The sequence below is a fragment of the Pelodiscus sinensis genome, chromosome 4 (genome assembly GCF_049634645.1).
Source record: "Pelodiscus sinensis isolate JC-2024 chromosome 4, ASM4963464v1, whole genome shotgun sequence".
NCBI classification, from domain to species: Eukaryota; Metazoa; Chordata; order Testudines; family Trionychidae; genus Pelodiscus; species Pelodiscus sinensis.
This window is the reverse complement of record NC_134714.1, coordinates 124,820,174-124,875,451: the sequence shown is the minus strand read 5'-3', so window position 1 is coordinate 124,875,451 and position 55,278 is coordinate 124,820,174. Positions and strand designations below refer to the sequence as shown.

Sequence of the window (55,278 nt, the reverse complement as noted above, 5' to 3'; positions counted from 1 at the left end):
ATTATACTAATTCAGCATCACAGTCCAAAATGTTTCCTCCCTGAAACCCGCACTTCTTGCCAACGGGATGACAGCCCTGAGCAGCTCTCTCAACCCTCGGCCAAAAGGCACATCCAAGCTAACAGACAGTGGAGGAGCGTTAGCAATGTCCCCTCCCACCCATCCCGGTGCTGGCTCTCTGGAGACAGCTGGCCCCAGCCCCAGTGGGATATAATGTCAAGGCTCCTTCGGGTGGCTCCTGGACAAGCGCCCGAGTGCTTTCCCCTTCGTAAGATCAAGCCCGGCCAATGGCAGGCTGCTTCTCCGCTAGCAGAGAGCGGGGATTGGCGCAGGAGCTCTGCTGATCGCTGTGGAAACCCCTGCCTTGATGAATGGAGGAGGGGTGCGGGGCAGAGAGAGGGGGCAGCGAGCTGAGGTTCCCACAGAACAGGGTTATTATTGGCGCTGCATCGGCGCTGTCAGTGCAGGGAAGAGCCGCCTAGGGGGCACCTCAGAGCAGGCAGCGGGGCTGGGTGCCTGCAAAGGGGCTGGCAGGAGCGAGGGAAGGGAAGACAAAGAGAAGCCAGGACGAACATGAGAGGCGGGAAGGAGAGAGAACAGGGGATCAGCTGAATTCAGTCTGGAGGGGGAAACCTCTTTCTTTCCAGCCACGGGGGCCTCGGGCAAGTCGGGCCGGGGGGCCATGGGGAAAGGTGGGGAGAAAGGTGAGGAGGCAGGGGAGCCGGAGGCGCAGAGCCGCTTCTACAGCTGGGAGGAGATCCAGCGGCACAACCTGCGCACGGACAAGTGGCTGGTGATCGAGCGGAAGGTTTACAACATCACCAAGTGGGCCGCCAGGCACCCGGGCGGCCTCCGGGTGATCAGCCACTACGCCGGCGAGGATGCTACGGTAAGGGACCGCCGGCTGGGACACCTGGGCGCGGCGGGAGGGGGCGTGCGGCGCCTGGCTGGCCCCGGGCAGCGCCACGGACCTCAGCCGCGCACGGGAGGGCGCGCCAGTGGCCGCGGAGAGCGGAGCGGTGGGGAATTGCTGGGCGCCTGGTGCAATCCGCGCTGGTTGGTCTGATGCAGCCTAGGCTCCGGGATGTCGGGATCCAGCGATGCCCCGTCAGGTAGCTGTGGCATGGGAGCAGCCCCGCTAGCCATTCCCCCTCGCCCAGGCTGGAGGGACCCGCGCCGGCGGCTCTTGCAGGGGGATGGCTTTGAGACGGCAGCCCAGAGAGCCGCTCTGCGCTCCCCGCGGGAGGAAAGGAGGCAGCTCTCCACAGCGCTGTGCCCCCGCCTGGCGAGGGCAGAAACGGAGCCGTTTGCTCCCATGCTGCTGCACCCAGCCGCCGCTTGGCAGCAAGAGAGCGGGACCGGGCCGCTGCAGGTTCGGCTCGGGGCGCGCTGGCCGGCGGGGTCCCCTTCTAACCCATCTGCCCCAGAAGCGCAGCCAGATGCTGGGCTGCTCCCCGGGCGCCAACCCGCCGTGAACAAGGATCATTGCGCTGCATTGTCGCTTCCCTCCCCGCTCTGCGTGTGCCCCACAGACGTCAGGGGGCAGGAGAGAACAAGCGGCGGGAAGCGAAGCGTTCGTCTGGGGTGGGTGTTGCTCCTCCGCAGGAGGGGGAGGCGGGTCTGACAGTAGGAAGGGGTTATATATAGCGGCTGGCTTTCTTCAAGTGTGTGTTTGCTGCAGGGTCGATGGTGTGAGCTTCTGGCCAGTCGTTCCCCTGCCTTAAAGGACAGTGATTTGCTTTGGTGCCTCTGTGCCCCCTTGGAGCAAAGCCTCTGGATGAATGGGCTTTGCCAATGGGCCATAGTCTCCTTTCAGTGGCATTTGCATCAACTCACTGAAGCCAGAAGGGTTGCACTAGAATATAAATGAGCAGCCACTTTGCCTCAGATGTCCCTAGTTTGTAACTCAAAAGGCATTTGGTCTTATGTTCAGGTCCAGCCTGTCTTTGTGAAGATTGTGACATGGGTTTGTATTTCTACTGTTGTTGTGTGGCTTCCCCAACTAATCCCCTTCCACAGTCCTCCGTGCAACACTATCCAGTAGGAAGTAAAATGATATCTGTGTAGGTCCAAATTTAAGCACCTGCCCCCAACCCTGTCAGGGAAAGGGGCTTGATCGTCAGTCACAAAATGGCCCTCTCATGCAGCTGTAAAAGGATCTCAAGAGTAAAATTACATATTTAACTTTAGTGTTTCAGGAAATTATGATCTGGGAAGGCAGTAGTGACAAAACACAATTCTGAAACGTAATTCACCATTCTTGCATTGTAAAAGGTCCCCATCCTTAAGAGTAGTCACAATCAGTGCTTGCACATCCACCCCAGACTGCCTCATGGCAACACATGCCAACAACTCTCATAAATCCATTATGGGCTCATCAACAGCGTCTGTTGTATATCCACTGTGGGCTATACCCTGGGAACATACTGGACGGTATGTGTACATCCATCACAGACTGCCCCATGGGAACATGCACCAGCAGCACCAGTATATTTATCATGGGATATCTAAGGCCCCACACCGACTTGTTCAGTTGTCATGAGCCAGCTCCTAAGGGCTTTGACACCAGGATCTCCTGTTTGTCACACCCCACCCATTAAGGCAGCTCATACCATTGCTACCCCACTAGCCCTTTCAGCATATCTCTTGGGTTACCTGTGCACAATCCATGCTGATGACTGAACACAAGCAATCATACACCATCACAGGATGTCCCTAAAGCTGCTGACATTGACGGTTCCCATGACAACCCATTCATTCAGCATGGGCCTACTACCTCCTAAAGATGTTTGTACCAAGAGTGCCCATGCCAGCCTGGTCATCCACCGTGAGCTGCCTGTGTTTAGCATTCTACACAGGCCATACCTCATTGTGCTCTTGGTACCTGCAGCGTTCTGTTTATGCATCATCTTGTGGGCAGCTGTCATCCTGCCTTAAACATTGAGAAGACGGATTAGATCTGCAGTGTGTTCTATGGCACCTTTTAGACTCCTGAGTATCTCAAGGGCTTCACAAAATCAGAGCCTGGATACTATAATGCTGTGATTGGGATGGCAAATAGGGATGTGAATGATTAACCAGATTACCAGTAAGCATTACCCTTACTGGATGATGCTTACCAGTTACAGTTAACTAGCAGCCTGGCCGGGCTAGAGCAGCCTTCTCCCTCTCCCCTCATGGTGGGGAAACTGGGCCTGCCATACCATGCCACGGACAGGGGACCACTCTGGAACAGCCCCACCCCCATTTAAGTGGTTAACCAGTTAAACATGACATTTGACCAGTTAACTGGTTAAACGGGATTTTATTTCACTAACGGCAAGTAGGGTACCCATCTTGGTGCACAGCTAAAACTCACACAGCTCCTGAGACCACAAACTATTTTACTGGGAGAGACCAGGGCAATCCCTCCCACTGACATGTTAGCAAGAGCAAAGAACTTTCAACTCATCTGGACAATGTGCCATGGCAGAAGAGACTTGATTGTAGCGTATCCAATTATTTCATAGTACAGCTCCCAATGTATTCCCTGCTACCACATGGAAGGGTATCCCAAATTCCAATGAGGGACTTGAACCCATGACCTGCCAGCCTAGGCAAAACTACTGATACAAGATGTGTAGCTGATGACAAAAGAACTCAACTATCTGTCATTGTTGCTCCCTTCTATTCTGGGCTTGAGTGATGAACTCAGGATGAAACATTTAGGAGCTGGTATTCTCTAGGCGGCTTCATGAATGTGTTGAAACATTCCCCTCTGTGCATAAGTCAGTGACTGCTATATTTAATGAATCTCAGCCATGCTCACTGCAGAGAATCTACAGCCCTCGGATCTCCCTTGAAAAACATGCTAGGATGGAAGTAAGATGTGAAAGCCCCAAGAGACTCAAAGGCAACCCTGGCATTGTGTGTGTGTGCAGGTTTGTCTTTTCCCATAGAGAAGTGATACTGCTAAGTGGATTGAGAGAAGGAGCCAGGGCAGGTTCTCCCTCTGGTAGCATTATGAAATGCATGTCATATTACAGTATTTGGGAAGTACATTAAAAGAAAGTGGAGGGGGGTTTGGTAGGGTAACCCTAGGTGGATGGAAAAAACTGAGTAGCAGGCAGAGGATTTTCTTTAAGCTGCCCTCCAGTAACACCACATAAATCGGAAAGAGACAGCTCCTCATCTGTAATCATCATGAGAGCAAGCCAGCACTTAGAAGATACATCTTTTCTATGAACTTGATGTTACTCAGATAATCTATACTTTCCTTTGTGATTCAAGTTCTCCTTTTTCCTCAGAACCTTTACTCTGAGTGGCTGATTCTCCTTGGCCTAGCCCCAAGAGTCTTTTCATATTTACTCCCAAACAGTAATTTTTACCACCAAACAGTAACCCCACTATCCTCTCTTACTTCCCTTTTGAGTCATCTTCTGGAATTGATGTCAGTCCCACAAGGCAAATAAGGAGGAAGGAGTCCAGTGACCAGAATTAACATTTTGGGGGAATATCCACAGTGACTTGTCAGATCAGAGGAAGGATGGGTCAATAGTTAGAGTGGTTTTAAGTCCCTGTTCTGCCACAGACTTTCTGATGGACCTTGGGCAGGTCCCTTGGCTCCCTGTATCTCAATCTCCTATCTGTAAAGTAGGAATAATAGCACTTCCCTGTTTCACAGGGATGTTGCAAACACAACTACAGTAGCGATTGTGAGGTGCTCAGATACTGCAGAAAGGGAGTCTATAGACGTATCTAAGATACATAGAACTAGTGACTCAGGGCTAAGTTTGCTTGGGCTGGGCCAGAGAACCAAACAGAACGAGTTCCAAACTGTACCCTGTGGAAGCTTGTGCTGCAGGCCTTGTTGACGCTGAAGATTTATTCCAGTTTCAACCATTGGTGTAGCTGTATTGGTGCTAACGCTTAGGCTATGTCTACACTGCACAGTCATTTCGGAATAAACTGTTCTGGAAAAGTTATTCTGAAATAACTTATTTCGAAATAGCACGTCTACACTGCGGGGAAGCCTCAAAATGAGTCCGAGGCAGGCTTCCCTAATGTAGACGTGCTATCTCAATTTAGAGCCCCAGGAGGAATAACTTAGAATGGGCCTGGTAAGGGGCTATTTCGAAATAGCAGAAGTGGAGCATCTACACACACCTTATTTCGAAATAGCTGTTTTGGAATAGGTGTTATTCTTTGTAGAATGAGGTGTACAGAAATCGAAATAAGCCGTCCGTTATTTTGAAATTATTTCGAAATAACGGAATTGCTGTGTAGATGCTCGCATAGTTATTTCGGAATAACGGCTGTTATTCCAAAATAAATTTGTGTGTGGACACACTGTTAGGGTGTGTCTAGACTACATGCCTCTGTCGATGGAGGCATGTAGATTAGACAAATCGGCAAAGGGAATTGAAGCCGCGATTAAAATAATCGCGGCTTCATTTAAATTTAAATGGCTGTCCCGCTCTACCGACAAACAGCTGATTAGCTGTTTGTCGGATGATCGGGGCAGTTTGGACGCGCCGCGGTCACAAGGAAGCCTTTCTTGATCGGCGCAGGTATGCCTCGTGAAACCAGGTTTACCTGCGCCGATCAAGAAAGGCTTCCTTGTGACCGCGGCACGTCCAGACTGCCCCGATCAGCCGACAAACAGCTGATCAGCTGTTTGTCGGCAGAGCGGGGCAGCCATTTAAATTTAAATGAAGCCACGATTATTTTAATCGCGGCTTCATTTCCCTTTTTTGAAAACACAAATCTACATGCCTTTGTTGACGGAGGCATGTAGTTTAGACATACCCTTAGTGTCACAAGGCAAGTTATGGTGATGGGAGCCAAAGGGGCTTGTTCCTGCTTGAAATATGCCTCTGCAAATCCTGGCTTTCTTTTTCCACGTGGGAGGTGGGGTGAAGGGTTGTAGTAGTGTAGCCAGTGACTGAAATCAGGGCCAATCTCCTAATGTAGTAAATGCACAAATTGGTATCTGACTGCAAATCATCCCTTATGGTAATAGGCTTCCGCATTGCTTCTCATTTGATTGCAAATAGGGATTGTTTAGACAGGTAAATGCTAACCCTATCAGAGAGAGGGTTTTTTTTATCCGTGGTTGAGGTTGAAAAGGATCACATTGCTCTCAGAACTAATGTGAAAGTCCTGATTCCCTGAAAAATGTATATTAGGTAAGCCAGATTTGGGGGGATTTTTTGGCTTGCTTTACTTACTGCTAGTAGGCTGCATATTCTGCCTCCTTCCCCCTGCTGACCCCCTGGTACTTTACAGTTTTCCTAATCTTCATGGGTACGTCTACACTAGCCCCCTAGATTGATCTAGAGAGGCTAATGAGGGCGACCGGAATTGCAAATCAAGCCTGGGATTTAAATATCCCTCTCTTGATTTGCATGTTCCCATCCAGTCGCCATTTTAGAAATGGCCATTCCTCCTGCAATGAGGTTTACCACCTAATTCGATTTAGGGGCTTTAAATCAGAAGCCCGTTTAACTGCCGCATGTAAATGCGGGCAGTTACTTCAGGCTAGTCACTTTCTAAAATGGCGACCGGCCGGGAACATGCAAATCAAGCGTGGGATATTTAAATCCCGGGCTTGATTTGCAATTCCGGACGCCCTCATTAGCCTCCCTAGATCGATCTAGGGGGCTAGTGTAGATGTACCCCACTTTACTTATTTCCATGGACTTTCTTTTTCTTTCACACCTCCCTCCTCACTTTCCCCCTGCTCCAGCTCTTACTTCTCATACAGCCTCCTCCCTGTGTTTCTTTAGTTCTAAATTAAATGACAGATTGACAGTCCCCCTTTTTCCTCTTTCCTCATCCATTTCCTTCAGCAAAACTCATGTGGACAGAGCAGTTTTAGGGCCTGATCCAAAGACTCTCTGACTACAGTGGGCTTTAGATCAGGCTCTTAGTTCAGTATTTTCAGAGAGGTTCCGCACCCAAAATTAAGGGTAGATTTTCAGAAGAGCTCATCTCCATACAAGTCAATTGTGGATAATGATCACTTAAAAATCTGCCCTTAGTGTTTAGAGCAGTAGGAACATAGGAAAAGGGCCACCTCTAGGTTACAGACCCCGATCCCCTGATAGGCAAATCCATCATGTAATTCCATTCCATATGATGGAGCCAAGTTCCATCATAAAACTAGTTAGCTTGTTGTACCACACAACCCCTACTGGAAGGCTGGTTTCAAACCTCACTCTGGTGATAACTTTCTAATTTCCAGCCCGTCTCTGCACCTGTTCCAATTTGAATTAATATTTCTTAAACAGCTGCTCATAATTATACACAGCATTCTTACCAGTGCTTTGTACAATGGCATTATACTTCCCCCTCTCTGCTAGAAATATGGTATCTAATAATACATCCTAGGATGGTATTTTTTTTCAGAGCAACATCACAGCAAAACTCCAGTCAGCTGAAGAAGGGGGCTGTGCCCACGAAAGCTCATGATACCATCTACATGTTTTGTTAGTCTATAAAGTGCTACCAGACCATTTGTTGTTTTTTAAGTTTATCACATTGATGGTTCATAGCCATCCTGTGATCACGTGATTCTTCCAGGCAAAGTATCAAAGCACCTCTTCTTTTCTTGTTCTCCGTTTAGTTATATAGCTAACGAACCTTTTACTGTTTGCTTTAATATCTTTGGCAAGGTTCATATCAGCTGGACTTTTGGCAGTTCTCACTTTCTCCTCACACTTTCTAGCCTCCACAATGCAGCTTGTTTAGCTGTTTAATCACTCCTCTTGTTCTGTAAGCTTTCTGCTTACTCCTTATCTCCTTTATGAAGTGGGTCGTCATCCAGTTTAGTCTGGAGCACTTACAAGTTTTTTCCCCTTGCTTAAGATGCAGATTCCAGATAGTTTTTGCAATGTTGAACTAAAGAAATTCCAAGCCTCCTCCACATTTAAGTCCTAGAGCTCTTTGATCCAGCTGACTTCACTAATTAGTTCCCTTAATTTCTTATAGACTGCCCTTTTGAAATAAAAAATGCATAGCTGCCAACCTGTTTGGATTATCCTTCCATTGAATTTAAACAGAATCAACTTGTGATCACCTAGTTAGGGTTGCCAGATGGTTTCAACAAAAATACAGGACACATGTGACATTACATCTACATTACATCTTAGTTAGAAAATACTGGACATTTATATTTTCTCAATTTGTTTCCCAACCAGAAAGCTCAAATACTGGACTGTCCGGTTCAAAACCGGACACCTGGCAACCCTACATCTAATTCAAGGTTTTTTTCTGTGACAGCTCTTCTTTAATGTCCTCTCTACTTACCAAAAACAAGTCTAAAATAGCATCAACACTTGTGGGCCCTGTAATATGTGAAGAAATCTGTCAGCTACCACTTCCAAGAGTAACTAGGCCTTTATTGGTAGCATTTCTTGGGCCAGAGTGATTTTTGACCCAAACTATATTAACACTTCTTGTGTCTTTACAGCCCTCCCTTCTTTCCTCTGTCATGGCTTCAAATGCCCATCTGAACTGCACGATCATCTCCACATGGATTGCGAGCACTCGCATCTTTTCTGCCATGACATCTCAGGTGACATTTCATACGTACATAGCTTTCCTCAGGTATTCAAAGACACTATACAACCCACAACTTCTTCATTCAATCTTTGTCTCCAGTTCAGGATAACTCTTGTACTTGCCTCGGTAGCCATCATTGCCTTTGTGATGGTTTCACCCCTGCCCATACTTTATGGACACAAATATGCATAACCTAAAGATGCTCTGGACAAAATACCTCATGTAACCTATCAGTCAATGTCACAATCTGCTGAATCTGTATATCTTATTTTGGAGTGTGCATCATTCTTGTATGTAAAGTTAGAAATATGGAATATGAAATGGCGTATGGTTTTAAATGTGCAAATGAAAGCCATCAAGGGTGTTTCCCTCAATGTCTGGGTGATCCCCTGCAAACAGCCTCTTTTGTCCTTTGAGTAAGCAGTGGTTGGTTGTAGGAGTACCTGCCTGCGTCTACACAGCAGTGTTATTTTGGAATAATTGACCTTAGTTTGAAATAGCATAGTCCGCATCTACAGAGCAAGCAATTATTTTGACATAATGTCGAAAGAATGTTGATCTGGAGGACTTCTTACTCCAACTCCTGTAACATTCACTGTATGAGGAGTAAGGGAAGTCAGAGGAAGAGTACTCTAACTCGGATTTCCTGCTGTGTAGACAGTACCAAAAGCCAAAATAAGCTGTTTCGACTTGAGCTGCGTCAATTATGTAGCTTAAGTTGCATAGTTTATTTCAATTTTAGCCCCGCTGTGTAGACATGCCCCATGTGACCATCCCAACTAGTAAGATCTGACCTGGTAATTTTCCATAGAAGATGGGGGAGAAAACTCCATGTTTTGGCCAAAATGGAATCTAGCTATCCTTTTGTCTTTGGCTTGCATGTCACTCCAAGGGAATAAATCAGAGTCCCCAGGGAAAAAGGATCTTCCCTGGCTTGGCAGTTTGGCTGAAATAAGAACAGTTTTAGGATGAGTTTGCAATAAGCTTGAGTGTACGTTAGAATTACTATGCCTTTTCTGTTATTTTACATTTGTAATTTACTTTGCTCTCCCTGTTTACACTTGCAACCACGTATATCCTACTGTTTGTACTTAATAAAATTACTTGTATTTACTTTCAAGCCCAGGGTAAGTTATTGTTACCTGGGGGAGCAATCAGAGTGTACATCAGCCTTTCATTGTTAAAGGAGGTTTACCTGAATGATTTATTTGGGATTCTGATCCCATTTGGGGAGTGGATTCCCTGGAAGCTGGGCCTAAAACTGCATTCTTCTCAGACCTGAAATAATTCAATGTCTGTATTGCTCTTTGGGGGTGGGGGAGGTGGTATTCTCAGCTCTGTGCCTTGGCTGGGGGTGACCAGGAGACCTGGCCCAGCACAACAGGGTGGTGAGAAGCCCCAGAGAGCAAATAGGCAAGTGCCAGTAGCTTTGTCAGCACTTTGGGAAGCACCCTCAAGGAGTCTTCTGTGACTACACCCTGTCACAGTCTTTTATTTCTAGTGCCTTGCCTTGAACAAGAAAGGATTTCTTGTCCTTTGTTTACTAGGCCCTTCTCACTAGATGGGACTTAACATTCCTGGCTTCTATTCTAGGCTGGGAGGCCCTTGGTCAATACCTTGTCTCCTTTGAAAATCTTAGCCTAACTTCCTTGGGTGATGCAGTAACCATATTCGCCGGTCTCATGTGTGAACAGTGAAAATCCACATGCTGGCAATGGGCTAGGTCGGGGTGGCCAACCTGTTAGAGATGAAGAGCCAAAACAGCAGTGGATAGAATGCAAAGAGCTTCCCCTGGGCAGTGGGGGGGAGTTGTTCAGCAAAAAAAACCAAAAAAAAACCCCGTGCTGGGGGAACATAGTTGCTTGTACACCATCCCGGGGCATACCATCACAAAAAAAGCACTGGGAAGGGGTGAGAGGTGCAAGCTCTGGGAGGGAATTTGGGTGCAGGAGGAAGTGGAGAAGAGGATGCTGGTTCAGGGAAGGGGCTCCAGGCTGGAGAGTGATGGGGTCAGTTGCAGGGTTGGGGTGCTGAGCATACGCTTGTGACTGTGAGGGTGCAGGAGTTTGGACTGGGGTTTATGAGGGGCTTAGGGCAGAAAGGCAGGAAGTATAATGGACTCAGGATGATGTGAGAGGCTCAGGACAAAGGGTTCCAGTGTATGATAGGCTCCGGTTTAGGGTCTGGTGGGGGGGTGCAGGAGTGTTATGATGTTGCGACCAGATGGGGGTGTGGCCCAAACTGGGGGCTTGTTGGCCAGGCTTCATTTTGAAATAAAATATTATGTCAAACACAAAATGTTTCTGCATTGTCTTTATTTATGAGAGGGGCGGGGAACCTGTTTTGAGTCAGGGGTCACTGACCCACAGAAAAGTCAGTCGGGGCCACACAAGTGAAATGCAAAAAAACAACTGCTCCAAACCCTCCAAGCCTCACTAATGTGGCCCCAACTGTGCTGGTGGGTGCTGGGGCAGGGTGCTGGTGGGTGGAGGAGTCTAGCCAGGGAGTGGGGACAGAGACAGCTGGGGCCAGTAGAGTAAAGGTTTTGCCACCAATGCAGCTGGCAAAGCACAAGAGGAACATTTGCCACACACATGGAGCGGGTGCTGATGAGGGAGCCCCAGAGAGACTTCTAGCTGACTCAGCAACTTGTCCTCTGCATTCCACCCAGGTTTGTCATGGTAGCAGAGGCAGAACCCTGTATATTGTAAGGAGGGAACTACCCAACACCAGGAACACTCTGAACAAAACCTCTCTGACAGCGTCTGGAAGCAGGCATGTTCCGTGTGCAAAAGTGGAGGTCAATTTAATCCATTTGCTGAGGTTCCTGTTAGATTTTAACACTGTAATCTAACCATCAGATATGTTAATTGGACAAATGTTATAGGGAATATCTGACTAGAATACAATTTGAATAATCCCTTTTCACTGAGTCCAGAAAGCATTCACTTGCTGATTTTAACACAATGTTTTTCTCCGGTCAACTTTTATCTTGCACAGTATTTCTCAGAACAGGCTGTTAGGGACTTGTTAACACAGAGATTAGTGTGCAGCAAGCCATAGTGTAACTGGCTGCATGTCCCCTGCTACAGTGCATTCGAAGTCCGTAGTGTGCTTTGACATACCCCTGTTTTAGTATTACAGATGTTTGTGGTATATCTACATTGGGAACTAATCTTCCAGCCCAGATCCACACACTTACGTTTGTAGGACTCAAACTAGTGCATTAAAAATAGTTGTGTAGACAGTGTTTTGATGTTGCAACTTGGGCAGGAGCTTGGTCTTGGGCATTCAAGGCTGGAGTTGCAATTCCCCCCTTTTAAGCATTTTCATGGACTATTTTAAAGCTATACACAGGTCAGAGGCAGATACCTTTCAATATCATTTATCTTTCTGGGGATGCAGAATTCACATCCTTGGAGGACCGTCAGCATTTTATTTACCTGCACGTCCACAGCCATGGCCACTCACACATCCTGTTGGCCGTAGATTACCATTCCCGGCCAATGGGAGCTGTGGGAAGCAATGTCCCAGTCCGCGCTACTTTCTAAAGCTTCCATTGGCCGGGAACAGCATGCCACGACCAATAGGAGGTTTGAACGGCTGTACCTGGGGACATGCAGGTAAATAAAGTGCTGGCAGTCTGCCTAGGGCTAACCTCGGTGAACTGCGTCTGGCCTGCAGGCTGCTTATTGCCCACCCCACCTTAGTCTATAAACTGCATATTCATTCATCTACTTCTAACAGCATCTGCACTGCTCTGAAAGGGTTGTGTTCTCTGGGCACCGACTTGGAGCTGGCACCAGAGTCGGGTAACAGTTGGGGTACTATGAGGGAAACATTGCTGGGGACAAACAGGAAAGGACCAATGTCCAGTGATTGCTTTTACTGAATCCATTCTTTCTGCCTCTGTTTCCACCCCAGGATGCTTTCCAGGCCTTTCACCTCAACCCCAGCTTTGTGCAGAAGTTTCTCAAGCCATTACTGATCGGCGAGCTTGCCCCAGAGGAACCTAGCCAGGACCGAGGCAAAAATGTGAGTAGGTGCAAAGCCCTCTCTGTGGGCTCTGTTTCTGGACAGGAATCTATAATCTGGTCATTCCACAATGTTTCTATAAAGTTGCCCTCCAGATTCCTTTGTGAAAAGCCATTACATATCATTCACAAGCTCTCTTCACTATGGGCAGCTCTAGCAAGTACAGGAAACCGCAGAGAAAGACACCCACAGTCAGACAGCTCTGTGTGGTCATGTGTGTGTGGTGCAGAGTCAGTCAGTGCATAGGTAAACTCCTGCCCTGCAGCGTGCCCTATTCTTCTCCTCCTGCAGACCTTGGACAGCTCTGCCTGTGCAGCTCAGGCCTGATTTGTGATCACCAAACAGGAGCCCAGTCCAAACTCACCAATTTGAACACTTGCAAACTTTGAATAAATATCGATCAAGATCTGGATCTAGTCTTTGTGGCTGGAGTTCATCTCTAGTCAACAACCCTGCTGCTCAAATTCTCATGACCTAGGTCTGCCCATTTTTCCATGATGCATCCCAGTTTTGTGCTTTGCAAAGGCCTTGGGGCTGCCAAAATGAGACTGCTTGTCATCTAAAGCAGATTTGCATTCTCTTCCACCCTCTGCTCCATGTCACCCCTTTCCATGTCACCCATTTGATGACGCAGCCCGAGGAAACACCACTCAGAAATTCATATGGGCTTATGCTCAGTCATGGAGAAGTCTGTGAAAGTGGCCATCTTTGTGGAGTAGGGGGCCATAACACCAGTGGGTGAGGTGAAACAAACTGCTTGCTCTGAGCATTGTTTGTATGACACTGTAACACAGCAGGGCCCTTCACCCACCTAGTGTCAATATGTCCAGCTCTATGCATGTGCCACATGTTCCATTCATTCATTATTCAGACGCTGTGCACTGCACGACTGGCTTCTAAAGTGAAACCCTTTCTCTTTTGTACTGTTCTTTAGCCAACCGAGTTTATGACGTGTTTCATACACAACAGCAGTGACTATGTTATCCTGCATTACCTCTTGACCCGCTTTCATGAGTGACTGCACGCAAGCTGAACACATCCCAGAGAGAATAGAGCTGTCTTGGCACTAGAGTCTCCCATCAGCAGAGGTTCAGGGCTATGCATAAGTGAAGAGTTGAATTCTCTCTTCCACAAGGAGAGAGGAGATGTCCTTTTATAGCCTATATGGAATAAATAGCTGAGCACTAAGGCTGGATAATAGAAAGATGTTGGGCCCTTCTTAGCTGGTCTCAATTTCCAGAGGTGTATTGACCTAAGTGGGTCTCGGGTGACTTTCATTGCTTTTCCACCTCAAGGAAGTAGGCCGAGAAGGTGGCGAGAGACCCATCAGGGTAGGGAATAAGATCAGGTACCTTGTAGGCAGGTACCTGACGACTGCATGAATATTGATACTAATTCTTCTCTCATTCTGGGGAAGCTGATGGCCCTAGGATAGGCATAGATTATAAGTGTAGAAGCCCAAGCTTAAACTGACACATTTAGTCATGTAAAGAAGGTGCACCTTAAATCCTGCATTTCCATTTCGCAGCCCCAGCTGGTGGACGATTTCCGGGCTCTGAGAAAAACAGCAGAGGACATGAACTTGTTCAAAGCAAACCCTTTGTTCTTCTCCCTTTACCTGAGTCACATCATTGTAATGGAAGCTTTGGCTTGGTTACTAGTTTCATACTACGGTACCGGCTGGATCACCACCTTTATCCTTTCCTGCATCCTTGCAACCTCCCAGGTGAGAAATGGTGAGCACAGTAACTGGGGTGCATGGTCTTCCATACCAGGTGACCTGTCAGTGCATCCAGTCATTCAGAGTTTCTCATGCCATGGCTATCACAAAACTCATTTTGGAAGAACACATGCACCTTCCTTCACCCTTCACTGCCTTGCTCTTCATCACAGGGAGCCTACTCACTAGCTCACAGTTGGATGCATGGAGCCCACTGCCTGTCTCATGTCTGCCAATGAAATTAATACAAAATTCTCCCTTTCCACTGGAGATACCATGATTCCATTCCAGAGGCTACTTAGGCACCTGAAAACTCCTAGTTTTTTTGCAGGTGATAACTTGGAAATTAACTGACAGAAACAGTGTTCCTGATTCTTATATAAAGAAAAAATATAACAAATACCAAATCAAAGCCATATTTTAAGCTTAATTGTAAATGTAGTACAATCAACAGAAAGATATTTTCAATCCCAAAACTTGAGGTATCAATTTTGGAGCTTTAATACAAGTTTGTACACTATCTTTAGTAGAGATAAATGAAATCTGCTTAAGATCTGCTTAGCCTTACAATTATTGATATTTTTAAATGTCTTATGGGCCAACTTGTGAAGAGGAGAATGAGAGAGTTAATTTCTTCCAGGAATGTTTAAAAGCAAATAAATGACTGAAAAAACAAACAATGCTCCAGATTGGCAGGCGGTTCCCAGTGTGGTGTTCTAAGGTTGTAGTGTAAAACGTGCAATTGCAATCCTCCTGGGAATCAACATTTGTGTGTAACAGCCTGTCTGGGCCCTACCTCGTAACCTGACCCAAAGCCCATTGGAGTCAAAGGAAAGACTCTCACAGACCGTGGACTAAATGGAAGACTAGGTGGCCACCCTGGGGTATTGCTGTTCCCCCCGCAAAATTAGGGAATTGGAAAAAAAATGGGCAAGTTTGAAGTGTAACTGAAGCCGTGTTTGTGGTGTGACAGCTCTTGACAGCAGGGGGAGATCCCAGCTGGCCATTCTTTAGTGCTGCGGCTCTTGCAGTGAAGCAGTGAAACAGCCAGAGCTGGGCTAACTTGAATGTGCCTGGGGCAGCAGCCCCCTCCCCTGCCTGAGTCACTCTCTGTCTACTGGTGTCACAAGGGGCTGGCCCCTCCCAGCCTTTGTAACATAGCAACCTGTGAGGATGAGGGCAGACTGTGATGAAATCTGCAGCAATCATCTTCTGAGCTTCCTTCCCCGCCCCACCGCTGCCTCAGCCTGCTTGTCTCCATGAATTTGAACCAAGTGCTGCAGAAGCTCCCAGCCCTGCTGTTGGATCTGCCAGACACACCTCTGCTTTCCTGTTGGCAGAGCAAAGAATAGCCAGTCCTGGGAGCGAGAGAGGCGTGAATTAGCTTTTCAGCCAGTGTGGCTAAGGGGGGAGTGGAGATCTTGGAGAGGAACCGCAGCACAGGGAGCTTTTGGCTGTCTGGGGAGAAGAGCAAGGCAAGACAGGCCAGCGAGCAGGGTGGCTGCCCCCCATTTGTGTTTTGCATTTGCTGCTGCAGTTCTGTTCTTACCAAGATGGCACCAGGATCTCAGGAGCTCTGATTCTAACCCAGCTGCTCCTGACTTCAGCCAGGATCCAAAGCACTTTGCATGGGCTGGGCCTTTTGTTCTGCTTGATGCACCTGCATTCCTTTCACTCCAGTGGGGGAAGGGGAAGGGGAGAGGAGTAAGCAAAGAAAGCTGCCTGCATTGCTCCCACTCCTAGCTAGAGGAGAGGCAGGAGACAGCATCCTACTATAGTAGGAAACCTAAGGAGGGGCTGCAGGCCCCCTTCCCTCCCTCCCCTCCCCCCCCGTAAATGGCACCCTTATTTTCTCCACTTTGTGTGGCTAGGCCTGTACACATTTCATACAGATATACATAATACTTGCCTTCTGCACTGTGTACTCTTCCTTATTTACCTTTGTTTTCATGCAGCCCTGTCACCCCTCTTCCTTTTTCCTCTGCAGGCCCAGGCTGGGTGGCTACAGCATGACTTTGGACACCTCTCTGTTTTTAAGAAGTCTGCATGGAACCATATCGTCCACAAGTTTGTCATTGGGCACCTGAAGGTAAAGGTCACTTGCTGGATGCCAACACAGATAGGACAATAATTGTGGTGGAGGATACGGGGGATCCACTGCATCTCTTGCTGTAAAAGCCATAAACCCCAGCCCACCAGTCAGATTTCAGATTCCAAGACACCTGTGGAACTATGCTGAGTTACACCAGCTGAGGATCTGGCCCAGAAAATGGTTAAAATGAAGCATTATGCAGTCTCCTTTACTCTCCTTCCCCTCCTGCATAAAGCCTAAATAATGTTTATTGCTTAAAATGATCATCCTACCAACTCTCAGCCACTCTGGACGATTTTAGAACATCAGTCCAAGATAGGGACCAACACAAAGAGTTCTATGCAATATAGCCAGAAAGAGGATCCACCTACAGTGGGGAGTCTTGTAGCAAGAGATACATATTTATTTTTGCATTGACCATTTTAGCCACAGGCAAGAAATGACCCCATTAGCAATTTTAAAAAAAGACAACTATGTGATCGTACCCAAGATAGGGCTCCATCTACTGAAAATCACAACAACAAGTAGCCTCCTTGGCCACAGATATGGTCTCAGCTTATGACTGTACCCCTTTTCTCCCCTTTCTTGAGGCCCAGCTTGCATGGTACCAGCCAGAAACGTTCCAATTTCGAAGCAGCACAAATAATGCTTAATTACGACTCAACCTGCTTTCATGCAAGGAGAGCAAATAGGGAGGCCTAGCAGAAGAAACCCATTCTTCTTGGCATATGCAAAGGGATTAATTATGGAGATTCTCATTTCCATGAACAAGGGTGAGCGCATTGCCAAATTTGGGGTCTAGATTAATTTCCTTCTCCAGGGCATATTTGGCAGTATTGACAAAGCAAGGCAGGAGGCAGGCAAAGTATCAGAGTAGAGAGATGATACCTCAGAGACGGGGGGGGGGGGGGGGGAAGGGAGAGGAGAGAGAGAGATTGGCAGGGATCTGGGTGAAGAGGCAGGATTTCCCTTCCTGTAGAGCACTGAACAAGGTTAATCCTTTAGGATTAGATGGGCATAGCCTACATGATAAATCTGTAAATCTGGGGGAGAGGGCGTTGTTGGACCATTGCCCTTCTCACAGTTGTCTCTCGCTCCTTCCTTCACTCTATAGAACAGGGGTCTCCAAACTACGGCCCGTGGGCCGGATGCAGCCCGCGAGGCCCTCTCATCCGGCCCGTGGAGACCTTTTTGTCTACGGAAAAAAAATTACGGAAATTTACGTGTATCCTGCCAAGATCAGCCGCCGCTTACGTGGACGTTATGTTTTTACCGAATTAAAATAGAGGCACGCAATAGTGCGTTATGTTTTCCAACCGATCATTACATTGCATGTTTTGATTGTTTTTTATTTGGACCTCAAGTGTGTAGTCGGCCCCCGAACTGCTGTTTGATAGTTAATGCGGCCCTCGGGCTGAAAAGTTTGGAGACCCCTGCTATAGAAGATCATTTGCAGGTCCTGAACAAGAAACACCAAAAAAACACAAAGCAATTTATTGCAGCAATCTAAATATGAGGGCTCCCCCATTGTGGTTGGCTATTCCTTCAGTACCAGCTTACCAAAAAAAGCCCTACTATTTATAGCCCTCTGATTACGCAGACCTGAGACAACCAGTTTCTAAACATGTGTCAGCAGGGGCAAGTAACCTCCAAATGCTGACTTCCATGACTAAACTAAAGGCAGCTTTGTGAGATGGGGGTTCTCGGCCCACTCTGAATTCTTGGAAGCAGCCAGCTGCCCACAACATGTATCACCAGTTACAAGGCAAGTGCTTTGCTGGCCTTCTGCCTGAGCATCCTTGGCAGTGGGATAGCTCGGTACTGTGTTTCACAAGTGCCAAAGAAAAAATGAGGACATAGAACCCTTTTAGGAAACTGTCCAGTCCTTTTTGTTTTTTAATATTCTCCATTAAAACCTTCATAGAAGTTGGAAAATAACATTTCTCTGGCCAGTTTTGTCTTTTTTTCCATTAGGCTGAGGGATTCTTTTCACCTTCTTTCTTCCAGTGCACAAGCCAGCATGGCTTTGCCTTCCTTACATCATTCTTGGCATCAGATGACACCAGAGTTCTGGATAAAGGATGCTGTTTATCTTGTGCTTCCCAGGCTGGTGGGACATCTGTCTGCCTGTCTTTGCACAATATAAATATTAGAGGCTACATGTAAGCAGGGCTAATTTTTTGATCTCAAAGCAATTAGTATTTTTTCTAAAAAGATACAATAAACCAGAGGATACTCTTTGGGCAGCTCCTCAGATGGGACCAGTCAGGTTGTCACAGCAGAGGATTTAGGCCCTGTACTCTTACAACAGTTTTAAAGGTAGCTAAGAGACTGGACATAAACTATATGACATGTGCAGTTTAGATTATACAAGTGAATGGATGTTACAGTGTGGGGGGGGGGATCATTTCTCCATTAGTGGGAATCATGAACTAAACATTTCCTTCCTCTCCGCAGGGTGCCTCAGCAAACTGGTGGAATCACCGTCACTTCCAACATCATGCTAAGCCCAACATATTCAAGAAAGACCCAGATGTGAACATGCTGCATATTTTTGTCCTAGGAGAGTCTCAGCCTGTTGAGGTAAGCCCAGGAAGTGGTGGCTGCTGCTTGGCTTTAGAGAACTTTCTTCTGTGAGGACAGGGGTTGATCTGTGTCTGGAGGACCAGACCTCAGCTGTTAACACTTTATCTTAGAAGGCATGTTGAAAGGAAACACCTTGGTCTCCTGCATCTGTTTTCTGGTAGGCATTTGGATCAAAATTAGAGACGATGTAAGCACCAGAAAGTTCACTGACAAATATAATTTCTCATGCATGTTTTCAGAGCAAGGGTGATTATATTTTTAGGTGGCTTGAGAGTTAGGGAATGAGAGTGAAAAGAACACAGAAATATAGTAAATTTTCATCCCATTGTTCTGAGATATCCAACTGTGGAAAAATGGGGCAGAAATACTCCAGATACTCCTTGCTAACAAGGATTCTCTCTGATATTTCCAACTTGTCATTGGCTTATTACTTCTGCAAGGGCAGCCACCTCCTGTGAATAGTCAAAGCATATTCATTTAAAAAGTTGACCTGATATTGAAAGAAGTGCCTTATGATATTTGTGTAAAAACAGGGGTCCTCACTTAATTGGGGCCTTCTTAATTGGAGCAAATTCTGTTTAGAGCAGATTGCGTGGCAACATCAGAATAATGGTTTCCTTTTGTGTCTTTTGCATGGGGAAAAATAGGAGAAAACTCTTGGAACCTACACTAATGCAATTGTAGTGCTGATGTGTTAAACACCAATGGCTTGGTTGTACTGCATGTCCATAGATGGGCATAAGGGAGAGGAATCCCCCATGTGTGCCCCTGTATGGGCAGCCCAGGCTTTGGATCTGGGTACGCAGGGATAAGGGACGCTGCATGCTTAGTTACTTCCCCACTGGAGCAGGTTGGGGTGGAGCAGGGAATATGCAGAGCGTTGGCTGCATTTCCCAGTCCACCAGCCAGCAGGGCTGAGCTAGAATAGCAGAGTGAATGGTAATTTGCTGCCAGTATATTACGCCCCTTAAGCAAGCAGGGAACATGGAGGGAACTGCGGCCCCCTGAGATGTAATTCCTTCTCAGGGTAATTCAGTCTGGGGCTGTGTCACTGGGACACAGCCTAGTCCTACAAAAACCCATACATTCAAAAAGAGAGGGCCAGATACTCAACTGTGTAAATCCTTGAAATCAATGGGGCTATATTGATTTACAACAGCCCAGGTTCAGAGCCATGGTTCCCACAGCAACTACGAGTCAGCTACACTGCACACAGTAACTGCATCTACTAAGGAAATGCAATTAAATCCAACTCTCTAGGGCCACAATATTTACAGTCTATTGTACAAAAACCTAAGGGAAGAGTACAATAAAGACCAATGGTGGTATACGACATATCAGCATAAGGATACGCAGGGGAAAAAAAACTTAGAAAGCTTTGTGGCTCTGAAACACCACACCAAGGCATTTGTAACAAACAAAGTACAGGGAAACATAAAGGAAAATGCTGAGGCACATTCATGCCACTGTAACCCATAATTGCTCACGTCACTTCTGAAACTGAGACTTAGGTTTAGTTACGCATGGAAACACTGAGTGGAGCAACACTGAAATATCTTTAAAACTCTGGACCTGTCTCTCTCCCTCAGTTCTCCCTCTGTATGAGGACGATAATGACACTTCCCTACTTCCCAGTACATGAAACACTATGAGATGCTCTGGTACTTTGGTATTAGAGACCCAATAAGTACTCAGGATAGATGATTTTAAATGGGAACTTACAGCAAATGTACACAAGGAAGTCATGATTAAACATATATTAGGAGGGCAAGATAAACCGTGACAACAGTCAGTTAAGACATCTTAAAATATGACCTGTTTTTCCAGTTCTAGGTGTAGTTTTGGAGAAGGAAGTATGCTAAGACAGCTTTCTAAGGACTTGCTCCTGGCCCGTGTAAAGCAATGGCAAAACCTTGAATACCTTCAGTAGGGTAGGATTAAGCCATAAAGCCACAGCTCTGACTGAAGAGGGTTAACAAAATAAAGAGGTGTCATTGAGCACCTCCTCCCATGGAGAAAGTTTCCTTGTATCCATAGGTGGAATAAGCTGAGACAATTCTCTTTCATTTGTCTCCTCCTCCAGTATGGCAAGAAGAAGCTGAAATACCTCCCTTACAATCACCAGCACGAGTACTTCTTCCTAGGTGAGTATGCTAAATCCCCCACCTTCCCTATATGCTGAAAGGAAGGAGATGCATCTTCACCTTGCAGCTTCCTTTTTGCCTCAGCAAAGCTATTCTTCACTTCCTCCCTGTCCAAGGCCCACCATCCCTTTCATATCTTAATTGCAAAAGAAGCAGGCAGCCCAGTTCCTTCATGACATCATTGCTCAGCTCCATGGATCCTTACCACCACCAAAGAGATTAAATAAAGTAAAACCCAGTGACTTTGTCTAGGAGGCAGCCCTTCATAGATGAACATGTCAACAGAAGTCCTGGACTTGCTCATTGCTAATCTAGAATCTTCCATTCCTGAACGTGAGCAGAACACTGAGGAAATGCCTCTTCTCTTTGCTGAGAGACACTTCCTCTCTTTGCTCAAAGTACCAGAGTTCAGGTTTCCCCATCACAAGCTCTTGCCTCAGTTATTATTTTCAGGCCCCCAGCATGTCTGTTCGCTGCATATGTCTCCCTCACCTGCTGTCTTTTGTTTGCCTTTCAGTTTTCCCACCTCTCCTCATCCCCGTGTACTTCCAAATGCAAATCATCATGACCATGGTCAGACACAGGTTTTGGGCGGTGAGTGACAGATCATCTCTGCCGTGTGTGTCCCATGTGGATGGAGGAGAGATACTTATCTGGGAGGGAAGAGAAGAGGACTCTGTGCACTCTGCAAAAGAAAGCTGGCTTAAGGAGAGGGTGTTGAGGGCAGGGAGGGTTGTTGCCTGTAAAGCATTCTCTCTTCTTTCTTCCCCTAGGACCTGGCCTGGGCCTTCAGTTATTATATGCGTTATTTCATCACATTCATCCCTTTTTATGGAGTTCTGGGATCCGTGTTTCTCCTCACCTTTGTCAGGTAAGAGACACTGTTGTCCCCTCTCACCCCTTCCCCCCCAACCTGGGCATCACACAGCCCAAATGATGAACGATGTCAAGATAACACATCTATGCCATGTCTTTCTCCCTCATTAACCGAGATTCTCTCCACTGATCTAGCCAATCAACACTACATCCCACTGCCTTGATTAGCTTTTTTTTGGCCTCAATATCCTCCAGCCCTTTCCCCTTTTTATTCTCTTTTCACCCCCCTCCAGGTTTGATTCTAGTGTTTAGGCTCTCTCATCACCAACTAGAGGCGGTGATGGCTAGGGGTTCTGAAACAATTTTTATAGTGAGGTTGCTGATGATGGAAACCAGTCTTTGGTGATTATTATTACTACTTCAAGCCAGGGGGTAAATACCACTGGTGACAGCAGGTAGAGATGGGAATCTTCATTCTTTCCTCACTTGCTCTTCCCCACCCTTGGAAAGTTCAAACACTAGGTCTGAGTCTCCGAAGAATTTTGGGATACGGCTCTTTCCACAGCACTTCAGTACAGCTTCCTCCCAGGCCAGCTGGAAGTTAAATTAGGAATGATGTAGGGTGCGCCCTTCCTATCATGACTGATTGTGCTGCCGCCTGTCAGCTCTGGGAGAAAGAAGTCAAATGCTGTTCTTCACTGGAATTCTCTGAATATAGCATGGCTTGCCGGATGGTTGGTGGCCCCATAAGCTCACTGATTATTTGTTTTACCCCCTAGTACAGAGACAGTGCTATGATTGACTGGACTGAAATTGCAGACCATGGGACTGTATTAAGGTTCACGTCCCTATCTTGGAAGCAGTGTCTGTGACTGCGAGCTCATGTCCCTGCCTGAGGCTGACCTGAATTTAGTTCCACTGTTGGGGTCCATAGAAATTTATTTTTGCAAAACTGTGTAAAAATTAGAGCTGTCACGCGATTAAAAAATTTAATCACAATTAATCGCATGATTAAAAAATTTAATCGCAGTTGATGAGTGTGGAGACTGAAGTCCTCTGGTTCTTTAAAGAATAAGTCCAAAGTTCAGCACGAGGGCAGCCTTGTCTAAGTCCCTGGCAACCTCAGCCTAGCAAGTAGGCATAAAAAGAGAGTTCTGTTTCCAGGGTCTACCATTCTTGTCCTTTTTGCTAAGCTTGACAGCCAGAAACCTAACAATGAAATGAGGCTGGGAGAAGGGTCTAGTGAGGTGAATACTTCCACCAGGAAATTGAAAAGCTCAAAAAGGTTCATGCAAAGTAAGTTCTTATTTTGTTCAGACTGGCGACCCATCCCTATATTTCTCAAACTAAGGGAGAATCAAAGCTTGTAAAGGCAGAAGGGTGTGAAACAGTAATCTACTCAGAAGAACCAGAGTTCAAGAGAGATAGGCACTAAAGGTTATCTTAACCGTCATGTATCCTCATAATCACGTTAACCCCTAAGCCTAAAATGGAGACTCAAAGGAGAAAGAAAAACCTACTGCAAAGCTGATTCCTTCCACTGCCCAGAATCAGAAAGCTAGCTACTCCATAATCTTGGGAAAGTTTCCTCTAGCTCCCTCTGCCTCCTCTGTATACAACATGGCTGCTCCCTGTACACTTCTCTCCACATGCCCTTTGTTATCACTGTTGACTTTACCTACACTAACCCGTATGAGGATGGTGAGCAGCTTAGATTATACCCTGACCGGCACTGTGAATTGTTACGCTTCCTTTGAAGGTTTCTGGAGAGTCACTGGTTTGTGTGGGTCACGCAGATGAACCATATTCCCATGGAAATTGACTGCGAGAAGCATAAGGACTGGCTCAGCTCTCAGGTAACAGCTGGGGTAGTCATATCCCAAAATTGGTTAGAAATTCACTTGCCCTTCAGAGAATGGCTGGATTCTCACTGTCTCTGACTACCTCACCCCAAAATTTAGGCTGAGCCCAGTTTAGCACCCTTAAAGCATAACAGCTATCTAGGACCCTTCCCTGCCTCTTCCCTCCTGTCCCTCCCCCGCTCCCCTCAGGGCGTAAAGCTGACTATGAGGAAGTGGAAATCCAAATCTGTATGCTGGATCTGACCTCTGAATTATTACATATTGAGAGGGGAATTTAAACAATTCCTCATTCAGGTATGGAGGGAGTACAAAGCTCAAGGGGTTTCATAACAACCTTCCTGCATAAAGTGTTAACAAACACATATGTAAATCAGAACTCCATGGAAGTCAGTGGGCCAGATCCCCAGTCTTTGACTTCAGTGGAGAAGTCCTGTGACTTCATGTGAAAACCAGTGGTTGCGGTTGCAGTGGCTCAAAATGCCTTCCATACACTCACCAAACATATACACCCAGAAGAGGAACTACTTTGCCCTCTTACCTGCAGTGTTCTAAGACTAATTCAGCCCTCACTTGGCCTGCCTCCCTTCACCATTAGGCTGGTGTAAATCAGAAATAGTTGCAATAACATCAGTATGAAGTGGGCCTAACTAGTTGATTGGAAAACCATCTCCTACATCAAATTACACTGTCTACTGAGGCCCTCAAGGATTAACCTTCAAAGTCTGGCAGTCACCATCTCTCTCGTGGGCCTGATCCAGTAAACACTTGAGCTGTGTTGAACACTTGAACATTTTCTTAACTGAAAGTCTCAGTGTAGTCAGCTACTCATGTGCATGCTTACCTATTTTGTTGGAAGGGGGAGTTTGGAGAAAGAACAGCTCTGACACTAACTCTGACATGAATGTGGCTTTGAGCTGAGTTCTTTGGAAACAGCTATTACTCATGCAGTCACCCCACAGAATTCACTGCCACAGCTTAGCAAGGAAAAGTAAGGAAGAGGATTTTAAGAAACGCTATGTAATTTTATGTTCATGAATAACAATGCTATGCTATGCCAGCTAAGCAAATGTTCCCAGGCTGCTCAAAGCTCCTGCTTCAGGGTTCAGAGGATGACCTGTGCCCAGCTGGGATGGTATCTTCCTGTTCCCTCCCTTCCATCCCCACCGCCCACAAAGTCATAGCATTGCACAGCTGGCTGGCTGTGGAATGGCCTCGTGCTTTGCCTCACTCTGTACAGGCTGTGGTGAAGGCAGGACGCCAACTAGATGAACCTTGGGTCTGCGGTAGTCTGGCAACCACTAGGAGGCATCACATAGTCAGTCCACTTTCTGAAATTTGAGAATCCCTGATCAAGCCTCTCTAGTGACAAGGGCCTGGGTTTGATGCCTGTGATCTTCTCTCCTTCCTAGGCTCATGGAGCCATGCAAGAGAATGTGATTATTCCCGAGAGGGAGTGGTGGAATTGGTCACTCTTCTGTTCGTGCCCTCAGCCCTCTCTGTCAATCTGCCTCTGGTTAAGAAGGGACAGAGTCCTCAGGAGCAACATGCCATTAGAGATAGGGAGGTAGCATTATGATAACTAAAAGAAGAACAGATAGGAATCTAAAAGAGTGGGAACAGCCCTGCAGCAGCCTTGTTATCATGAGAGGATCACGAGACAGCCTGCAAAGTGGTGTTTAACTGCTCAAGCCCCAGGGAGCATCAGGGGAGTTGACAGCGGGTCTGACGTGGCCAGATGAAATTGGTCTAGAGCTGTGGTTCTGAAACTGAGTCAGAATCCCAAAGTGCATCACAATGCCAGTAACTGGGTCACCAGATAAGTTTCCTGTAAGCTGTATGGCCACGCAGCTGCCTGTTTAGCACCTCACAGATGCTCAAGGCACCCACCCCAGGTGAGGAAGGCTGCCCCACCCCCAGCCTAGTGCTGCTTCCAGACTGCCATCTGACTGGGGGAGGGACAGTTTAAACCTGGTGCCTGTCCCTGAACCTGAATGCAACCATAACCTGAGCAGCCCAGCCTTGGAGCCCCCCTATTGTGGCCCAGAGCCTCCCTCACATCTCTGCACTCTGACCCTCTGAACCCCTCATCCCTGGCCCCACGCTAGAGCCCACACCCACAGCCAGAGCCCTCATACTCCTGCTCACCAACCTGTCCCAGACTTGAGCCCCTTAGCTCCAGCCCCACCCCAGAGTCCCACCCTCAGCTGCATCCCCCATACTCCTGCACCCCACCCCTTTGCCCCAGGCATTAGCTCCCTCCAACACTCAGACCCCCCCTTGGCCCCAGCCTTGCCTCATCAGTTTTGTTGTGTGCCCCAATGTGAAGGAGATGTGTTGCACACCATCTCCATGTCACACATCACCTCCATATTGGTGCACACAACAAACATTCATTCTGCTCAGGAGTGGGAAAAATTAGGGAGAACACCGGTCACCAGGGCCAGCATTAGACTTATTGCAACCCATGACTGAAACTAATGCCTGAGCACCCCTCCAACCTGGGGCAGCAGGGCTCAAGGTGCGGCCCATCTTTCCCTCCCTCCTCCCCCACAGCTGGAGCAGCAGGGCCCCCTTCTGGGGTCACATAGAAACTTTGCTGTCAGAAAGGTATCACAGTGCAATGAAGTTTGAGAACCCCTTGTGCAAACACTGATTTTAGTTCATTGTTCATTTATTGTGTAATTTTGGGATTACATTATAGCATATATACTCACTGTGTGTCAATTAGAATTGATCTGTGGGATTATAAAAGAGAAAGGTAGTTCCTCTAACTACTGAACTATGTACTAGACTTGAATAAAACAAGCTGAATAGTAAAAAGCCTTAAGTTAAAGCCTGCAAGACTTGAGCTCAGCTATTTTAGGGCTTGGAGATCAGAAATAATGACATACGTGCCAGAAAATAACCAGATGCCTTAAGATTATGTGGAAAGAGGCACCAAGTAATAATATTGTGCAGAATTGCCTACAAGATTAATAGTAGATCATAAAAACACCGCATGTGCCTTAATCATGGATTATAGGTTGTGCATCCAGGCTAATGAAAATAAAGGGAACTTACTCAGCCCATAGAAAATTGGGGTTCCTTAAGTTTGCAGGGAACACAGATCAATAAGAGAAAGAGGGACACTTTATGGACATGTGCAGAATGTAGATATAGACAGAATCACATTAAAAAAGGAGGATGTCCAAAATGAGGAAACTGAGCAGCCTGGGAAACTCCAGCAGGAACCATCCCTCTCCTGACCCATCAGACCCTAACACAGTATACAGGAAATCCCTGATTTTAAACCGCCCGAGTTACAACCCCCTGCACTTACAACCATTTTTGTAAGCGCAGAAGGGGCCAAAAAAACCTGATTTACATCCTCGGCCCACATTTACGACGGCACCTATCGTAAATGAAGGTTTGAGTTACAATGCCCCCGACTTGCGACACTTCCCCGGGAACCAATCACGTCGCAAGTCGGGGGCCACCTGTAACTACATTTGTAACTTGTACATAAGTCTGTAGAGAATTTCTGTGTGCTTGGGTAATCCTAACTTTAATTGTAACTTTAATAAAATAGCCTAACCCTTATATTAGTGAATGTCTACATGATCACTACCTGTGTTTCTAGAGACTAACTTTGAAGCAAGGAGCAGAAGTGACTTTCACTCTGTTAAGCTTAAAACTGTGGCCACCAAAGCCAAACCCACTTTGTTACAAAGTTTACTTTGAATAAAACAAAAGGCTAGCCTGGTTTAGAGGAGAATAGGGAATACAGCCAATGCAGGAGAAGCGATCTGAGACAACATTTCATCCAACAGCTTGACAGTACAGAAAGGTACACGACTCACTTGGTTTGAAGTGCCCCTTCTGCTTTTTGTAGCATGTAGAAAGAAGACCCCTGCACCAACTGATTTAAGGCCCAGGATTCATTAAAGTTCACTGTTGGCATCTTGTCTTTGCAGTTGGCAGCTACCTGTAATATCGAGCAGTCCTTTTTCAACGACTGGTTTACCGGGCATCTGAATTTCCAAATTGAGCACCAGTGAGTATGGGCCCAGGAGGATGGGAAGGAATCTGATGGACATAACCAGGTCACCACCTGGCCAGGCAGGGTTGGGGGAGAGGTGAGAGTGCTATAGGGCAGCAATGAGCAGGGAAGAAAAAAGGACCCAAGGAACATGATGAAACCAGAAAAAACTACTGCATTGATCCCTCTCATTTTGCCACTAAACACAAATATCTTTTACCTGTTGCTACTAGTAAATTTCTTTTTCACCCTCACAATCTTAATTTAGAGTCTGATCCAGGACTCATTGATTAAAACAGATATTAAATCAGGTCATTAGCCTCTTTTGGTTTGGATTGTTTCTCCAATAATTTCCTCTGCCTCTATCCACCCTCTGATGTATGTAGCTGATGTGTAACTACACAAGATTGTTTGCAGTTATGGGTATTCTCGTTCAGCAAAAATGTCAAAAACTAAGGTCAGTAATGCAAAATGCTGTCCATGGCAATGCAAAAAAGGGAGGGGAGATCACAGGGGGTAAGCGTGAAGGACCTGGAAGTTGACTTGGGGAATTAAAAAGAATCCTACTGAGCAGCAGAGGGTAACCAGACCACAGATTCTTTATCGGTTTGGTCTATGAGCTTCCCAACAATTCAGCTTCTCAGTAGATAATTAGTTGTTGTCCAAAGGGAATGGACAGCCATTTCAGTTGATCACGTGAGGTTTCTCCACTCCTCATTTTTCTAGCACTCCCCTTGTCTGTAAATACATTTCTCCTAATCTTGAAATGTTTTCTAGCCTGATCAGTTCTAATTATTTTTTCTTTTGGGCCATGATACAACAGGAGTGGAAATCAAAACATTCAGTTTTCAAAGCATTTCTTTAAAGGGAGTACTTCAAAGCTTGGATTTCTACCTCTCCCTCTCACAGTCTGTCTGCCTGTTTTGCTCATGGAGGAGGCAGTAATTAGCCCTAAGAGGACTCAGAAAGAAGTGTCTGTTCCCAGAGGACTGTCGCTAGGTTTTCTCAGGCTCTCTTTATTTCTTTATTCAAGCCTGTTTCCCACAATGCCACGTCACAATTACTACAAGATTGCGCCATTGGTGAAGTCATTGTGCACCAAGTATGGAGTCCACTATGAAGAGAAACCTCTTGGGAAGGCATTCATAGACATTGTTGGGTAAGGAGCCCTCAGTATGGTCATGGGTGTGTGCAGCCTGGAATGCCTGTACTAACAAGTAAGGTCTTCTCTGTTTCAATATAAAAAGCTCTGCTTCATAGGTACCTGTGCCTAGAGCAGTGGCACTGGAGCCGTAAAATGTTTGTTTGATATAAGACTGATCACCTTGTTGCTTCAATCTAAAAAGCACCTGGATTTTTGCTGTAGAAATGATGTCATGTCATAGAGGGGAAAAAAAGACAGTTTTTTTCTCAAAAAGAGCAGGTTCCACCTCTATAACCCACAGACTACCTTCCACCCTGGTCCTCAAACAAGCAGACATCAGGAATGACTTGCTCAATGGTCACCAAGTCACTACTGAATTCCCCCTAAGAGATGTTCACTCCTTCTAGCACCTTTCATACCATGCTTTTCTGGTTCCTGGCCCTTTCAATCAAGCAGCTACAGACCCAAAGTAACGAGGAGTCCTGTGGCATCTGACGAAGTGGGTCTTTGCCCACGAAAGCTTATGCTCCTACACTTCAGTTAGTCTATAAGGTGCCACAGGACTCCTCGTCGCTTTTGCAGATTCAGACTAACACGGCTACCCCTCTGATACTAGACCCAAAGTAGCCATTTCACATCTGACTATCACAGACAAAACTTTCCTATTTCTCAGCTGGCATTCCCGAAGAAGTGTCATATTATCTGGATGGGGGAAATAGGTGGACTTTAAAACAAAAGGACCAGATCATGAGCCAAACTGAATCCTGTTTGTGACCCTCTAGCAGCAGAGAGGGGACTTTAAAGCATAAATATGCTCAGGATTTATATGCTAAATGAGCAGCTGATGATTACTCTACCACTGCAGAATCCTCAGCTAGCAAAGAGAGAGCATCACTGGTTCTGTACACCCTATTCCAAGGGGGACTACTGAGGGTGGCAGGGGATATGAAAACAACCTGCTGCAGTAACAGGTTCCAAGGAACTCCTTAGAGGGGTAGAAAAGTGGCAGAAAATCACCTTTGTTCTTCCCCACATGCCCTCAGCTGCATCAAGTACTGCTCTGATGCACAGGGGGATTCTGCCAGAGGTTTCTCTGGACAGTGGCTACTTGGCTAGAACATCTCAGAAACACGGGTGTTATCTGAACTCTAGCACAAGGGTGGGAAACCTTTTTGGGATCAGGGGCCACTGACCCACAGAAAAATCAGTCGGGAGCTGCACACAAGTGAGAAACAAAAACAAACAAACAAAAAAAATTACCTCTCACCAGTGTGGGCTCCCCAGTGCTGGGGGAAGCCCTGTTCCTCGGGCTAGATCCAGGTAAGCTGGGGGCTGCATTTGACCCCCAGGCCTTAGATTCCCCACCCCTGATCTAGAAGGAGTTCCTGCTGCAGAACATATTGAACTACTTTCTGACACTTTATACAAAATCCTATTACAAAGGGCAGGGTACGTAACACTCTGTGCAAAATTCTGCATACTCAGAAAGAGACAGCTTCAGGTAGCTTCACTCCCCATTAACATCCATGAGCCCAACTGTGCAGTAAGGGACTATGATTCAGTGTCAGTAAGAGTGTCAGAATCTGGCCCATAGTGTCAGCCCCGCCAAATGTGGCAGCAGCAACCCCCTGTGTTTAGTGAGAAAGTCTGTGTGGCTCTCATTTGGGAGATTAAGAACCAACAATTTCTCTGTGGAAGTCTCCCGAAGTCAAACCATATCACTTCCATGCCATGCATGCTTGCCCAGCCACCGGGTCTCATTGATAGGATTTTCCATGTTAGCTCAAATTTGTTGCAATCTCCATGTCTGATTGTCTTCAAAGAGCTGATGTGAGAGGGAATTTTGTATGAGGGGGCAGTGTTTTCTGTAAGTTGAGTGTTTGGCCAGACACACAGGAGAGATTCAAATGCTGCCCCGCTGATTAACAGAGCACCCACAGCAGCATGTGTTTCTACCGCTGGTGCACATCTGCACATGTCCCTGTGCACATAACAAAATTGATTCCACACACGGATGGAAAAAATGTAGCTGAAACATTGATATGAAGAGTGATGCAGAGGGAGAAGTGGGAAATTATTTTATGTGTGTACTTTGTTCTACATGGTTAGGCAGTCATAATTCCAGTTTGTAGAATTACCATTTGTTTTCTCTTGGGTCAACTCCTCAGTGGGTGTAAATCAGTGTAATGCACTTGAAGTCTGTGGAATCAATTTGATTCCTACAGGTTACATCTACACTACCAGTTTTCTCCGCAAAAAATACGCTAATGAGGGACTCATTTGCATGAGTCATGATCTTATTTGCATATTTTCTGCTGATCCGTTTTTGCACTGGGATTTTTGCGCAAAAACAAGCAATGTGGATGTTTTCTTTTACACACAGACCCCTTTTACCGCAAGGTCCTTATGCCCCAAAAAAGGAGGTTTACCTATCTTGTGCAAAAAGAAAACGTCCACACTGCTTGTTTTTGCACAAAAACCCCATTGCAAAAACAGATCAGCAGAAAATAAGCAAATGAGATTGTGACTCATGCAAATGAGTCCCTCATTAGCATATTTTTTGCAGAGAAAACTCGTAGTGTACATGTAGCCACCGGGTACATCTACACAGCAACATTATTTTAAAATAACTAGCGCTATTCCGAAATATCTTAGTCTGTGTCTACACAGCAGGCAGTTACTTCAAAATAGTGTCAAAATACAGTTAATCTGGAGGACTTCTTACTCTGACTCTTATTACCCTCACTGTACAAGGAATAAGGGAAGTCTGAGGAAGAGTGCTCTATTTCGAAATAACTGCCATGTAGACACTCCCTATTTGGAAATAAGCTATTTCGAAATAAGTTACACAAGTGACGTAGCTCAATTTGCATAGCATATTTCGAGTTAAGCCCTGCAGTGTAGACGCATGGGACCCTATGTTCGACTTCCTTAGAAAGGGTTGCATTCAGAAGAAGGCAACTTTTTGCAGAATCTCTGATCAAGTAGGCCTGTGAGTCCTGCTTCACTAAAGCCTCTTCTCTTTCCATAGATCCCTAAAGAAATCTGGAGCTCTCTGGTTGGATGCCTACCTCCATAAATGAAAGGAAACTGCATTATAATGGGAAGATGCGAGTGATGGGAGAAGGACCATGTGGTTTTGTTTTTTACTATCAGATTTCAGCCTATATCTGTGTGCACAGTTTGAGGGGAGCTTCCTGTCTTGTGAAATGCTATTGGGTGGGGGGTAGGAGGGATTTAAAATGTGTTTGGCACAGCCTTCAGAAGATGAGTCAAAAGATCCATCTCATATCACTTGGCTGGGTATTGACCAAGCAGAGTGGGGTTTTCTGGTTTGGAGGTGGAGGTTGGGGTGGGTGAAGAGAAGAGCAATTTATTCCCTCCCCTTCCTCAGCCATTCACTGCAGCCCTAGCCTCAACCCACATACACAGGCAGCGGATTTGTCTACATGATCAGGCCAGTTTCAGAGAGCTTCTGCATCTGTTACATTATTTAAAGTCACAGAAACACCGATCATCTTATATGCTTCCCCCCACACTTCTGATGCTGGTTCAGAGGAGCAACAGCCCGGCATTGGATTGTGTTTAAAACAAAAGAAGCCAATTGCCTATTTGATCACTCCTGGAACCACACATTCTCTTGGCTGTGCTGCCTGCTGCATTCTCCCAGGAGAACTGGGAGGTGCAGCTGTGAGCAGCAGGTGTTGCATTATGAGTCTGTCTGCCTCACTCAGTGCCCTCCTGTGGCTTTGTCTTTCTGAGCATAGAGCTGCTTTAGTAAATGCCAGGGCACCAATCCTGCACTGAACTCCCCCATTTACTTTTCTGGGATTCTACACAGGTGCAGGTATCCAACTACCTGGACCCCAGTGCTGGAACAGGCTCCGTGTGTGTTTTACTATTAATCCCTGTTTTCAGGGATCTGAAACTCCACTCTGGGAGGAAACGGAGAGAGTGATTTAATGATCACTTAGGCAGGTTTTCTTTCCACGTGGCCCATTTACACTACTAAGATGTCTGCTATCTAATGATAATTGTGACATGTATAACACATTGACATACCCATTGCAGATGCTTTATTGTGCTCCTGTGGCATTCATAAGCTGCCTTTTCTGTGGGGAAGGGGGTGGGTTTTGCAGTTACTTTACACAAATACAGCAGAGAACCAAGCTATCCTGGTTTATTTAGTGTGAAACTTTCTAGAGAGAACTGATAAATGTCTTAAATTGTCTCTACCTATTTTCTGTGGGATGAAGAGAAAAACCAGTAACGGCACTAATGGAGAGTAGTGTTGCATGGCGCAGGGCCCAATCCAAAGTCAATTAGTAGCTATTGAAAGTTTTCCTTTGACAGCAGTTGGCTTTAGATTAGACTGATTTAGTACAGTTGAAAGCAAGGCAAATGGGATGTTCCAGTCACATTTAGGGCCAAGATTTCTAAAAAGGCCTCTACAATTCTGCCCATCCCTCACTGCTTGTTCAAAACCCACATTTCCTTGTGCAAAATGGATATTTAGTCATGCAGTTACCTAATGATGTGCTTGCAAACTTGCCTTAGATCCCCATTCTAGAATTGCATCCCCTCTCAGGCAGTTCCTATCAGCTAAAATCTATAGGGCTCTGTCTGCATGGACTCAGCTTCAGGGTTGGGGTTTGACACTTGAGAAAGTTTAACCTCCTTTAGAAACTGTCTCACTGAAGATCTGATCGTACTACACGAAAGCCAGAAAATTTATAGTGGAAATTATAATTTAACCAGTCCAGTGATGCCTGAAGTTTGTCGGGGACTATGAATATTTGGGTGATCTCATAATGGAGTTGACTGCAGTACCTAAATATCACTCGAGGTGGTTAGAATGAAATGTTATTGTCCTGGTGTGCTTCAATTTCAATTTCAACCAGACCTTGAACATCTTTTATATCTTAGTCCCTAAGGTTCTGATCTCTAATATTCTGTAGTTTGTAGCCTTTTTGAACAAGGTAGTAATGAGTTAGTATGGGGTTATGGATACAGTAACACCATTCAAACTGCCTTAATCTCTGTCTCTTTCTGATTCAGTGAATGTATCTCATTTTCTCTGCTCCAGCAGGGATGAGCACAAACATATTGCAACACCTGCTTTGCAGTCCTCCAAACTAGCAGCTTGTTTTTCAAGAAGGTTCAGGTTCTTTGCTCCTCCTAGTTCCTGTTTCCAAAACAAACTCGCAATTTAGCTGCTCCTTGGTCTTTGCTGTCTATCTGTTTGGTAACGATCCAGAGGAACCTCAGGAGAGTGGTGGCTCAACAGACCCATCTCACGCCAGTAGCCTTATTCCAGACACTCGCTTTTGTACTTGTCATTGATCAGTTTACTCGTGTTGTATTAAGTAAGAGAATAATGCAATTCCAGTAGGGCACCCTGCATTGCCAAAGCTTGGGAGATGGCAGCTAACCCTTCTGACAGCTGAAGAACCTTGAAAGGTTCTAGAAGAGTAATGAGGCTGGGCACTTTGCAGAAGGAAGGGCCAGTCCTTAAACACAATTGTTTTATTTGTCCTGAACAATAACAAAAATCATAAAGGGAACAAGTAGGGACAGGCAAGTGCCTGACACTGGCTCTTCCCCCTTACTGGATGCTTTTGATCAAACCATAGAAAATTCTTGTTCATGGAAAACTCTGCATCACTAAACCCCACAAAACAAAAACGATGCCATTTTATAGTTGGGAGAGATTTGAGTGTCCTACTGTTGCATCTGCTGGAGGATGAAAGTCTTCTCTCTACTTAGGATTGGGTCACTGACTCCACATAAAGTAAGATAAACACACCTACAATTTTTGTAAGAACATAACCCATGCCTGCTGTGTTGTTCTGTCCCTGTCTAGTGGCAGCTAGTCCACCTAGTGATTATTGAGTTGGTATTGGTTGAGAGGCAAGTACCTTTTGGCTCATGCAGGAGAGGCTCATGCATTTAGCTCCAGAGGTCCCCGGGTTTGATGCTAACTATTGGAGTCAGTCAGCATTACACTAATATGCAAACCAAATTCCTCTCTTGAAAACTATCCATGTTGGGAACAATGTTCACTGTATCATTGTCTGTTTTGCCTCTGGTCTAGTCCCAATTAGCGACCTTCCCAAATGAGCAGTGATCTTCTCAAAACTTCCCTCTTTTGTTGGAACTGAGGCCTCTTTTCTCTCTCTCCAGCCAACTCTGTAGAGTCTTTTATTTGTACAAAGGTGTCTGCAATTCAATAGATAGAAAATAGTGTTCCCTGTAAGCTGTGGGCTTGGGTGGCCACTCAGGAGAGATTCAGGTGCTGCCCAATTGATTACCAGAGCACCCACTGCCTCCCGCAGCCAGCAGCATGTGTTTCTACAGGTGGTACACATCCATATATGCCTTAGTGCACATAATAAAAAATATTCTGCACCTGAACAGAAAACATTAAAAGAAACATTGGTGGCAAGGTCTCCCTGTAGTCATTGTAGTGAGTCAGACAGCCCTGGTGTAAAAGGGTGAATCAGGTTCACTGTATTCAGAAAGGTGGAAAACTTGCATGATGAAATTTGAGAAGCTAGCCTGAAAGGTTCAGTGCTGTTTGCAACCTGAGTAGCAGAAAGTGAGCCTGGCTTTATATAAAGACTTGGGAATAAAAGCCAAGTACCAGTGAAGTGTCCTGGTATAGCTATGGCCTCAAACCTGCCTAAACCCAGCAATTTAGATGAATTTGACTTTGTGGTTGCAGACTTGAACTTGACACTCAAAGTGAAATTCAGGGGTGTGAACATGGAAACTTAAAACCTAGTTTGCCCAAATCTTCAGAGAACAGCAATCAATGAGTTCCCTTCCCAGAGCAAGCAGGGAAAAATCATGTCTTCTCGCTTTTGATTATTTTTTGTTTTTGAATGAGATACAAGCGCATGCAGGGAGCTTCGGGGGGCTTTCAAGAAACAAGCCTAAGCGACTCCACTGGTGACTCAGCCTTTGGCAGCACGCAGGCCATGTCCAGAGGTGGTGGGCTGGAGATAAGCAGCCCTGGGTGGGGAGTACAGCTGGGAAGGAGGAGGTAGCAGGGAGCTGGGGGATGTGTGTGGGGAATAGGGTCAGGGATGTGAGCCTGAGGGTGTGGCTACACAGCACCCTAAATTCGAAATAAGATGTGCAATTTGCACTATGCAAATTGAGTATCGTATTTCGATTGTATTTCAAAATAGCATATTTTGAAACTTGGCGCATCTACACAGCGCCACATTTCAAAATAATGCACTATTTTGAGACATCCCTTAACCCTCGTGGAACGAGGGTTACAAAGATGCCAAAATAGCATGCCCGTGATTTCGAAAAATATTTTGAAATAATGGGCGGCTTGTGAAGACCCAGGGTAACTATTTCAGGATACTTCCGGTATCCCAAAATAGCTGTGTAGATGTACCCTGAGAGAGAGAGAGAAGAAATCAGCAGTGGAAAAAAAGAGTGAGAAGGGAGACGAAAGCAGGCTGAGATCAACTGTCCCACATTTTCGTTTTTTTACCTGACCAGATAATGGCTTTAAGGTTGGATTGTGGCTAGCCCTGTATGGGTGCACTATGAGGGAGGCGTGCTGCCTCTCATAAGGAAGGAAAAGGCTCACTCTTTGACCTCCCTGACTAAAAACTGGGTGTGTCTAATGCAAGCAGCAATACTAGACAACCCAAAGGGAGCTGGGTTTTGGACCCATCTTATTCCCACCTAGATAACTGAGCAGGGCCAGTACAGGAAGAAACACACACAGCACCTTGAAAAGGGGTGTTTCCGTTCTCTTTGAAGTATGCACTTCCCTAGCACTCTGGGAGACATTCTGGGTGAGCCAGCTAGAAAAGCACCTAAAAGCTGCATTGTAGATCCTCAATCAATAGATCTTTGCCAGTTTGCACCATCTGGGGATATAGCCCTTCCTGTAAGTTAAGTGGTGAGGGGGTAAAAAAGGACCAGGGACCTAGTTTCTGAGGATCGTGTACCAACATGGTTTAGGGGACTCAGCATCATAACATCATCCACACACAATAGAGCTGTGTCAAAATGCTTCCTTTTTGTAACAAGCTGCTATACATCAGCCATAGCCTCTTCCTACAGATGCTTTTCTAAAAAGCAGAGCCCTAAAATTTAGTGTGTCTAGGAGTAAAAAAAAAAAAAAAAGCATAAAAAAAAGCATCAAATTCAAAAATCATAGAAAAGCTCTTGATTGTATCACTCTTCAAATAAATATTTCAGGAAATCAAGAACTATTTTTTCTAGTGTATGTACTTCTCAATAAATTCATAACTGTTGACTATAAAACAGTGGAATGTGGTTTGTTCAGTCCCAAAATCAGTGCTGTCCATAGTGAAACATGTAGATATATATAACTGCCTAGTGGGTAGGTACCAGTGTATAAACACACTATAAAGGTATGCAACAAAGAGGAACTATCTAACCTAATTAAGACATTTTTAGGACACCCATCACTGTATTACCTAAACACGAGGGCAGCACACCATTCTGTATGTTTGGAGTTAGATTAAGGATTGTTCAAATCCATTACTACAATGGATTTAGGGTGGGATTTAAGACTTGTTTATTTAATGGAGGGCAATGCATACTATGGGGTGAGTGATTTCTAAAGCACACTTTTGCATGCTAATTGATCTGTGGAGACCCTCCAGGTGCACATTAAGGTTATGGCTACACTGACAGCTTCTTGCACAAGAACTCTTTTGTGGAAGAGTTCTTGAGCAAAAACTCTTTCACAAGAGAATGTCTACACTGCCATGTGCTTTAGCGCAAGTGATGTGCTTTTGCACAAGAGCATCCATGGCAGTGTAGACGCTCTCTTGCGCAAGAAACATCTGATGGCCATTTTAACCATAGGGGCTTCTTGCGCAAGAAATTCATGTTGCCTATCTATACTGGCCTCTTCTGGAAGAGCTCTTGCACAAGAGGGCTTATTCCTTATGGGGAGAGGACTAACTCTTCCAGAAGAAGCCCTGTTTTACAACGCTATACTGTAAATTTACTTCTGGAAGAACGCTCGTGCAGTGTAGACAGCTGGCAAGTTTTTGTTGAAGAACAACTGTTGTTGCGCAAGAAGCTGCCAGTGTAGACGTAGCCTCCGTATTTCCTCCATGCACTTTTACACAATACTCTTTCAGCACGACTTGTGCAAACAAGCCCTATGATTTAAGGCTGAATCTAGTATGTGGTTCAAGATCCATTATGTTAGTGGTGTTCTTGTCAAATGCTTCCAGTTCTGAAGCAGAGATGAAGCTGCTCCTTCCTGTTTTGAATCCCCAAATCAGAACCCCAAGTCATAAAAACAGGTGAGATCCAGACGTACCTGGACTTTAGAGGGGTCAGGATTTAAAACTCCAGTTATACCTATCTGCTTATTCCAAACTACTGCTTTCTAACTGGCCATATGTAGCACACAAGGCTTGTGACCATCTCTCAGCCCTCTTATTGTGTGGGGATTATTTAAGCCATTGAAAATAGATGTCTCGGCATACCTTTGTATTAGAGGGTGCAAACCTTAAGGAGCAGAAGTCCTTCATCTGTGAGCAAAGTTGGAGCCACAAAATATTATGTTCCTAATACAGAATTTTACTGAACATGTCAGTGTTGTGTGGATACCCATAAAGTGCAGACTAAATGCTCAAAGCTCTGTCCTAACATGCCCTTAATGTAAAATCTGGGGTGAATTTTTCAGACAGTTTCATTTTCTATTCTACTAAAAATTCTGGAATGGAATCCCTTTATAGTGCCCATCATCATAGTATCTAAACTCTTCCAAGGTGAACTAGTTCAGCATAGAAAAGGCCCTATTTGACTCCAGAGTTAAATATGAAGGGAAGCTCCCCCAATCCCCTCTCAAGATTAGTTTTAGGATCAACTAATATAGTCAATATACAGCATCTGCTAACATGAAAGGAAGAATCAATTCTCTCCAGAACTGAACTATAATGTAATATGTTGTTAACATACAGCAGTTTAGGTGGCTTAGAAATAACAATTGTAGCTAAAAGCAACAGCCATCTTGGACACAAAGGGTGTGTCTAGACTACAGAGTTTTGTTGACAAAACTATACCTGCGTCTACACTACTGCTGAGTTCTGTCGACATAATGTCGACAGAACTCAGCAGTTTTGTCGATGCTGGTAAACCTCATTTTACGAGGCATAACACCTTCTGTCGACAGAGTTCTGTCGACAGAAGGTGTTATTGCATGTAGGGTTGTGTCTAGACTACTGGGTTTTGTCGACAAAGCAGCTTGCTTTGTCGACAGAACTGAATGTAGTCTAGACGCTCTTTGTCGACAGAAGCTTTGTCGACAGTATCTGTCGACAAAACTTCTGTCGACAAAACCCTGTAGTCTAGACGTACCCAAAGAGAAGCCATGTGCAGTACTGTCAGAAGCTGGAAAAGCACCTGCTTCAACAATTCCCTACTGAATGTTAGCTCTTAACATTTTGTATAAAGATTCATTTCCAAAGCACAATGCAACAGAGAAGTCAAATTCAATGTACACCAAGAAATGGACAATTTTGCTGAGCAGGGCAGAAAATGTTTTCACACCTAGCTGCTCCAAGTGGCTGAATCAATTTTTTGTAAATGTGCACACACAACTGGCCAATACGTGAGTGAAAGCTGAGCAGTAGAGCAGTACTGCACTCCCTAGAAGTTGGTGACTGCGTGCCTCACCCATGTTAGATCTGGTCCTGCGTACTGCATTTCTGTGCACCAGGCATTTACAACAGTGCAGTGATCTGATTTTGCATGCACATTGGTGGTATTTTGCCCTTGCTGTGGGAGAACACACACTCTCATGTGTCTCTCCCATTTAAGAGGCTTTGAAAATCTATCCCTAAATGTTTTAAGTCAAACGTTTAGTCCTTAAAGAAACATGCCTGGTTGCTAAGCCTCTGGACTGGGACTCCTATCTCTATCACCTTCCTCTTTTAAATTGGGAAAACCACAATCTCTTTGTGCCTCAATTCCCAATCTATGAGATATGAATTAATTTTCCACTGTACCTTGTTTAATCAGGTCTTCTCAGCAAGAATTGCATTTTATCTGTACATCCACTAATGTAATATATGCCATCAAGTGCAAGCAATGCTCCTCTGTCATATATATTGGCCAAACTGAACAGTCTCTGTGCCAAAGTATAAATGGACACAAATCAGATATTAGGAATGGTAACACACAAACATGTAAGGGAACATTTAACCCCCCCCTGGACATTTAGTAATGGATTTTAAAGTAGCCATTCTTCTACAAAAGAATTTTATCACCCAGCGCTCAACTGGAGCTTGTTTACAAGTTCAACACTATCAATTTAGGCTTGAATAAAGATCTCAACTGGTTAACACACTACAAAAGCAATTTGCCCTACTCACATGGTATGAATGAGACGCACCCAGCCTGACTTACTTAGCTTCATTAACATTGGTCCTACAATTGACAGGTAACTTCTTTTACTGTTATATATACTACCCCGGATTCTGTAATTTCCACTCCAACTCATCTGATGAAGTGGGTTTTACCCACAAAAGATCATGATCCTATATACTTTTGTTAGTCTCCAAGGTACCACAGGACTGTTAGTTGTTTATAATGGGTATGTGTTGCACTGGGCAAGATCAATCCCCTTTGCTCACCAAATCAGAGATCAACATGTGAGGAATGGCCTAGACCAAAAGTCCAGGAAGCTAAAGGAAAAATCAGTGGGTTTAAGAATCAAAAATCATATTCTGCCCTCAAGATACATACATGTAACCCCCACTGATTTCAATGGAACCGTGTATATAGGTGAGGTTTGACCATCAGGTTACTAATTGTCCTCTCAGTTAGTGTTCATGGAAGTAAAGTCCTGTTTAGACAAAGTAGACGGAAGGCTTCCCCTCTCAGCTTTGCCAATGCACCTCAGACCTGTCTAGCAGCACTCCTGACATTCTACAATAGCAGGGTTGCTGTGAAAGACTAGATTTGCTTGCCACTCTTAATGAAATCACCATCAGCTGTTGCTGTCACTGATTTGTCAGTGACTTCACTGGGAATTGGATCAAGCTTAATTCTTACCGCTTTGCCAGATGGCTTTCTGCACTAATAAATGGCTTGGCTGGCCTGATGACCTGGAAGGCTCTTAGAGGTACTAGTGGGTTTTCTCGGATGTTGCAGTGGGATGAGCTAACAGATTTGGCTGAAGAGTGGTTGACATTTCCACTGAAAAGAATTCTCAAGGTGACTCCCTAAGGTGATTAGATAGTGAGATTAACACATTGAGCCAAATGAGCTGAGGACAGAAGGAGGCTGCCTCTGAATCACATTCCCATGTGTCTCTCCTGCTAGAAGAATGCTTACAGACAGGGTGTATAAGCAGAGCTACAAACAAGAAATACTAAGGGAGCGCCCATGGCTAGGCACATCCTCAAACTCTCAGAGGCCATGAACAACTGTGTATTTTCTAGAGCCTGTAGCTACCTTCGTTAACTCTCCGGTGAGCAGGCACATCCTCAGTAGCTTTCCAGATGGCCTTTCTGCCTTCCCTTTCAGCCTCTCCTTTAGCAGTTTCTCCACCTGTCGGAGTCCTTCAGGGAATTCCTGTTAGTCCCCTCCTCCTATCACTGGGTGACCTCACTCAATCACTTACCAGGCACCAGCTGCTTTGCCAGTGTTGTCTGCTTCAATATCCTTTTAATTTCCTTTTCCCCACTCATCTCTGTGCCTTTTTCCATGCTGTAACTATGTATGATCCACTTGGGTCTACTTGCAGAATAAGGTACTACTCAGCATGGGTAGGAATGGCAGAATCAGCTTCTTAGGGCCAGATCCAACACTCAGGGTATGTCTACACTACAGAGTTTTGTCAGAAAAACAGCGATTTTTCCGACAAAACCTGAGTCACATCCACACTGCAATCGCGTTCTTTCAGAAAAAAAATTGAAAGAGAAGAGGGGTTTTTCTGGTATTGGTAATCCTCTTCCTACAATGAAGAATCCTTTTTCCGAAAGAGTTCTTTCAGAAAAAGGTGTGTGTGGACAGGGAAAAGGGAGTTCTTTTGAAAGAAGAGGAAAGAGGAAAATGCACAGATGCCCGGGTGGCCACTCCGTCCATAGTAATCACAGCTGAAATGCAAGATAGCATCCGTTCAGTGTAGACGCTATCTTTCGAAAAAGCAAATCACTTTTTCGATGTGCTTTTGTGTGTGGACACTCTCTTTTGGAAGTTTTTTCAGAAGATTTCTTCTGAAAAAAGGTTCTTCCGAAAGAAACCTGCAGTCTAGACATAGCCTCATAGTAGGTATTTTTCTATATACTTCATCAGGCATTAGATCAGACCCTTATTCATAAGGCAAGTGGGTGTATTCAATGCTACACTGCTCAGCTGCCATCTTTGCTTCTCTGGATGATCTTGGGCTAATTTTTTTGATATAGCTCTTCTACTCCCGGTTATCTGTGACAGCTAATCTTCCCAAGATTTCCCTCCTGCACTCACTGGCTACGTCTAGACTGGCATGATTTTCCAGAAATGCTTTTAATGGAAAAGTTTTCCGTTAAAAGCATTTTCAGAAAAGAGTGTCTAGATTGGCATGGACGCTTTTCCGCAAAAGCACTTTTTTACAGAAAAGCATCCGTGGCCAATCTAGACGTGCTTTTCCGCAAAAAAAGCCCCGATCGCCATTTTCGCGATCGGGGCTTTTTTGCGGAAAACAAATCTCAGCTTTTCTACACTGGCCCTTTTGCGCAAAAGTTTTGCGCAAAAGGGACTTTTGCCCGAACGGGAGCAGCATAGTATTTCCGCAAAAAGCACTGATTTCTTACAGTAGGAAGTCAGTGCTTTCGCGGAAATTCAAGCGGCCAGTGTAGACAGCTGGCAAGTTTTTCCAGAAAAGCGGCTGATTTTCCGGAAAAACTGGCCAGTCTAGAGACAGCCTCTCAGTCTGATTACCTGAAACTGAGGCCTATGTTCCAATGGCAGAGTGTTCCTGATTTAAGGCTAATCTCCATGGCTGGGTCAATACTGATCACTATCACTCCTAAGGGAAGCACCCGTACAGACCAGATTTGAAGCATCTAATGCCGGATCAGAGCGTGACTATGTGGCACAGTGCTCAAAAAGCCAGAAGCCAAATGGACCCTTGTCTACGCAAGGACTTCCACCATTGTAATCATGACTGGAGAGGAATTAGAGGTAGCAGCAATGGGGGATTATAGCAAACATTTCTGATCCCAGATTCCCCTTTCCGCATACAGAGCCGTAACTGATTGCTGAAATCTGAAGGTTATCCTGATATATTTGTGCAACAAGCCATTGCCCTGACCTAGCAAGGACATTATGTGAGTTCAGTGGGGTGACTGTCCAGTTAGATACGTTACAGCTCACTTTAACCCCCAGATAATTAATGTGATACAGGGCAAAGTTCGGCTGCCTTGACAGCTGGGGTGAAGTCTCTGTTTTAACTATCAGCTTGCTTGATTGCTTATTTAGATGAGGGCAACTGGCAACCCTAACACTGAAACACTTGTCCAACAGATGATACTCTGCAGCCTGATCTTCTGCACCCTGAAGGAGAAGAACTGCAACTCCTTGCAGCCTTCAGCACTGGGGATATGCTAGGATGGGGAGAGGAAGCATAAGTGGTAGCCAGTTATCCCCAGGTTAAGGGAGGGCATAGCAGTCTAGCACTGACTAGCATACTTTTCTGCTCCAGTCTATATTGGACTAACACAGAACCAGCCCCTGGATAAAGGGAGCTTCCCAATTCCCTTGTGCTCCCTCCTACCTTCCATAAAACCCCATTTTCACTGCAGACAATCTAGCCCATGACTTCTAACCTGGTAGAAGGTCCTGGAAGGTAATGTCTGATGCCAGGCTATCTGCTCTGCCCAATGCTATAATGCTCTCTTGCTACATGTTCTTCCGTGATCGCTGCTGTTTCTGCATTTCAGCCAGATGGAGAGTCATCTCCTCACATTCAAAGTAATGTTGGAAACTTTGTGTAGGAGTGATCTCTTATACCCTCAACATTACATGGGTTCTTGCTCTGTCCCTTCCGCCCTTCCTTTGTCTGAATCTGAAACAAACTTGCATCTGTTGATGCCCAGTAACACAAATCTCTCCTCTGTGTCTCCTGACCTACTTTGCAAAGCCTGCCTGCTTTAGAATCTTTCCAAATCTTTGGAGACATGGCAGGGAGGGGAAATCAAGGACAGTTCTGGGGAATTACTGTCACTGTCTAGTTAGCATCTTTAGCCTTGTAATCTCACTTTCTCTCTTCCTGTTACTCAAAATTGGTATTAAATTCCACACACTCTAATGTGGGCCCTCCCCAAAGAAACAAATACAAGCTCATTAAGTCCTTTCAAGACCTGAATATAATGCAGCCTCAGCACCCAGGCTATTTGAGGCATTTAAGAATGTAATATCCCCTCCTAATATAATCCTGAGTTCCCATCCAGCTCAGTCAGTCATAATCTGAAGCCCTGCCACGCCCCAGCTAGCTCAGATACAGACTGATCCACTAGACTGAGGGGGGAGTCAGGAGACATGGGTACTAGTCCCAGCTATACCACTGCCTTGTGTGACTTTGGCAAGTCAGTGCAGTGTACCTCAGTTTCCCCTTCTGTAAAAATGGGCTAATGATGATTCCTTTGTACTTCACTTTCAGATATATGGATGAAATCAGTTATTCATATAGTTATTGCATTCCTGGGCTTGCCACACAACTGTTAATACCTCAGTCCTGACAGAAGCCTGCCTGCTGTTCCTCTTCTGGGCTCCCCATGCTGCTGTCCTAACACATCTCAGATCTGACCCGTACCTCTCAGCATGCTAACATCTCAGCCTCAGCACTGCCTATTTGTTCCTGTCCTGGAGATCTTTAGACAGAGACATCCTTATGACTTGGGTGACTGTTTGCTAATGTGAACCAAAAAGATTTCCAGGCTAAGATAAACCAACACCATTCCCCATTTTACTTGGGTCCAAATCCACATTTGAATCCTAATGCTATTTTAAGGAAACTTACCTGGATTTTCATTTCCTAAGCCTTTCCGACACTTGCCATCTTGCAAGTGTGAGCTTAGTGCATTAAGCAGTGTGGATGGGGGAGGAGAGGATTGCTTTAGAACACTGGCTAAGAGAAGGAAGAAAACAAAAATGCTTTGCCATAATGTTGATAAAATTAATTCCCTGCTCTATGGGTTACTTTCAATGTGCAATGGAGCCAGTGTTTAAAAACCAAGCCAAGCGATTCAAAGTAACTATAAATAAGATACCCAGAGGCAACAGAAAAATGAAAACATAAATGCAAAGGGTCAGGCAAGTCCAAAGTGAAAGTTCTCACTGTATCATTAATACCCCCAATTTGAACGAGTAATCCAATCAACTAAAATGTGTTCACTTTATCGAGAATTTAGTGGTATTTCTATGGTGTGCATTATTTATTACTGCTAGGCTACGTCTAGACTGGCATGATTTTCCAGAAATGCTTTTAACGGAAAAGTTTTCCGTTAAAAGCATTTTCGGAACAGAGCATCTAGATTGGCATGGACGCTTTTCCGCAAAAGCACTTTTTGCGGAAAAGCGTCCGTGCCAATCTAGACGCACTTTTGCGCAAAAAAGCCCCGATCACCATTTTCGCGATCGGGGCTTTTTTGCGGAAAACAAATTTGAGCTGTCTACACTGGCCCTTTTGTGCAAAAGTTTTGCGCAAAAGGGACTTTTGCCCAAACGGGAGCAGAATAGTATTTTCGCAAGAAGCACTGATTTCTTACAGTAGGAAGTCAGTGCTTTTGCGGAAATTCAAGCGGCCAGTGTAGACAGCTGGCAAGTTTTTCCGGAAAAGCGGCTGATTTTCCGGAAAAACTGGCCAGTCTAGAAACAGCCCTAGTGTTTATATGTAACAATAGTATCTAGAGACCCCAATCAGAGATCAGGATCCCGTCATGCTACATATTTTGCACACATGTAATAAGATTGTCCCAGCCCTGAAGCCCTTACAATAGGATGAGGTACCACAGGTGGAGGTAAGAAACAAGGGCACGGGGAGGCCTAGCTGACAGTGAAATGATCATATTGGATATAGCAAAGTCACAGTCTCAGAGAATCTTGCCTCACTGGCAGGAGCTCAAGAAGTGTCACTGTCTCCATTTTGTAGGTAAGGGACTTTCCGAAGGTCACAAAGAAAAGTGTGTAGTAGGCTGGAAGCAAAATGTAGACGTACTGATTCCTAGTGCCTGCCGCATTAACTGCAGAACCACTCATTTTTCACTCAAGACCACTTTGATCTTCCAAACTAGTGATGCTAGGAGCAGACATTACTTGGATCACATACTTCTTTGGAAAACTCAGGGTATGGCAGGTCAATAGATAACACAAACTCTTGATTCTGACTCAGTTCCCAACTCTGGGCATAGAGGTGCTTAGGTGAATGGGCAACCTTATAGTCTGCTGTTGTAAGTACCTTAGGGTATGTCTACACTACCCCCCTAGTTCGAACTAGGGGGGTAATTTATGCATACCGAACTTGCTAATGAAGCCCGGGATTTGAATTTCCCGGGCTTCATTAGCATAAAGCCGGCGCCGCCATTTTTAAAAGCTGGCTAGTGCGAACCCCATGCCGCGCGGCTACACGCGGCACGGGGTTCGCACTAGCCGGCTTTTAAAAATGGCGGCGCCGGCTTTATGCTAATGAAGCCCGGGAAATTCAAATCCCGGGCTTCATTAGCAAGTTCGGTATGCATACATTACCCCCCTAGTTCGAACTAGGGGGGTAGTGTAGACATACCCTTAGTGTTGATAGAAATACATGCACAAAGTCATGCACCAGTAAATTAGTAGCTAAAGTGGGACTGGAACTGCTGCTCTCCCTAGTGTCACCTCTCACTCTAAATCATCAGTAGCACACTCTGGCTGCATCTACACAGCGGAACTATTTCGGGATACTTCTGGTATCCTGAAATAGCTATTCTACGTCTTAAGAGCAAGCCCATTATATCGAATTATAACAGGCTCACTCTTCTGACATCCCTGTAAACCTCATTGCATGAGGGATAAGGGACATTTCAGAATAGCGCCTTATTTTGAAATCTGGCGCCACGTAGACCGCGCCAAATTTTAAAATAAGCCATTTGAAATAACGTTGAAATAAGCTATGCAATTTGCGCTATGCCAATTGCATAGCTTATTTTGAAGTACCGTATTTTCTGGCGTATAAGGCGACTAGGAGTATAAGACGACCCCCTAATTTATTAGTTAAAAGATAGGTTTTCGTCTTATACTCGCCGTATAAAACTACCCCCCCTTAACAGGCCAACCGGCAGCGCCCCAGCGCCCCTCCGCCTCCCCAGCTTTGCTCCCGGTGTCCCTGGTCTGCTGGAGACGGTCCCCAGCAGACCAGAGGCACCGGGAGCAAAGCCGCAGCAGTGGCGGGGTCCCGCGCCTCCCCGGCTTTGCCAGAGCAAAGCCTCAGAGGCGCGGGACCCCTCCGCCTCCCGGCTTTGCTCCTGGTGTTCCTGGTCTGCTGGAGATGGTCCCCAACAGACCAGAGGCACCGGGAGCAAAGCCGAAGCGGCGGCGGGGTCCCGCGCCTCCCCGGCTTTGCTCCCAGTGTCCCGGCTTTGCCTCAGAAGCGCGGCACCCCGCCACCGCTTCGGCTTTGCTCCCGGTGCCTCTGGTCTGTTGGGGACCGTCTCCAGCAGACCAGGAACACCAGGAGCAAAGCCTCTGAGGACGCCGGCAGCGGGGCCCCTCCGCGGCTTTGCTCCGCGTCTTCTTGGTCTGCAGACCAGGGAGACGCGGAGCAGCTTTTCTCGCCCTGGAGTACACGGGCGGCGGGACCACAAGGTCCCGCAGTCTGTGCCCTCCGGGGCGTATAAGACGACCCCCGATTTTTGGGGGATGTTTTTTAGCATAAAAAGTCGTCTTATACGCCGGAAAATACGGTAAGTGTGCTGTGTAGATGCACCCTCTGAGAACACATTTGTACATGGCCTCTCTGCAGTGGTTATTTCCCTCAGTGTGGGGTGATAAACCTGCTACCCAGGGCTGTGTTCAAGAAAGAAAGAATTGCCCCGGCAATGTCACATGCAGGTGCTTTACTGCTTAAGAGGCTCCCGGGAGTGGAGGGGGCTCCATAAAACCTTATTTATGAAGCAATACCCCTTAACTTAATACAAAATCTTGATAAGAATGTCCTTTATGGCAGGAAAAGAGGATTGGTGAGTGAGGGAAAGGGAAAAACAAAGAAGTCGATTGTCTTCATTTTGCAGGCTGGCGGTAGAGCAAGGTAAACACATCAAGGCAGAGGCTCATTTGACTTTCTATAGTCCAGCAAGGAGGAGCCCCCATTTTCATACAGCTTATGCTAATAGGTATTTGAGTGTGACCAGGAAAGAAATGTTCAGAGCCCTGAGCACAGCAAGATATGTCTGCACTGCAGCTGGGAGGTGTGGATCCCAGCACAGGTCGACAATCTACCTCAGCTTGGGCTAGCTGAGTTTGCCCAAATCCAAACATGCCCAACCCCCCTGGGCCCAAGCTCATGTGGCTAATCCAAGCCACCACCTGAGAGGCAGTGTCCACCATATTTTGAGCATGCTAGTGTAACCCACACCTCTTCTGAGTGTTATGTAAAGTCCCAATTAGTGGCACCGAGACTGCTTACAGAGAGAATAATGAGTTTGCACTACAGCTTTAGCTAATAGCCACATCACCCTCTCTTCCCCTCACACACACACACCCAAACAGCAGCGTTGACACACCCACATAGAAGTCACTATTCAAAAGTCACCCCAACTTCTGTGCTGCCCGCAGGAATATGGGTGAAACTCCCATTAAACTAACTTCAACCAGATAAATCAGAGCAGACATGAGTTCTCTCTTTCTACATAGTGCCTTACCATTTAGAGGAGGGAATGTGAGCTCCAGGGTCTGGGAAGAGGCTATAAAGATTTTCACTCCAGGTTTACAGTTCAAATCCAATACAAAAGCCTCATGACTGAAGTTGGTACCATCCGATGCCCATTTAGTGGCCTAAGCACCAAGCGGACCAAGATGGTGGCCTTTAGTCTGTTTCCTGCTGGGTGGGGCCAATAACCACCTTATTACTAGTATTAAGTGGCTTCTTCATGTCAGGGTTGGAGTACATTGGCAGAGCACTGAAGGAGTTAAACACTATGGCTTATGTCTACACTGGCAGGTTCTTACGCAAAAACGGCAGTTCTTGCACAAGAACCTGCAGAGTGTCAACACTGCCCACCCGCTCTTGTGCAAGAAGATTTACAGTACGGCATTGGGAGACAGGGTTTCTTGCGCAAGAACTACACTCTTTTCTACCAAGTGTAAGCCCTCTTGCGCAAGAGGGCAGTGTGGATGCGCAGCAGGGGTTTCTTGTGCAAGAAAGCCCTATAGCTAAAATGGCCATCCAAGCTTTCTTGCTCAAGAGAGTGTCCTCACTGCCATGGATGCTCTTGCGCAAAAGTACATGGCAGTGTGGACGTGTTCTTGCACAAGAGTTCTTGCACAAGATGTTCTTGCGCAAGAACCCACCAGTGTAGACATAGCCTATCTGTGCTGTGCCAGTTCAGTGGATGAAAAGAGAATTTCTGCTTTCAGGCTCATAAGATGGGCTGGCCTAATTTCCACCCTGATTCCACAAACTATCAGGGATATAAATTGGTGGCCCTATAGAACCAAGAGTGTTGCTGGCATGGTTCATGAATACCCAGACACCTACCCTTTCTGTACCAAGTCCTAGTGACCCTGGCAGGTAAGCCCTCCTGCTGTGTAAACAGCACACACACTCTACGAGTATGTGTACACTAGCCCCCTATTTCGAAATAGGGAGGCTAATGTAGGTATTCGAAATTGCAAATCAAGCCCGGGATTTAAATATCCCGCACTTGATTTGCAAGTTCCCGGCCGGTCGCCATTTTTTTTTTTTAAATTTACAAGCCCGAAGTAACTGCCTGCGTCTACACACGGCAGTGAACTGGTGTTTCGAAATAAAGCCCTAGTTCAAACTGCCTGTTAAACCTCATTCCGGGAGGAATAACAGGTAGTTCAAAATAGGGCTTTATTTCAAAATACCAGTTCACTGCTGTGTGTAGACACGGGCAGTTACTTCGGGCTTGTAAATTTCAAAAAATGGCGACCGGCTGGGAACATGCAAATCAAGTGCGGGATATTTAAATCCTGGGCTTGATTTACAATTTCGAATGTCTACATTAGCCTCCCTATTTTGAAATAGGGGGCTAGCGTAGACATACCCTACCAGATACTGTCACCAAGGGTACGTCTAAACTACATGGCTCCGATGACGGAGCCATGTAGATTTGTTTGTTCAGCAAAGGGAAATGAAGCCACGATTTAAATGATTGCAGCTTCATTTAAATTTACATGGCTGCCGCGCTGAGCCGACAAACAGCTGATCAGCTGTTTGTCAGCTCTGCGCGCTAGTCTGGACACTCCCCTGCCGACATGAAAGCCCTTTATCGACCTCCCCAGTAAACCTCATCCTATGAGGCATAAGGGGGAGGTCGATAAAGGGCTTTCAGATTGGCGCGGGAGCGTCCAGACTAGCGCGCTGAGCCAACAAACAGCTGATCAGCTCTTTGTCGGCTCAGTGCGGCAGCCATATAAATTTAAATGAAGCTGTGATTATTTAAATCGCAGCTTCATTTCCCTTTGCCGATCAGCCTAATCTACATGGCTCCATCGATGGAGCCATGTAGTTTAGACACACCCCAAGTGTGTCTTATTGTTTGCCTTATGCTCCAGGTACAACTTAGCAGAAGGGGACTCGTTCCTGCTCCCTGGTCAGCCTTTTATGCTGCTTGATTTCTTCCCTTAGCTAGTAAGCTAGTAAGCTAATTCTCTCATTAGCTCCCCAGGTGAAAGTGACTCCCTCTAACAGTTCAAACTTAGACTGCCTTCCTCCCTTCCTCCTAGGTTTTCTGGCATTCAAAAATCATGACTAAACTAATGGATCATAACTTCAGTGCTGGAGGTTTTGGGTAGGACAGCACACAGATATGGGTGTATCAGTCACCCCCATTTGATTCAGAAGATCTTGCCAATGCAGTGCTTCTCTTGTCTGCTCTTGAATTTCTGCAGGGGTGGGGCTTTGGCCAGATGTACCTGCATGGTCATGAGCTCTTGGGCACACGCACATAACTCAAGGAGCTTTGAGTAACATCTCCCAGCAGTGTGCACTGGTCTATGTGCATAGCTAAGCCAACGCCCACACAGGTTTGTGAATATGCACGCACATGCATGTGCATCTGGCCATTACAGAATAGGCTAGGAGTTGTTGGAATGAGATGAGAGATCCTGCTGACTGCAGATTCAAGGAGCCACATTTTCGTGTGTGTGCATGTGCACACATAATGGACTCATTCGTCCAGAAGTGTACAGCTAGGAAATCCCCCACGTGCATATCTGCAGCCAGCCCTTTGGGCTAGAGGGGCCAGATCCAGGAATAAAAGTCAGCTGTGGAGGGAGGACAAATGAATGTAAATCAGCTTTGAACTGTGACCCTTTGCCTTCCCATGGTTAATTCCTGCTCTCCAGCCTCTACAATGGTTCCTAAATCTCTCTAGTAGCTACCTTCAGCTGCATGCATCTGCAGATTAAAGTTGTGTGGATTATGACCCTCTAACCTACATCTGGGAATCTGGCCTTAATTCATCCCTGTATACAGCCAAGCTCCCTCTTTTCCCCCATACCCTCTCCCTCTGGCCCAGCAGGCAGCCAAACACTCTACACGTGGCTATCTTCTCCTCCCCCAGACTTTGTATCACACCACATGCAAACAAACAAGCTATCCTGAACAAAGGGCTGGGAAGCTTTGATTCCCCAAGGGACAGGTGCTTGGCCTTGTGAAACGTGGCCAGAGTTTCCAAAGGGCAGATGCGATGCAAGCCAGGTGGGTTAGGAGGAATGATGAGTATGTACACTCACCGTGTCTCTCCACTGCAGAAGGCTGGCTTGTCCATGGCTGGATTCCACAGGGGGGAGGTCAGTAGGGGGAAAGGGCACAAAGAAAAGCAAATAGACCAAGGAGTATAAACTTCCCTGGGGTAAACTCCACTGCAGTCAGTGAAGTTACAATAGTGATGAATCTGGCCCGTTAAAGACTAACCCAGCACACACAGCTCCTCTAACTCATGATGAGAGAGGGAAGAAACATTTGTATTATCATAGGAGCCCAGCCATGAACCAGGACCCCACTGACCCAGACAAGAGCCCTGAGCAAAAGCACACATTCCCCACTCCAAAGAGCTCACACTGCAGAACAGAAGGATAGAGAAAGATGGAGCACAAGTGAACAATCAGACAATGTTGGTCAGAGTGAGACAGTGTCTCTGCATACTAATAGGGGAGGTGTTGTCAAGGTATTGCAGTCTCAGAGGGGTAGCCGTGTTAGTCTGTAACTTTAAAAACAAAACCCAATTCCTCAGATGAGATGAAGTAGACTAACAGGAGTGGCCTGAGGCCGGCTGCAGCAGCTGGTGCCCCAGGCGGAATGCGCAATCAGTGCCCCCACCTGCAGGGCTGTCAATGGACTGACATCATCATCAGGCACCCCGGGCGCCCCGTGACGTCATCATCGGACACCCCAGGCGGCGGCACCTTAGGCGGCGGTCTAGTCCGCCTATAGTCATGGGCCGCCCCTGTAGACTAATGCGTATATACAGGGCTCGACAAATTATACAATCTACTCGCCCGTGGCGAGTAGATTGTAACCCGGAAGAGCTGGGTTCGGGCGATCTGCACATGCGCAGAATGATCTACGCATGTGCAGATAGCCAGAGAGTGTGGCTGGCGAGCAGAGCTTGCCACGGTTCGGCGAGCCCTGTGTGTATGTATATATATATATATATATATATATATATATATATATTGTGGGCAAAACCCACTTCCTCAGATGAGATGCAAGCATCCCAGGAAAGGACAGTTTTAAGGGAAGACTCTGAAGGAGGATAAGGGGTAGCTTTGAGAATGTTATGAGGAGCATCTCCCAAGGAGGAGGGGCAGCATTAGAGGAAGCACAGGAGTGCTTATTTGAAAATGCACCAAGTGGGCAGTGGACGCTGCGATCATGGACTGATCAGAAGTGGGAGCTGATATCTTGAGATCCCTGATGGTCCTTGGAAGTGAAGCCCAGTAGTAGCTTATGTTTGCGGTTATAGAGAAGGGGGAGCCAATAGAAGGATTCCCAGAGTGAGATGACATGGCCAAAGCAAAGTTATGCTCGCAGGAGCATTCTGAATGGAAAGGAGCAGGGCAAGATTACATTTGTCAAAGCCAGAGAGAAAATGTTGAAGAGTGAATCACCAACCAGAATGTCCTTTCCCAGCTCAGCAGGTACTCCTGGGCACCTCCTGCAAACAGCTGTTCCTGCTCAGCACTGGACTGCTTCTTTTCATGACTTGAGCCTCTGGACAGGACCCTTTAAAGTCTCACAGCTTCCAGGGTATCATTGTCCATCACACTGCAACCTTTGCTGCTTATACCTGTGGTTCCCACTCTTCTCTCAGCAGTGCATTTCCGTATTCTTGCCTGGCACTCCCCACCCAACAGAATACAGAAAACTCCAAACAAACCAAACCCAACTAATGTCACCTCTTCTCAGCTGGTCTCACGAGGTTCTTCCTACCTCCCTGTTCTGGAGCAGAAATCCCTCAAAGCAAGATCCTGTGCAGAGAAAGAAATGGAGACAGGGGATTTGGGATCTGAATCATAGGGAACCAAAAAAAGGCAGCTAGGAATTGAGGACATGGGATTCAATTACGTCTGAGTAGAGTTGGTTAGCTCAGATGTTGGCAGAACTGGAAGAGGAGAGAATAAATTTATGGTGGAGGAAGTCAGTGTGGTCATCATGGGACTTCTACTCCCCGTCTCGTGCTGCAAAGCATTTTTGGTGGAAGAGCATGTTGGGGTGAGCCGAGGTTAGGGTTGGCAAGGTGGACCTTGTAATGGGAAAGAGGGACTAATGAATTATGGGAGGAGAAGGAGGAGAGTAAGAAAGGAGGATCTGGGCGAGATCTGTGACCCCATGCACCAATTTGTAATGCCTAGAGTAAGGGGCTAGGCCCAGACCCACAGGACAAGAGCTGTGATTGTGGGGTTAGTGTGGGGCAAGCTTTCTCTCCAACCATATCCAGGCCTCCCCTGGGACTAGGGTTATAGTGCTGTAATGGAGGGTGCTGCTGCTGCACCAAATGATCAGTGCCGTCCCTCCACCCCCAGCAGTTTTAGTATAGTTAGGCCTGGAAGGAATCAATTGTTATCAGTAAGTGTCAGGAAACATCTATTTTACCGCCCACACATAAATCAAGGGCAATATAGTTCTATCAATAATAATTGAAATTTGCAAATGGGGAAAGTATGAAAAATGCTGCTTAAGAATTTGCCCAAGTCAGAATTCAGCCTTCTGAATTAGGCTTGCTACAAATGGGCAGGCAAATGAGTAGTAAAAAACACGATTAATGTATTGATTCAAGGATATTTATTCAACATGTTTTAACATGTGATGTTGGCAGTTTGTGTTTTCATGGTTTATAAAGCTTTAACTCTTTGAATCTCAAAGTCCATTCTCATCAGTGAATCATTGTCTGACACCCCTCCCAAATCCCACAACTAAAACAATAAAAATCAATCCTTGAAAACAATGTTTAAAAATAAGCATTGATTTTATCCAAATTCTGTAAGACAACTCCCTGAATTCTGCCAAGTTAGTATCTTAGTGGCTTGATTCTCAGCCTCTGATTCAAGTGAACGGCCCTTTTGAAGAGAGGGAAAGTGAAACGAGGAGCATAGCTCAAATGAGGAAATGTGGGGTGAGGAAATGTGCCGCTGATGGGGACACATGGATCATCAACATGCAAGCTGAAGTCCCTAAGGATGAAAATGAGAGAGAGCAGAGAGCCAGGAGGAATCAAAGTCAGCTAGGAAGGCTGATGGGGAGGAGCTGGATGGATGGTGGGTGACAGCGACATGGAGGGAGAGAGAGAACAGTCTAACATGTTGCCCCTACTGAAGCATGGAAGATCATTCACAGAGCTTGTCCTCTGAAGTGGGCCAGCCTGAGTGGAAGAGAGCCGGCAGAGCTCTGTGCTAGTGCACCAGCAGAACTAGCACCTGGAAATAGAAAGAGGTGGGGTGAGCACACTCTCCCAGCAGGAGCGGTGCATCAGGGCCTGGCTTGTTAACAGCAGGGGCAAGGTATCTTTGTGTAGGCCAGGGAATGGTCCCGCTATTGTGGGGAACTTTCCTGGCTTCTATACCACCCCGGGGGAAATGGGCCAGCAAAAGGATC

At 45.9% G+C, this 55,278-nt stretch overlaps 1 protein-coding gene across 1 annotated transcript; it reads left to right on the top strand.

Moving 5' to 3' along the window:
* The first annotated feature begins 384 nt into the window (after positions 1-384).
* LOC102460236 (acyl-CoA 6-desaturase) lies at positions 385-37,127 on the top strand. Its single transcript, XM_006111744.4, has 12 exons — positions 385-889; positions 12,469-12,579; positions 14,108-14,305; positions 16,287-16,388; positions 18,849-18,974; positions 21,061-21,121; positions 21,639-21,715; positions 21,895-21,992; positions 23,697-23,793; positions 27,753-27,832; positions 28,851-28,976; positions 31,993-37,127. The coding sequence occupies exons 1-12, from the start codon at positions 683-685 to the stop codon at positions 32,042-32,044; spliced, it is 1,335 nt and encodes a 444-aa protein (XP_006111806.1). The 5' UTR covers positions 385-682; the 3' UTR covers positions 32,045-37,127.
* The last annotated feature ends 18,151 nt before the right edge of the window (positions 37,128-55,278 follow it).

What these genes read in the sequence shown, in the direction of transcription:
- LOC102460236 (XM_006111744.4), top strand. Translation starts at nt 683, where the DNA reads ATGGGGAAAGGTGGGGAGAAAGGTGAGGAGGCAGGGGAGCCGGAGGCG. An exon ending in AGGACTGGCTCAGCTCTCAG is followed by an intron (nt 23,794 to 27,752) that starts GTAACAGCTGGG and finishes TTGTCTTTGCAG; the next exon opens with TTGGCAGCTACCTGTAATAT. An exon ending in AATTTCCAAATTGAGCACCA is followed by an intron (nt 27,833 to 28,850) that starts GTGAGTATGGGC and finishes TCTTTATTCAAG; the next exon opens with CCTGTTTCCCACAATGCCAC.